General features: G+C 42.5%; 3 non-coding genes across 3 annotated transcripts; all 3 read right to left on the bottom strand.

Moving 5' to 3' along the window:
• Nucleotides 1-1,931: 1,931 nt before the first annotated feature.
• Nucleotides 1,932-2,005, bottom strand: trnan-guu. The gene has a single exon. It is a non-coding gene; the product is annotated as a tRNA-Asn (tRNA).
• A 34,764-nt stretch (nucleotides 2,006-36,769) lies between these two features.
• trnas-aga lies at nucleotides 36,770-36,852 on the bottom strand. The gene has a single exon. It is a non-coding gene; the product is annotated as a tRNA-Ser (tRNA).
• Nucleotides 36,853-41,423: 4,571 nt separating this feature from the next.
• On the bottom strand, nucleotides 41,424-41,516 carry trnak-uuu. Its single transcript has 2 exons — nucleotides 41,480-41,516; nucleotides 41,424-41,459 (listed from the first exon to the last, which is right to left on the bottom strand). It is a non-coding gene; the product is annotated as a tRNA-Lys (tRNA).
• Between the last annotated feature and the right edge of the window lie 30,573 nt (nucleotides 41,517-72,089).

Raw genomic sequence — 72,089 nt, 5'->3', positions numbered from 1 at the left:
TCTGACCCCAGATCAGAGGCTGGTGTTCAAACCAAGTGGAGTTCAATGTCATGGTTCACGTAAACACGATAAACAATGCAATAGACTGTCTCATCCACGAAATTCAAAGTTTTTCCAAAGAAGGTTAACGTCCTACCGCAGCTGTGTTTTCTCAGTTGAAAACATAAAGGGAGAAATAATTTTGAAAATAATTACACTGTTATATTTCTGTCTTGCTTTGAACAGTAAAGAGAGCTCATTCCTACTCAACCTCAGCTGCCCTCCTTACCTGAGAGAATCGAGTCCATATTCTATTTTAAGATGTTGATGTGTTATATAAGAAATAAATAGTAAAGATAATTCAGAACACGACTTGTCAATAACTTGTGCCAAGGTTTCCCGTCAACGTGTCCCATCTGATGTACTGACCTAAAATAACTTTTATCTACAAGATTATGAAGTAAAACTTCAAGTGAGAAAAGCATTGCATTGGACGATTCTCCACCATGCCTATTCCACGGGTAACCACCATTCACATTTATTATCAATGTGTAAACATTCCTTCACACAGTGGCACAATTAAAATAAACGAAAAATTCCATATGTATTCAGGATGCTTCGAAGGCTGCAACTTGCAACAACAATAATAATAATATTAGTAATAATATTAATAATAATCCTTTCATTTGATATAGCGCTGTAAAGTGAATTGACTGTATATTTGTGGGCGAACGCGGCAGCCAATTGCGCACAGCATTATCCCACGAAGAGTCGTTGATTGAAAATGACCAATTTTCTTTTTTTGGAGGGATTATTATCAGGCTCTGTGTGGCGTAAGGAAACTTGCCCAAAGTTTCGCCCTCTGCCTGGAATTGAACTCAGGTCTCTCGCTTGCAAAACGAGTGCTCTAACCACTGAGCTACAGGTCTCCACGTAATAAACAGGATGATGCGTTTCTGAAGCCAGGCTGGTAACCAGAATATTTCATTGTAGGTCATATGTTACAATATTTATCTTCCAAAAAAATTGATTCATAAATGTTCGTATATTACGTGGTTGAAGGGTTGACTGAAACATTATAATGGCCGAATGGCTGCGAAATTGAACTCAAACCTCAAGTGTTTTATCAACGAAGGAGATTGTAATGATCGCAGTATTAATTAATCTGGTATTGCCACCGGCGAACAGAACTGACCATTTGGCATTGACTTTATTTTCACAGATAATGTTTATTCTGCAAAGCAATTGGAGACGCCTCGACAAGATAAAGCGCTCCAACAAAGCATTATTATTATTTTCATTATTGTTGATTAAATGAAAACGGGGAAATTTCAATTTCAGATGAATTGTGCACTTAGTTACGTTAAAACATTTAAAAAATATGTTAAAAGGAAAATCGATGGCGTTTGCCGTGACTCGGATTCGAACCGAGGTTGTTGCGGCCATAACGCAGAGTACTAACCATAATACGATCACGGCTCCCTCCACATACAGTGCAGTTGATCACAAGTATAATAAACGATTTACATTATTTTTTGTAGAATTAACGCTGCTTATCTGGAAATGTATTCACTTATTCCTGCAACGCAGAATATTTTATGTTTAAACGAGGTGCATAACTGAGACAACTGTCTTCATTGCGAACATTTTAATCTGACCTTTAAGATCAATTATCATCTCATAGATAGTATAATCAACAATGACTGTACACACAATATTTGTACATCAAGTATCAATAAGTGTGCAGTGGATTTGTGATATTTGTTTTGATTCGACTCTTGCTTGAATTTTTAACCTAAACAGATGGTGAGCTCCGGCCTCTCAGCGTATCTAAGGTTGAGTTAGTGGATTGTTTGAGTCAAGTAGGTCCCAAGTGTATCTGATGTTGTTCACAATATTATTTAAATGGCGACGGAAAATTGAAGAAGCATATGTTTCTTCCAGTAGAGGACCGTCCCTGGGTGGGCTGGAACCACCAACCTTTCGGTTAACAGCCGAACGCACTAACCCATTGCGCCACAGAGACTTCTAAGCACCCTTTTACAAGAAATGCAGTTTTATTTTGACATAATTGTTGTCACGGCCAAACTCTGGATTGACAAGAAAAGACAACATCTGTAAGTTAGTTATTCAAAAAGTGAACTCTGAATACAAACAGATGGAAACACTGACGGTGTGATGTGGGATTGTTTGCTCATCAGCACCTAGTTCTCCAACAACAGATATTCAAGTGAAATACAAATGCCTTTAAAACTTGATTAGGATCAGCTCAGCAACTAATTTTGGAAGAACGTTTTTTGGAGAACAGTTTGGAATTTAGTCAGAAGCATAAGAGTTACGTGATGGTACATTATTTTATTCATCCTGAGCTGGACTGATTTATAAAGATATACAGCGAAATTGAATTTGCTGATTGGTTCTGCTGGGCTTTTTGTTTAAAATATTCCAAAACGTTCCTCATTTGGTTCGTTGCTGAGTGGGAACAGCTTTTACTTTTTCTCACTTGTCGGATGATACGTACCTCTTGACAGTGAAAGTAATTGCTGGAGATGGAGAAGTGAAGCTAATTTATGATGGAATCAAATGATCGAACATCCATCTATACCACCAAAGTCTCAGGGCATTGCCTCTTGAACAGCAAGCGTTGGCCGCTGGTTAATCATTGGAAGGTGGCGTCATCTTGGTACTTTGTGCACACAACAAATTCTGTTCAGAAAACACATCTGACGCGTTCGATTTAAAAGATGAACAAGATCATGAACATTTAACAACAGTCTGTTTCAAAACCATGTACGCAAACAGACTGGAAATTAAATCCAGCGCCTTACGCCGCTCGGCCACTCTATCCTATGTCTGCTCTTGTCAGCAAAACACGTGTAACAAGATAGCTCACAACTTTTGTTAAACTTTTCTTTGCTGCAATATCGGAAACCCGGTTTCATATTCAGACAAACTTTTGAAATATGTTGAGTAAAACAGCACCAAATTTAGGAATTATATTAAAAATTTCAAGCATTAGTGGATTGATATTAAACAAAGCTATTTGGGGATATTTTTTAATTCATTGCACCACTGCACCTCTTTTCAAATAACTTGCTAGAAATTAAACTTCTTGGTAGGATCAAGTGCCATCGGTTTGAAAGGTAGCAACGCACCAGTCACCTTCTTCCCGGCTGCAAGACCTTGAGCTCTTCTTATCTCCTGTTTCAGCGGTTATAAACCTTTGCCCCACGTGCATTCGGAAGGTTCAATTTTGATTCAGGTGTCACATCGCATCGCTGAATTTCAGGAGAATAGTGAAAATTGGGTGGAAAAGTATTTGGCATTATTTTTTATTGTTGCTTATCTGTGGCTCATCCACTTTTGAACAGTTAGAAATAACTGCCTTGAAAATACTACGAACTTTTGAGAGCATATATTGGTCTTGAAATAATATGATAATGTAAGTGCTCAATCAGATGTAACGGCCCTGTATATAATGGATTATATTTGTTGCATCGACTGGAGAAGGGGTTGGAAGTTACCCTGGGTGGGGAGGGGAAAGGGAAGCCTGGAGAATAAGATCGAGAAGTCGTTTCGGAAAAGCAGAATTCCTGAAGAATGTTTAGACTTTTCCTGTGCCTTTTTGCCTCTGCAACACGATAACTGTTCAACTTCCGCTGTTTCTATTCAACTTCAGAAAACATAACTTCGATATATATGCACAGTTATCAACCCCGATGCTAAGCCATTTGGACAATTGTTGTTCAGAGTCCAGTAATACCAATCGCTCAAAGTGCAAGCAGCCAAAAATATCTGCCAATAGAATGTGAAATTAGGTGAAAAGATTTCGTTTTTCTAGGACTGTGAATGTGACAAGGACAGGAAGTGAAACTATGGAACTCGTCTCCATGAGCATCCAATCTCTACCAAAAACAAATGGCAAACATAATTCTTCCACCATGTGCTTCGATTCACACCAACATTCTTTTCATTTGAAATTTCAGTGCATTTAGTTTGGTAAAAATAACTCAAGGCTTAAAACGGCCTCCCCTTCGGGGAATTGAACCCCGGTCTCCCGCATGACAGGCGAGGATACTCACCACTATACTAACGAGGATTCACACCGTATTCAATTCGCACAAGGCACATAGTACTCAAAGTACTCTTATAAGACTAACCCGGTTGCTGATAGTAAAGGCTGTAAATTTGGAAACAAGAAGTGTCTCGAGTGTACAGTATGTGCTTAACTGAGTAACAAGGATACGCCTGAATAAAATTTTCCGCAACTGCGTAAGGTTTCCATATTGAAGGTTTTTATAATTGAAGGCTGATTCCCGTGTTACTGTAAATCGCAAACGGAAAACCTCGATATTCCCTGAAAGGAAAGACATATTGCAAGGGAAACAAAGAGATGGAAACCATAAGGAATGTAGAGCAGGTTCCCATTTTTAGTGGCACCACATTAACTTTATCTGTTGTCTTAGCTTTGCCGAATTTGCAGCATTGATTTCGCCGATGATTTAGCTCATTTTCGATGTTCTCGTTTTTTTTGTGGACTTATCCCAAGAGGAAGTCCTGATATATGTTCCTTGACACAAATACAATGACAGACTCAACGCACACACACTGACACAGAGAGATACACACAAGCTGATACTCATATACACAAACAGGCACAAACGCAAACAATTAGAATACATTAGTGAAATGGCCAGCACTATACAGAGTGACGCTTTGTCAATGATACCAGCATTTTTTTAAGGAAACTTGTTAAATACCACCCTAGAATCTGTCATATGTTAATAGGTTTCGAATGTAAAATATCACTAACTGATGGGATATGTTTAAGGGTAACCTTAATGGAATCACATTCTCTAAACAGAATTTCTAATACAGTGCTGGAGTTGTGTTGCGTTGTCGGAGTTGCCGTCATTTAGATGAAACATTCAAAAACGATCCCAGCTGCTTGTTCAGGTAAAAGTTTAAGATCCCATGGCATTAAACTAGTTCCAATATGGGGCATCAAGCCACATCCTTCTGACTCAGAACCGAGTGGGAACACGGATCCAGACTGAAAGTCATACATTTTATATTCTTTCAGAATTATTATTCAGACAATGAATAAGGAATCTTGTCCAAATATGATGAAAGATATTCCATTCTTAATCTAAAGTTTTGTACCCGTGTGTGATACTTTAGTTGAACGGCTAATTACTGCTACTATTCTGTTTAATTATAAACATTGTTGAATGAAATATATACTGCCATTATTATGGTCAGCAAAGCAACACATTTCCACCAATTGCGTTTTATTTATCCAATCATTTGTGTTGCTTTCAGTAACTGCAGGATGGTGATGCTATCACTATATGAGTTACGGTGTATATACGTAGGTGTATGAAGTAAATAATATAGTGTTTCTTTTGTGATAAAGGTACAGGAAACGTGTGGAAAACAATCCATTTTCTTAAAACGATTCCTACCAAAACAGTACCAATTCTAAACCAAAAACAGATTAAGGCAGATAATACAGACTGGTGCCAAGTTTGTAATGCTAATGCTGAGGCAGATACATATTTCATGATGAGAGCATTTGATCAACAACAACAATAAAAACAAATTACACGTGTATAGCGCCTTTCTCGTCGGGAGTACGTCCCAAGACGCTGGACATCGTACAGCATTTCAGACCCGAGCTAGGGTCAGAATCAGATCAGAATATGGAACAGAAATATAAAACGTTAGAGAAACGAATGCTGATTAGTTTAAAACTGATGGCAAAAGTCATCGGAGTAGTTTTTCAATCAAGGAATATTGTTTCTGATTCTACTGTTCAGAACAACTGTCGTGTTATTCCAGACAACATATCGCAACATGAAAATACAACCTGTAAATCAATCTCTCAAAGGTTGCATTGTGGATATCATTGCACTTTTTTTCAGCAATGAGGATTACACCAACCATATTATATACCACAACAAACAAATAGCGTCAACTTACATGGAGCTCTCCACGCAGGGATTTAACAGTGGTGGAGCCTGACTCGGAGCCTGCGGGTGGGAGGGTGATGCGTCACACGGTCGAAAGGAAGATTTTAGGCGGGGTTTGAAAAAGGGGAAAGAGTTTGGACAGGTAGAGAGTTGCTAGGGAGTGAAACGATTTCAAAACGGGTGAGAGGATCTTGAAGTCGAGCCGTTTGGTGATGGGGAATCAGTGGATTCTGGCCAGAACTGACGAGATGCGCGAACAGAATTTGGTCCGGGTAAGTATGCGGGCAGCAAAGTTTTGAAACAGTTGGATATTTTAAACAGTGAAGCTGGGGAGACCGTCAAGGAATGCGTATGAGTAATCCAGGCGGAGGTGACAAACGCATGCACAAAGGTTTTGGCTGCATTCCGAAGCGCTCTCAGGCGCCTTCCGGCGTGTAGGTAACTGTATAAATCCAAGTTGTTGTTGTTGATTTTGTTGCTGTAACGTAGTGTCGGGGGAGGGGTGTAGCAGGAGTCGGTGCTACTCAAACATTGAGATATTATAATAAAACTTATCTATTTTAAAGTGCCTAATATCGTCTTCGAAACGCTTCCAAGTGATTCACATGATATACGTCAAGCGTAGTGACCCATTATAGTGTTGTTTAAAGCTGACAGAGAATTGCGCAGTGTAGTATCGCACACACAGTCATGCACTAAGTGACAAATCATAATTATTTTTTTGTGAAGGGATTTTTGCCCCAGAAAGCCACAAAATAGTTGACTAAGCAGGGTGTTCATACTTACCACTAGGTTAACGTACAATCCACTTCCTATCACTTGAGAGGTGAGTGCTCTACTACTACCTACAGGCGTCCGTTTTGATGTCCGTGAAGTTGACCAGTTCTCCTTCTCATTCCACTTTATCAAAATGGCTGTTTCACTATTCTGATGTAAAAGCTCTTCAATTCTGAATATTTATCTGAACCGTCGCGAACACGTGAAGAGGCGTTTTATCAAAAGCAAGTATTTTTATTATTATTACCATCATTATTATTATTGTTATTAAAAGCAGATTGGAAATTCGAAACGAGTTTCTGTTCAGATAATTGAACTCTTGTGTTCACTTGCTTTCTTCCTCTGGTAGTTAAACCTTTGAGCCTATTATTCAGGGCGTTTCGGTAATTTATGTTTGATATCCCATAACGCGGCTTAGCTAACACCATATCAATGATTCAGCTACACATCAGCCTTTGCCGTTTGAAACTGTGTCCATTAATAACATTTTCGTGTAACATGTATTGAGCTGCCATGGAAAAAAACTTCCTTTCCTTTGCCCAGTAACGTTCTGGAACATTTATCGTCTTTCCTATGCAACGGCACAAATTGGACCTCAATGGAAAATCTCGTTTGAGGGGCTCAACGAGACGGGAGCGAGAGAGAAAGCGAGAGAGAGTGTGAGAGAGAGAAAGCGATAGAGTGACTGAGAGTGTGTGACACACAGAGAGTGGGAGAGAGAGGTATGATCGTGAGAGAGAGACAGTGTATGTGTGTGACAGAGAGAGTATGATAGACACATTGAGTGATAGAGAGAGAGAGAGAGAGAGAGAGAGAGAGACGCAGAAACAGAAACACACAGACACATTTCTCTTCTCTATAAGTACTATTGTTTGACAATTTTGATGAATGAGAGTCAAAGTGTGTGACACAGAGAGGGAGAGAGAGAGAGAGCGAGAGCGAGAGAGAGAGCGAGAGTGTAAATGAGAGATTACGGTGGACTCAGGTCAGAAAGGATGACAGACAGAAATCATGGGTGGCGTTTGAAGCATGATTAGATGATCTAATGTTATGGTGAGGGACACGTACGCATATCTTGCGACAGAGAAACAATAGAGATCGGTTGTCACAGCTCAACCTCTTAATCTCACCTCTTTTTCCACTTTCAGGTTCTCGCAGTTCGCTTTTAGTTTTATCCCTCTGTGCTCTTTTCCACCAAATACATGACAAGCTGAGGTGAGGTGGTCTCTGCTCAGCTTCAGTGTCAGGACTCAGTGATAGGTTTAGGTTTAGGATTATGATCTCGATTAGGGCCAGGGATAAGATTTATGAATGTACCAGGGGAAGGGGTGTACGAGGTGGAGGCAAATGAGCGCTTCATAAACATTGAGGTACTACGTTAATCATTACATTTGATGAAGCGCCTTAAATTCGAGGCGCTTCACAATATACACTGGGTCAATTGCGTCACACAATTGAGCACATCGGTCCCCAAAAAGTTGTGAATAGAGTGAACAACAATTAAATATTCTTCCTTTAAGGTGGGGAAAGCTTTAAATATTTTCCAGGGGTATGGGCAGTCCCAGGGGGAGTGGCTGTACTAGGGGAGGGGATTTTTTCAAACATTGAGTATTGAAAGAATCTTTACATTTAATAAAGTGCCTTAATATATCTTCGGGACGTCTCAAAGCGCTCATCAGAATATAAGTTAAAGTATAGTAACTGTGTATCTTGTGGGATAAACGCGGTAGACAATTGCGAAACACAACGTCTCACAAATTATCGTGGAATAATTGACAAAATTGCTATTATTGATAATTCTTTGTGAGGGCATTATTTGCCCCGAAAAGCAATTCGCCAATTGGACAGCAATCGAGTTCCTACTTAATCCTAGGTAAATAGAGACGTGTATCTGGAGTTAGGAAACTTGCTTGATGTTTTGCGTGCCTGGGAATCGAGCCCAGATCTTCTCGCTTGTGCGTTGAGTGATTTTACGACTATTCTACAGAAGTCCAGATTGGTCTGTAGTTGACTAGTTTCGCTCGCGCTTCTTACTACAAAAAAGAGCATATCGTGTGCTGCCTTTTAGTAGTTTGATATAAATGAACGTTCATTGTCAATATTACTCTGAAACACGTTGAATACGTGATAAATCGAAATATCAAATTCAAGGATAATTATTATTATTTTTAACAAGGTCACTAAAGGGGGATTGGTGATTCAAAACGGTTCTATGTCCAGAGAAATGAAGAGGCAACATTTCTCTACATGAATTCTGATGTTACCTTTAATTGTTTCACTTCATTTTGCAGTTAATTTTTTTTGTTGCAGTGGCGTTTGAGTGGTTTGTGCTTTAGATCCGGTAACGCAGCTCAGCTAACATTACAACAGTGGTTCAGCTATATATCAGCCGTCGCTGTTTGATATCATACACAATATTAACGGTTTCATACCCATGAATTGAGCTGGTATGGAAACTAACACCTGGACAAATTCCATTCTCTTTCCGCAATAGCATTCCAGTATTCCCTAACGTTTGTCCTGAACAAGATACAAACTGGACATGAATTTAACATCTCATCTGGGAGGCCCAGAGAGAGAGAAGGAGAGGGAGAGACTGAGAGTATGAAACTCAAAGTATGTATGTGTATGTGTGTGTGTGGGTGTGTGTGTGTGAGAGAGAGAGAGAGAGAATTGTACTGCGAGATACAGAGGATGTCAGAGAGACACACTGAGAGTGTAAAAGACAGAATGTCGAAGAAAGAAAGACTGAGTGCGTGACAGAAATAGTGGGATTGTGTGTGAGAGAGGAGACCGTGTTTATGCGAGACAAAACGTATGTGATAGAGAGAATAAGAGAGAGGGAGAGAGAGAGAGAGAGGGGGAGAGAGGTGTTGGGGTAGTGATGGGGGAGGCAGACCGAGAAACTAAGAGGAATGAGAGACACAGACGTATTTCAGAAAGAATAATCTAAAGATAAGTATGTTTGGCTTGCTGCTGGGAACCTGTGAAGCGTGTCGAGCTGATCTCAGGATGTGGCGATGGAAACGTATGCGTATCTACATACAAACCGCAGAGATTCGTTGTCATAGCGCAGTTTCTTTATGACACCACTTTTTCCACTTTCCGGTTCTCGCAGTTTGTCTCTTTTTTACATTTCTCTTCGTGCTAATTTCCACGAAATAAATGATAAGCGGTGGTGACCTGGTGAAGGTTCTGCGTCAGAGTCAGGGGTTAAGTACAGGTTTAGGCTTTAGATGACCGTCACAATTAGGGCTAGGTATAATGTTTATGAATATACCATGGGGAAAGGTTTGTACCAGGGGGTGGCGGCTTCGCAAATTTTGAGCTTTTATAGTAATCCCAACATTTGAGGAAGCGCTTTACTACAACTGTGAGACGTCTCGTTGCGCTTCACAGTATACATTTTAATTGAAGTGACTGTATATGTTGTGGGACAAAGGCTGTATAATACTGCTCTCAACAGCGTCCTGCAAAAAAACATGGATAGTAATTATTACTATGGTTTTGAGGAGGGGTTAGGTTTATGGGTTTACAAAGTGGTCGGGCATTACCAGGGGTAGTGGGTGCAACATTGTAAGGGGCCTTCACAAACATTGAGCTTCATAAGGATCCTTTCAAAATTATGAAGTGCCTTATCAGGTCTTCGAGACGTCTGAAAGCGCTTCACAGGATATAATTTAAAGAATAATGACTGGGTATTGTATGGGTCACACGCAGCAGACAATTGCACACCGCAGTGTCCCACAAACAGTTGGGCGTTGATTGCTTAATGTTTTGTCTGCCGGGAACCGAACCCAGTCCTCTCGCTTACGAGGTGAGTGCTGCAACCACTGTTCTACTGAACTCCATATTTTCCTGTAGTTGACCGGTTGTTCTCGCTCTCCATCCAAAAAAAAACCCGGCGTTTCAAGTGTTGCCGTTCAGTTCGCTAATATAATAATAATAATAATCCTTGCATTTGATATAGCGCTTTTCACGTCAGGAGGACGTCCCAAAGCGCTTCACAGAACACGCTGTAAAGTGAATTTACTGTATATTTGTGGGCGATTGCGGCACCCAATTGTGCACAGCAATGCCCCACAAACAGTCGTAGATTGAAAATGACCAATTTAGTTATTGTTTTGGGTTTTGGATGGATTATTATTAGGCTCTTTGTGGAGTAAGGAAATTTTGCCCAAGGTTTCGCCCTCTGCCTGGAATTGTCAGGTCTCTCACTTGCAAAGCGAGTGCTATAACCACTGAGCTGCAGGACTCCACATAACATAAACGCACATTTACTCCTAATATTAGTCCAAAAAACCTCGATGAAGTAATAAGTCGATATATCAAATGCAAAGATTATTATTATTAAAAAGCAGATTGGAGTTTGACAGCGGTTTGCTGCCCAGAGATGTGAAGAGTCAAAACTTCTCTACATCAAGTTTGATGTTGTGTTAAGTTGTTTTACTTCTTTTGCAGCGGAAAGGTTGAGCCATTTATTGCAACGAGATTTCTGTGGTTTGAGCTTTACATCCGGCAGCGCTACTCGTCTAGCACTACAACAGCGGTTCAGCTGCACATAAGCCTTTGTGTTTGACATCGTGTCCAATATTAGCCGATGCATATACTTTGAATTCAGCTGGTATGGAAACTAACAGTCGAATAAATTCCCTTCCCTTTCCGCAATAGAATTGCAAGTTCTGTCCTGAACAAGGCACATATTGGATCTCAATTTATAATCGAATCTGAGAGGCATAGAAAGAGAGAGAGAGAGAGAGAGAGACTGAGATAAAAAGAAACACATTATGTGTGTGTGTGAGAGCGAGAAGGAGAAGTGGATTGTGAGATACACAGTCTGGGAGACAGACAAATTGCGAGTGTAAGAGACACAATGTGCGAGAAAGGGAGACATTCTGAGTGAGACAGATAGAGGGGGTGTACGAGAGACTCAATGTGTGTGATATAGAGAAAGGGTGAGACACAAAGAGAGGTAGACACACACACACACACACACACATATAGAGAGAGACAGAGAGAGAGAGTGAGGTAGAACCAGAGAAAGAGAGAGAGAGTAAAGTGACAGAGAGAGAGAGAGAGAGAGAGAGAGAGAGAGAGAGTATGAGAGTCACAGTGCGTGACAGAGAGGGAGAGAGAGAGACAGCAAGTGAGATAGACAGAGAGAGAGAGAGAGAGAGAGAGGGGTGGGGGGTAGTTAGCGCTGCTAAGAGGGAAATATGGACACAGAGCACCTTCGGAAAGAATGACAGACAGACAATCAGGTTTTCTTATAGCTCAGCCATTGTGTGTCCCCGCTTTTATAACTTCCAGCTACTCACAGATTGTCTGTTTCTAGTTTATTTCTTTGTGTTAATATCCACCGAATCAGCGAGAAGATGAGGCGAGGGGCTCTCTGGTGAGCCTCAGGGTTAGACCAAAGTTTTAGTGTCAGGGTTAGGGTTTAGGTTCAGAGAGAGAATCAGAGTTAGTGTTAGGAAATCGGGTTATGAATGTTGCAGGAAAAAAGGCGGTAACTGGTTTTGGGTTGGAAGGGGTTTCAAAAATTTGAGATATTATAATGAACCTTACATTTGATAAAACGTCTTATCATTTCTTCGAGGAGTTTAAATGGGTTTGAAAGGATATCCTCTAAGGAATAATGAATGTATCTTCTGTGGGCCAATTGCGGCATAAAATTGCGCACAACAGTGTCCCTCAAACAGTCGTGGATAGAGTCAACAAACAATTATTATGGTTTTTTGCAGATGGGAAGGGTTATGATTTAAACATGGGGAAGTGTTGCACCAGAGGGAATGGGTTTACCAAGGGGCGAGGGCATCACAAACATTGAGATATTAAAATAATGCTTTTTTAAAATAACGTATCACATCTTCGAGACGTCTCAAAGCGCTTCATAGGATACACTCTAAACTCTAGTGACCTTACATTTTGTGTACACAATGCAGCAGGCAGTTGTACACCGCAGTGTCCGATAATTTTTCGTTGTTTCATTAACCAAATTATTATTATTATTAATTTTATTGTGAAGTGATTATTTCCCCCGGAATTCTGGTGATGTGTTTACTTATTTTTCTTGCTCTTGCAGTTAACGTTTGCGGCTGTTTGCTACAATGCTGATGTGGTCTGCGCTTTATATCCGGTTGCACTGCAAAGCGATCAGCAGAGCAATGGTTCACGTACACATCAGCCTTTGTCGTTTGACAGCATCACTATTATTAACTTCTTCATGCAGCTTGAATTGAGCTGATATGAAATCAAACATCTTCAGGAACTCCATTTTCTTTCCCCAAAAGCGTAGGGAGATCTTTATCATCTGTCGTCAATATGGTACAAACTGGAACTTAGCTTATCGTCTCATCTGAGAGGAAGATAGAAACCGAGGGAGAGAGAGATAGACTGAGAGCGAGAGAGAGAGAGAGGTTGGGTGTGTGAGAGGCACTGTGAGTGAGAGAGAGCGATCGTGAATGTAAGTGACAAAGTGTGTTTGTGAAAGTCTGAATATGGGAGACACAGTAAGAAATAAAGACAGAATTAGAGACGGGGTGGGTGGTCGGTACTAGGGGTCAGGGTTAGGATTGAGGTACATAGTTAGAGTCAGGGTTAGTGGCTGGGTTATGGATATTCCACGGGCAAAGGCTCCACCAGATTGTCGGGTTGTAAAAGGGGAAGGGACTTCACAATATTCGGATAATAAAATAATTCTTACATTGGATAAAAAGGCTTATCACCTCTTCTACGCGTCTCAATGCGCTTGACAGGATACAATGTAAAGCGTATTGACCTTATGTTTTGCGGGGAAAATGCGGCAGACAATTGTGCTCCTGAGGGTACCACAAACAGTTGTGGATTGAATGACCAAACAATGAATATTATTTTGTTATAAAGGATTTATTTCCCACGGAAGGCGATCCGCGAATTGACTGACAAGCAGTTTTGCTTACTTCCAGGTAAACAGAGGAAACTGTGTTGAGAAAAGGAAACTTGGCTAACGTTTCTCGTTGCCTAGGAATCACCCAGTTCCTTTCGCTTGCGAGATTCAAGCACTAACCAGTGATTTACAGTACTCCATTTTAGCCTGTAGTTGGCTGGTTTCTCTTGTTCTGCAAACTTAAAATAATAATAAATTGGTCATTTTCAATCTACGACTGTTTGTGGGACATTGCTGTGCGCAATTGGCTGCCGCGTTCGCCTACAAATATACAGTCAATTCACGTTGCAGTGTGTTCTGTGAAGCGCTTTGGGACGTCCTCCCGAGGTGAAAAGCGCTATATCAAATGCATGGATTATTATTATTATTAAAATGGGACGTCTTATGTGTTTCCTTTCAGTTCTCTGATACGAAAATAATTTAGATGTGAAATGTCTCTTCGAAACGCCTCGAAGACGTGATAAGGCGCTATATGAAATGCAACATATTTTTACTATTATTCTAATTAAAAAGCAGATTAGAGATTCAAAGCGGTTTTCATCTCTGAGAATTGATGAGTCGTAACTTCCCTACGTCAACTATGTTTTGTATAACTGTTTTTCTTCCGTTGAAAGTTAAATGTTTGAGCTCGTTTTGCAGCGCAGTTGAAGCGGTTTGCGCTTTATATCCGGTAACACTGCAAAGCTAAAAACACAAAAGCGGTTCAACTACACATCACCCTTTGACGTTTGACACCATGTCCAATATTAACAGTTTCCTACATTTTCAAGCAGTATGGACCTTAAAACCACGAAGAAATACGTTCGCTTTTATCAATTGCGTCGCGAGGTTTATAACATCTGTCCTGAACGTGGCACAAACTGGAACTCAATTTATCGTCTCTTCTGCGAAACCGAGTGAAACAGAGGGAGTGAAAGACAGAGAAAGAGAAAGAGACAGAGAGAGAGACAGAGAGATATATATAGAGAGGTAGAGAGATAGAGAGATAGAGAGAGAGAGAGAGGGAGAGAGACAGAGAGAGAGAGAGAGAGAGAGAGAGAGAGAGAGAGAGAGAGAGAGAGAGAGAGAGAGAGAGAGAGAGAGAGAGAGAGAGACTGAGCAAGTGAACGTGAAAGATGGACTTCAGAAAGGGAGACTGCAGAAAGAATGACAGACAGACAAGCTGGTTTTCTTTGCTGTTGCGTAGCATGCAAGGTGTGTTTAGATGATCTCTTGGTGTTGAGGGAAATGTAAGCATATCTACCCACAGACAAATCACAGATATCTCTGTCCCTGCTCAGTCTCTTTATCTCACCTCATTTTCCATTCTTAGATGCTGACATTCCGCCTGTTTCTAGTTTTTCTCTTTGCTAATTTCCACCAAATACATAAGAAGCTGATGTGAGCGGGTTGCATGTCAGTTTCACGGTTATTTTCAGCTAATAGGCCCAGGGTGAGGTATAGGATTATGGTCAAGATTAGGATTATGGATGTTTCAGGGAGAAGGGATGTAACACGGGGATGTGGTGTAGGCAGAAGGTGCTTCACAAACATTGAGATACTATTGTAATTCTTTAAGTTATGCAGCGATTTATTACACCTTCGAGACGTCTCAAAGCAAGTGACACTCTGATGTGTGACTGTATATTTTGTGGGCCAAATTCGGCAGTCAGTTTTGCACAGCAGTGTCACACCAACAGTCTTGGGCATAAAGACCAAATAAGAATTATGAAGATTTTATGTGGGGTGTTACGTTAATGAATTTGCCAGGTGGAAGATCTCTATTGTTGAGTTGGTGGACCAGCTGGAATGGTCTACACAAATATTCAGATGTTGTAATAATCTTTCAAAAGTGTCTTATCTCAAATTGTTTCACTGGACACGCTATAAAGAGTCGTGACTCCATATGTTGTGGGCGAAATGCGACAGGCAATGGTGCGTCGCTGTCTCCACAAAAAATCGAGGTTTGAAAAAAATATATATTTTCTTGTTGTTGAAGGGATTATTTCTTCCTGAGAGCGATCCCCCTGTTGACTAACAAGCGGTGTGCTACTCACAGCGAGGTAAACAGTAGTGTCTCTGTGAGTAAGGAAGCTTGGCCAATGTTTCGCGCTTTCTGGGAACCGAACCTAGGTCCACTCGATTTTGAGATCAGTGCTCTAACCACTCTTCTCCCGGATTTATTATTGGCCTGCAGTTGACCAGTTTCACTCATTCGCTTTACTAAAGAAGGGAGTTTCATCTGCTGCCTTTTAGTTGTCTGACGTTAATGCACTTTGATAACGGTAATGCTGCTCAAGTAACATGACAAAAGTTGTTCAGTTACATATCAACCTTTGCCCTTTGACAAAATGCCAGTATTAGCCCTTTAGTGTGCATGATTTCAGCTTGTATGTCCTTGAGGAGTTAATCCATTCTCTAGCGATAATATTCTCCACGGATCTCCAAAATCTTTCCTGAACAAGCCACAAACTGGACCTCAACATATCATCTGATATGACGGAGCTATATACGTACAACAAGTTGTTGTTGTTTAAGTGAAATCACTGTGTATTTTATGAGTGAGGGTGGTAGCATAATTTGTAGGGTCACACAAACAGCCATGAAGTGAATGAACAATGTTATTAAGAGATTGTTGATAAAACACAAGGCAATCTCGTCCGTGAATTGAACCCGAAACTTCTCGTATTTCCATGAATTGTGAGGGCCCCAAGCGGGAAACATAGCCCTCGACCAAACAGCTACGCTCTCCGGTTTGGAATAAACATTCTGAATAGACCCAAAATGTGACCTTATTTTTCCATCACTTACATTTCCATCATAAGGTGTTCAAAACGGTCCAGCTTCAAGGTCTTGCAGCAATCGGTAAACGCAATCTTGGTGATTTTCGTCTATATCTTACAAATTTCTGTGATCTTTTTCAGAGCTACTACCTTTCCCACACATTGATCACAGAACAGAAGCCAGTCTGCATCGTCCTGATCCAACAACGTTTCTCCAATCCGTGCAAACTATCTGTAGTGACTGACTGACGCACGACTTTAAGAGCCACTGAAATCAGTGAGATTTCTGTGTAGTTTTGACACTTGTGGAGGACACCACAATTGCGCCCTCTGGACAGTGACAGAAAGTAAGGAGACCGTGTCTCACTAATTCTCCAGGACTTAATGAGAATAATTTTGCCATCAGATTTCGCATGAACTGCATAAATTTGCAAAGAAAAAGATTTATTCCGCACGTTTATTCTGAAAAATATCTAGATCTGAAATATTGAATATTTCTTTGAAGCCTCTCGAAATCCTGTTCAAGCATCATAACAAATGTAAGGATTATTTTCATTACCTAAAAGCACATGGGAGATTCAAAGCGTGTTTACTGGACTGTGACATATAAAGACATAAGACCGCTTAAGTAATTCTGCAGAAATTATCAGCTTTTTGCAGGTAATTATTCGAGTCCTTGGTGCATGGAAGTCCGTGTTCTTTGGGCTTCATATCCGTTAACGCTGCAATTTACACACCAGCCTTTGTCATTTGATGCCAGGTCGAATATTATTCCTTTATTACAGCTTCAATTGAGCTGTACTGGACTTTAACAAGTGGAGAAACTCCCTTCTCCTTCCCCAATAGCGTCGAGGGATCTTAACATTTGTCCTCAACACGGCACAAACTGGAACTCAATTTAGCATCTTATCTGACAGGCACAAATAGAAAGAGGGAGAGAGGGAGGGACTGAGAGTGTGATGGAGAGAGTCGTAGAGACATAGCGTATGAGAGAGAGAGAGAGAGAGGGAGACTGAGAGTGTGAGAGACAAATTCTTTGTCAGATGTCAGATTGAGTGTGTGTGATGCCGAATTTGTGACAAAGAAAGTAAGAGATAGGGAGTGTAAGAGATACAGTTTCTGACACAGAGACTGGGAGACTGATACTGTGAGAAACACAAAATGTGAAGGAGAGATAATCTGAGAGTGTGTGTATACAGTCTGTGAGAAAAAGAGTAATGGTTTGTAAGGCAAACATTGTGTGTGTGGGTCTGTATCAGAGAGCGAGAGAGCGAGAGAGAGAGGGGAGAAGGAGAGTGAGTGAGAGAAATAGACTTAGAGTACAGGAATCACAGTGCGCGCGCGTGTGTGACAGAGAGATAGTGACGGAGAGGGTAATCGAAAGACAGAGCGACATACAGACAGAATGACAAACAGGCAAACAGGTGTTGTTCGCTTGCGGGGAGTGCGTGAAGCATGCTAAGGTGCTCTGATGATATAATGAGTAAACTTCAAAGATGTGTGTATACATGGATACCGCGGAGTTGCGATCTCTCAGCTCAGCTTCTATATCTCACCCTTGTTCCTTTTTAAGCATCTGAAAGTTTGTCTGCGCTTAGTTTTTTTTGTTTTGTTATTTTCCATTAAATAAAGCAGAAGCTGAGGTGAGGGGGTGTCTGGTGATGCTGAGGTTTAGGGTCAGGTTTAGATTTTAGTGTCAGCGTAAGGGCCAGGGTAAAGGTAAGGGTCAGATCTAGCGAGAGGGTCAGTCCTATGTTTAGAGGTGTGGTGAGGGGATGTCCGGGTGTTTGAAGCCGCACCAGGTGAGGCAGAGGGCAATGGGAGATCAGAATCCAGGACACTCAGGGTGATTTTCTGTGTGGTAATAGTAGTAATAATCTTTGCGTTTGATCCAGCAACTCATCAGGTTTTCGAGACGTCTTCAAGCGGTATACAATATAAAATATAAAGTGAATTAACGGGATATGTGTTAGGCTGATCTGTATGATGGCCTGTGTGATGGAGCTCGTTCACCGTAGTTTCAGTTAAAGATGCATAGAATCCTAAAGTATTCCAGCACAGGAGACTTATCGGATTATCGGTTCTGTGCCAGCTCTTGGGAAGAGATGGAGAATCAGTCCTACACCCCCACTCTTTCCCCATATCCTTGCAAATGATTAATCTTGAATTAACTCATTCCATTGTCTAACTCCCCCAGTTTCCATCCAATTCCCTTTACAAATAGCAACCTAATTTCCTTTTAAACGTTGTTATTGAATCTGCATCAACCACTCTTCAGGCACTTCGTTCCAGACCGTTGCAACGCACTGTTTCAAGGAAATCAACTTTTCTGGTTTGCCCTCTGTTTCATTTGCTAATTATCTTGAATTTGTGTTCTCTGGTTACCATCGCCCCCGACAATGGAAATAGTTTCTCCCTATCTACTCGTTCAAAGCCACTTGTAATTTTGACCACTAAATCTACTAAATCCGCCCTTAAACTTCTCTGCTCTCAGGAGAATAATCCTATATTCTTTAGTTTCTACACATAACTATAGCCCCATGACCGTGGTTTCATCTTGATAATTCTCCACTGCATCCTCCCCAATACATTTATATCGTCCTTTGAGTTGAGGTTCACTGTTTGCATTTCACTTACGAAAACTGCACAGTTTATACCCTGTGGACACAGGTGGACTGCCCCTGTTGGTCCAGCTCAGAACCCCCAACCCACACGCCCCACTACGCACAATGGCTCACAATGTTAACAAAAATCAACAAATGCAGAATCACATTTAGCGGAGGTTTGGATGACAGAGGTGCTGTAATTCGAGTAAAAGCTATCATGAGTTGTGCTGCTTTCGTGCGGTGAGAGAGAGCGAGAGAGAGAGAGTCTCAGAGTCTGTGCGTCACAGGGAAGTAGTTATTTGTGGTTCACAGAGCTCAATGATTGCAGAAAATGCTGCTCCTGAGATGTGCTACGTTTGATTTGTTCCAAGTCTGCGGAGAAAGCCTCAGACTCCCGAGAAAGACACAAGCTTCCAGCCTTTGATCTTCACCAGCTCCTCCTCGTCTTCAGGATGAAGACATTTGTTGTTTTGCTACTCGGTGAGTAATGCTTCTAACCCAATAAACGAGACGACACTCGCGACCTGTTCGACCCTCAATTGTCATTTATCCCAACATATATGTCATGACCTGCTTCGCGTTTCAACGGCTCTGCGACATTGCCTGTCTCCGCTATTGAGCGACCTCCCTGCTATTCGTACTTCCCAACTCCTCCCCACACAGGGTGGATATTATGCATCCTGGTCAGATTCCTCACGCCCCGTCGCCTAGGGGGGTTCTCGTGAGGCGATAACCACTGTGTCACTGTAATTTATTGTTTTCTTCCCGGCCCTAGAGAAGAGCGAGTAAAGAGTGGGAGAGGAGAGGATAAAGTGCATACGGGAGGAGAGACGGTAGATGAGAGTGGAGAATAGAGAGAGGAAAGCGAGAGGAGGAGCCAGAGTGTGAGGGGAGTGAAAGCACAGACGGAAGAACAGAGTGCAGAGATGTGAGAGGAGTAAGAAAAGTTGGGAGAACCGGAGAGCAGTGAAGAGAGCAGCGAGGCAGATGATAGATTAAAGATGAGACGAGAGAGGATAGATAGGATACGTGAAATCAGAGCAGAGGAGACGAGAGAGGATAATGTAGAGGTGGGAGAGGAGAGAGAAAAGATGGGAGAGTTCAAATGGTACAGCTTTTCATAGAGGAGAGATGGTAGCAGACGGAGGAGAAGAGAGAGGATGTGGGAGAGACGGGAGGGGAAGATTGCGGTGGGGGTAGGAGAGTGTTGAGGAGAGGACAGAGTTGAGGAGAGGCGAGTGCGGAGGAGAGGGGCGAGTGCGGAGGAGAGGGGCGAGGGGAGGAGAGTAGCGGGGGATAAGAGAGTGGAGGAGAGGAGAGAGCGTCGGAGAGGAGAGAGGGGAGGAGAAAGGATCGGACGGAGGCTAGGAGAGGGTAAATAGGGAGAGGGGAGAGAGAGGTGGGAGGAGAGAAGAGAAGATAGGAGAAGTAAAACGGTAGAGAAGAGATGCGAGGAAAAGAGTAGGAAGGAGAAGAGAGAGGGGCGGAGACGAGAAGGACGGGGAAGACAGAAATGAGGAGAGGAGAGAGGTAAGCGGACGAGAGAATGGAGGAGAGAATAGAAATGGGAGAGTGGAAAGAATGGAGAGGGATTTAGAGGGAGTAGAGGGGAGAAAAGAGGAGATGTGTGAGTAGTATTGAGAGGGAAGCGGAGAGATGCGATCACAGGGATAGGGGATTAGAGGAGAGAGTGGGGCGGCGGAAGAAGGAGGAGAGCGGACAGGGTGGAGGACAGAGAAGGGCGGAGAAGAAAAAAGGTGGACGAGAGAAGTGAGGTGAGGAGAGAGGGTAGAAATAGAGAGGAGAGGCGAGAATACGGAGTACAGAGTAGAGAGGATATATGGTAGACGGGAGAGCACATTAGAGCAGGAAGAGTTGAGGAGGGAGAGGAATAGAGGTGTTTCTGTTTCTCTACCATCACGAAATACCATCTTCTTCGAGAAGCGAGTCAGAAACGCAGACACAAACAATGCTCACACAGAAAATGGCTGTTCAGCAAAATCCCGAATGTATGGATCTGTGAAAAACTTTTGTGCTCATTCCAAATCCAACTGCTGTCCCCATCGTGTCGATGCTGGTGCTCACATTGCCCACTGGAGCTCTCTAATCCAATATAATTCCCTACCGCGCTCCACCCGTCGAGTCTGTGCTGGTGCTCCCTCCCTCACTCGATCCTTTTATGTTGACAAAATTAAATGGCTGCCCTTAGTTAAGCATTGAACATTTATGTTGTGAGAGACTGGACTGATGGTTTTCCTGATTGTGTGAATTACTGTATTACTAATTCCTGCTTAAATCTTGTACTTTTGTCTTGTGCAGTGATATTTCTGAAGAGAAAAACCGTGGAATGTGCAGGTTCGTGACACTCTCTGTAAGCCAGACGCTGCTGTGGGAACATTAGCTACTGAGTGTGAGACTCGGCCTCTCTTCACCTCTATCTGGGGAACAGCAGGGGAGGCCATCACACAATCCACAGGCCACGTTATTAGTCAATTTCCATTCTTCAGTTTGTCTTTCGTGGTGACTGCGCTTTCAGGCACTGCGCCCCGAAACACTGAAAGAATTCAACTCTATCGCTCCGCCTCGCACCTTTTCCAGGTGGTGCCTGAAGAACTTCCTATACGGCCGTGCTTAATGTCATCTCACAATGCCCCCAACTCGTTTTCCGCCTCTGTCAAGCGTTCTATCAAGGCCACGTTAATACTCTGGTTCCAAACTTCCGGTTCACTCTCGTACCCTCGGTTCCACCATTGGTGACGGCGCTTTTAGCCACTACAACCCGAAACCCTGAAACGCTCTTTCTCTGCAGCCCAGGCGCTCTGGGACTCTAACCTGTGTTAGGGGCGCTGGATAAATACAAGTTTATGTTGCTTTGGCTGCTGAGTAACTGGGTTCACTTACATTATTTGATAAGGTGTCAACCGGGAGGATGGTGGAGAGCTTTACGTGGAGACTTGGATGGTTTTGAGGGTGCGGCCACATGGCTTTCCCTATATTTGTTAGTCATTACAGCTGTCCTATGAGTGGGGCAATTCCAGGGGGAGGGAGGGGGTCCTTGTGGATTTGGGTCGTTTGGGTTAGGGAAGGGTTGTGCCCTCTTGAGGGCTTCTGTGTCGCGGATGTGCCATGGGGAGGAGATGTACCTTGGGGTGTTGTGCCCTGGATTGTGTTGTTGTTGTTGATGATGATGAGAGCTGTGTAATGAGAGGAGCTATGCCGGGTGTGGGGCGTTGTGCAGTTGGGGCACGTGTACCCTGGGGAAGGGCTGTGCCATGTATCGGGCTCCTGGGGGCGGATGTGACATTGGGAGGGGATGTGCCCTGGTGGTAGTTGTTGTGGCTGGATGGGAGCTGTACCGGTATAAGATGAATAAGATGCATATGTGCGGTGTCTGTACCTTGTGGAGGCGTATCTGTGCCTAATAATGCAGGATGTTGTTCAAGCGTAATATTAATATTCTAATAAAACGACAATATCTGCGACTGTACCTGTGCATCTGCAAATGACGCAATAATTGGTTAAGCTACAGACATAATTTATATCCCTAACAGAAATATCTTGTATGCGGTAGTGTCTGGCGCATTGTTTCGGGGAACTACTCTCTTTGATCAGATAGCATATAAAGTCTCATAACACAAAATTTAGTAATCTGGTGTAAAGTATAATAATTTAATAGAAAGTATCATAATATAAGTTGTAATAATATAAAATATAATAATATAACATGAAGTATAATAAGACTAACCTTTGTTCGCAAACGTAGCTGCAAATAGAAGGTACAATTATTTGTGTAATATATTGTTGCTGTTATTGTGACACAAGCGTTGTGGACAGGGTGCAGCCAGCAATCATTGGAACCATATTAATGATTACTATTGCTGTTGTTTTGAAAATCCCCAGACTCCCTCCCAATGCTGCAGGTGCTCTGAACATCACGTCGTATATTATTATCCTGGTTGACTGGAACTCAAACAGGAAACAAGCTCTTAATACTGCGTGTGATATTTCACAGGGAGTGCGGTCGTGAGGCTTGTGAATGGAGTCAATTCGTGTGCCGGGAGAGTGGATGTTTACCACGATGGACAATGAGGCACAGTGTATGTCTACGGCTCTGGTGGCTCTGGCTGGGATATGCTGGACGCGGCTGTGGTGTGTAAGGAGTTGGGCTGTGGAGCCGCGCTATATGCACCAGGAGGCGCTCACTTTGGCGAAGGCTCAGGTCCCATTGTGACGCTTAATGTTCAATGCAGAGGGAGCGAGTCTACTATGAGCGGTTGTCAGTCACTGGCCTGGGGTCATTATTCCTGGTCACACGCCTCTGATACCGGCGTCATCTGCTTAGGTAAATAATTCACTCTCTGATCATTTTTCAGTTCTAATGTTTCCGGCAAACCACAGCAACCCCCACCCAAGGAACAATCGATCTCACAGGGCACAGCCCTCCACAAAGCAAGCCACAGCCACCCATGCACAACCTTGCTCCAAGGTACAACCATGGCTTGAGAAACTGATAAAGTTTGTATCCTACAATATGTTAGTTTATTATTATTATATCCGGGGAGTGGGAAGCGGGGTGGGGTGTTTGTGCGGTTGGTGGGGATGGGTGGCGGTGTGATCACGCTGTTAGTCCGTGCCTGTCTTTTGCTGGGCCTGCATGTGGGTGGGCCTGAGTAGGCTGAAATCTGGGTGTGCTGAATCTATAGGGACTCTGGCTGAAGTATGGGGTTGTGCATTTTATGGGGCTGCTGCACCGTGACTGTGGATGCGATCTTTGATATTTGGAGGGTTTGTGCTTGTGGGATGTCTGTCTGTAGCGGGCTGTGCCTCGGTTAGTGTTGTGCCCTCGGGAGGAGGGGGCTCGGCACCGCGTGGAGAGGGCTATGCCTTGGGTGGGTGAGTGCCTGCGGAATGGCTGTATATTGGGACCGTGCTTGTGCCCCGGGGAAGGGACGTTGCCTCGCGCGGGATTTCCAGCGGGAGGCTGGGTGCCTATGGGGTATTCTGTGCGCTCGTGTGGATTTTTCCTTTGGTGCGCTGTGCCAGTTGTTGTAGGGGTTGTGCCCGTGGGGAATTCTGTGTCCTGATGAGGGAATGTATCCCTGGGAGTCAATTTTGCTACGGGGGAGGGGTTGTGACTGGATGGGATATACCGTTGGAAGGATGGGCAGAGCACTATGGGGATCTTGCATTGTAGATGAGCTGAGCATGAGGTGGTGCAACTGTTCATGGGTGGGGCTGGGTTTTGGGAAGGGGCAGCTTTGCCCTGCGATGGTTGCAAATTAGGGTCCTGTGCTATGGTGTTGTTGCATGCCTCAGCTATTCTTGGGAAGTCGGGTGAGGGGCTGGGCTGATTTTCACCGGGCGAAGGTTTTTGCCCTGGGGATGTTTCTTTTCCTGGAGCGGGCTATGTCTGGGATCCGGCTGTGCTTTCTGGTGCTGTGTTCTTTGGTGGGGCATGCTGGGCAATGGTCGGATATATATGCTTTGTGTGGGGCCTGTTTGCTTGGCAGTGTGGCTTTGCCTTGGGCAGGGAATGTGCCGGGGTTGAGGGCTTATCCAATGGTAGAGGTTGTGCCTGGAGTGGGCTGAGCCTGTTGCAGGGACTGTGGCCTGTGGTGGGCTGTGCCTCGGATGGAGGGCGTTGTCTTTGCTCTGAGCGGTTGTGCCATGGCCGGGCGAAGGCTCTGCTTGGGCTGGTCTGTGTGTTTGTGGGTCTCTGCCTTCGCGAGAGAACTTGTGCTGGGATCGGTGCATCTGAGCGCTGGGGGAGGGGTCCATGACTTCTGGGCGTGGCTGAGCCGATGCGGGAGGCGTTGTGCCATGGGACAGGGCTTGCGCTCTGGTCAGAGGGGCTGTACCCTGGGTGGTGAGAGGTTTTGTATGCCTCAGATCGTGTTGTGTATGATGCTGAATTGTTATGTCCCCCCCCCCCCCCCCCCGCCTTCCACTCCCAATAGAGATTAGACCTGAGGCGTTTGAGCTGTGATGCTGCGGCCAGCATCGAGTGCCCTGTTTAGTGTCGAACTCTCTCTGTTTGCGTATAAAATGTGTAACTTGGCCCGGCACGAACCTGAGGTATTAACATTTTAATAAAACAACAATTTCTGTTTCAGTGTTGTGGCTGTTTCAGAGGCTGTGGATCTGCCAGCAACGCAATAACCGATTGAGCCACAGAAATGATTTATACCAGAACATAGATATCTTGCTTGCGCTAATGTCATGGACATCGTTTCGGGGATCTCCTGTCGTTGATGAGCTTTACTTAATAAAATAATTTCATTTAACAGCAATAGTGTTGTAACTATGGTTTGCTGCAATATGCTAGCGAAAGAGAAAATCACGCACAGTTCAAGGGAGATACACTTGCACTAACATATTCTGTAACAAAACAGAATGCCATGGGCCTAATTTATGGGAGGAATCTCCTGTCGTTTTATAGAGTATAATATTCTTACATAATGTATGGCACTATAAAATATAGTGATCAAATATAAACTTTAAACTAATATAAAGTATAGTAATATAATAAACTATAGTAATGTAATGTAAAGTTTAATAATATATTAAAGTAAAATAATCTCACATTTAGTACAACAATATCTCATATAGATAATAACACTATCCTTTGGATGCATGGGCAGCTGCAAGGGGTGCAGATAGCTGTGAAAAAAGCTCTCAGTTATTCTGAAAACCGTGTTGTGGACTGTATGTTAATGCAAAGAGTATAATGATTATTATTGTTGTTGTATTGTTTATCCGCAACACCCTCCCAATCTGATAGGTCCTCTGTACACATACATTGTATTGTATTTTCCTGGCTTACTGAAAGTTAAGCAGGAAACATACTCTTAATATGGTGTGTGATGTTTTACAGAGAGTGTGATGGTGAGGCTGGTGAATGGAAGCAGTCCGTGCGCCGGGAGAGTGGAGGTTTCGCACAGCAATCAATGGGGCACAGTGTATGGATATGGCTCTGGTGACAATGGTTGGGATATGGAGGACGCGGCGGTGGTGTGTAAGGAGTTGGGTTGTGGAGCTGCGCTGTCAGCATCAGGAAACGCTCACTTTGGGAGGGGCTCAGGTCCCGTTGTGAAGTTTAATGTTCAGTGCAGAGGGAGAGAGTCCGCTCTGAGAGGTTGTCCCTCACAGACCTGGTGTAGCAATTCCACGTCACACTCCTATGATGCCGGCGTCATCTGTTCAGGTAAACAATTCATTCTCTATCATTTTTCAGATCACATTTTCAGAAACAATGTTAAAGTTTGTATCCAAAAGATGGTAGTTTATTATTATTAAATCCGGGGAGTGAGGAGGTTGGTGTGTTGTCACTCTGGTGAAACTGGATAAGGAGAGCACAGGGATTGAGCAAGGGAGACGGAATAAACACAGAATAGGTGGTGATCATTAAGGTGGGGGATATTGATCGCTGGGTTGGGCGAATAGGAGTGTGTGCACAAGTGGCTGTGAGTGCACTGTTGGATGAGCACACGGGTTGCGCACAAGGGTTGATATTGAGAGCAGGAATGAACATATTGTTTGAGAACAGGGAGATAGGGTGAGCACAGTGGCGTTGAGCTCAGTGGGGGTGGAGGATAAAGCACAAATGCTGCTGAGCATAAGTTCGTTGAGCAAAGGTGTAGGGTGTGGAGACTGATTAGAGGAAGGGGTTGAGCACGGGAGTCACACACGAAGGACGGTGCAATATGAAGAGTAAGGACTACGGACGACGACACGCGTGGAGACCAGTGGGGCTGGGAAGAGTGTGGGAGCACAATGTGTGGCTGAATCAAGGTTGGTGAGCACTGGTGAACTTAGCAAAGGTGGAGAGTAGAGGAGATAGGGAGTGATGATATTTGGTGAGCACAGGGTTGGATGAGCACAGCAGCCTGAGAAAAGAGGGCTGTGCACAGTGCGGATTCCGTAGGGTTCGGTAAGTAAGGTGGGATTGATCACAGTGGGCAAGTTTCAGAACACGGGGAGGGCTGAGCACAACTGGTTGACTAATCACCAGCATTGGGCTAAATACAGCGGGAGGGCTGAGGACAGCTGGAATGCTGAGCACCGGGGGAAGGCTGCGCCACAATGCGAGTGGTGAGCACAGAGGACTGAGCCGAGAGTAAGCACAGTGCGCTGATCACAGGTAATATCAGCACAATTGGTTGAGCACAGTGTGGGATGATGAATGGTGCTGAGAACAAGTGTTGAACACATGGAGAATTGCAGAGCGGTCGGTCAGTAAAGAGGGTTCAGAACAGTGGGTGAGCTCCGTGGATGTACGCAGGGGTATGATCAAAGGGGGGTAAGAGCAAAGGGGATGAGCACAGCGTGGAGGTGAGCACAGGTGTGTTGATGAGCACAATAGGGAGCTCAGGATGGGTTGTGAGTACGGGAGTGGTGAGTACATATGGATGCATCATAGGGGTAAGAACAGGGGCCAGAGCAAGTGGGTGGGGCTGAGCAAAGTAGGAGGAACTGAGCTAAGCGTAGGCTCTGAGCCCAAGGGAGGGGCTGATTACAGGGAAATGGCTGAGCCTAGCGGGAATGCTTAGCTCAGCTGAGGGGCTGAGAACACGGCGAGGGACTGAGAGCAATGGGAGGGGCTGAGCACAAGGGAGGAACTGAACCCAAGGAAGGCGGAATCAATTGGGGTGGGGCTGATAACATTGGGGTGGGGGGTACTCAGGGGAGGAGGAGAACTGAATACAGGCGGAAGAATGAGCAAAGGGGAGAGTGGATGAGCAATGCGTGAGGGCTAATAAAAGTGGGCGGGAGTCTGAGCACAATCGGGGTGATGGGCACAATGTGGGGCGTGTACATGCAAGTGAGCAAAGGTGCGTGAGTACAGGTTTATGAGCACAAGGGATTGAGCACAAGGGGATTCAGCAAGTGATGGGTAAACACAGTGATGTGAGTAAAGGCGGTGCTCTGAGCATAGTGGGATCATATGCACTAAGCAAAGTGGGACGGTCTCAGAACATGTGGAGGGACTCCGCATAGGGGAGTGACTGAGCAGAGGTTTAGGAACTGAACACATTGGGAGGGACTGTGCACAGGGTAAAAGGCTGATTCCAGGCGATGCGCTGGACCCAGAGGAGGGACTGAGCACATTGGAAGGATTGAGCGCAGATTGAGACGCTGGGCAAACTGCGAGGGGCTAGTCAAAGGATTAGGGTCTGAACATAGGGAGAATGGCGGAGCCTCATATAGAAACAGAGGAGTGGGGAGGGCTAAGCACATGTGGGTGAGCATCGGGGCTGAGCACAGTGGGGGATGAGTGGGGAGCAATTTCGGTTGTTGAGCAAAGTCGTGTGAGCCCGAGCGGGGAGCAAAGTCGGTTGTTGAGCAAAGTGGTGTGAGCCCGGTGCAGGGTGGGCACAGATTCACAGATTCGCTCCAGAAATCCAACATTTTCCTCAAGCCAGATTCCCTGGTATTTGTGAGGGGGGAAAGTGCTGAGATCTCATGTTCTGAGAATTATCCTGGTAGCAATCTATCTTTATATAGGGATGACGAGTTTATCACTCAACAACCCCACTGGAGGTCAGTGCAGGAAATTACACGTGTAAATATACTACAAGCAGACGGACGAGATTTCAGGTCACCAGAGTGCGAGCGAGTGGGAATCTTGGTGTGCGATAAAAGCTGAGTCAGGTCTCACACAATGATCTTGGCATTTTGACCATTTGAACAACACCTGTTGTAACCACATTTTAAATCATGGATCATATTTCTAAGTTATCTCCTCCATTAGGTGGAGTGTTTGAGCCCCGGCGGAAACGCACCCCCGTGATAAAACAATTTCCAAAGCAAACTCCCGAGCGATACCCACAAGACCGATCAGGGGTCTAAACTCTCTTTCCTTTCTCCAGGGAAAGACGGGAACGCTGAACCTTACTTCCGTCACATTGTAGCGGTTTTCTTTCCTATCAGACAAGATTTTGTGATCCCAGATTTTATTTAACCATCTGCACCACACAGCTGGTCATTGCGCATAATATGGTACCCAACTCCTTCCTAACTAGCGAAGCCCATTAACTCACGATGAGTTGGAGTATTCAAGCTAAGTGTAAGAATCCAAGCTCCTCGTGACCAATCTTCTACTCAATTTCCTGCCGAAGAGCCAGGCTCTCCTGTTGTGTCATTAGCAATGCCGTGAATACTGCGGAGTCGCCTGGCTCAGGACATGGACTGGAGACCAGCATCAAGTTTGCACTTCATTCCGATCTTTGACAGCTTGGTTGGTCACCAGCGCAGAACACAAAGAAGAGACAATCCTTAGTTCCCCCTTCCCAGCGTCAGGGGGCGAGAGGCTTTTCTCTTGAGGACTATGGAAACTTGGGCTATTTTCATTGCAACAGAGAAAAAAGAATAGTTTATATAGCACTTTCACATTAGGAGGAAGTCAAACCTAAGTGAGGTCTTTAAAGTGATGAGCTTTTGCCACATATTCGTTCTTCAAAGTCAAAAAAATACTGTTTGTCCATTTCCTTCTCTCGCAAAATGGACCGGGGGGCAAACTGCAGGACTGGCTTTGGGAATTGTCACTGCGTTAGTGATCACTGTGTTTGTAGCGGGAATCTTTGTGCATAAAAGAAGTAAGTGGCCATTAATTTCAGTGTACATTTTTTTCAATTAATGGGAATAACGGAAGTGACCGCAATGGAACTAACCGCTGTCTATTGCACTTCTGCTGTGTCAATGAGTGCATATGTGGAATTGAGAATGAAGCTACAAATCAGTATTCGGTGTTTACCAACTCATTTAGTATTGGCAGAGATTAGACAGAATCATGACTCTGGGTTAGAAAGACATGTCATTGTTTACGTTAGCACAATCGTTAATGAGCAGTTCGATACTTTACTTAGAGAACGTGACAATATCGGAGATTATAGGCTGTTGACGAGGAACATTTTGGTTCGAGATCATTGACAGCATACAGTGCAGAAGATACTGTTTTTGAAACTATCGTTTTAATATTATGTTCTTCCGTCTGTACAACCGGTGAGTCCGTAAAACAGAATTGCTGGCTGCCTGATCAAGCGGACGTTACTGATCCTGCAACACCATTGGAAAAAAAAAAGGGAGGTACTCCCATTATTCTGGCCAACAATCCCCAAAACAAAATTGGTCACTCATTCCACGGCTGTTTGTGGGACACGATTGTATGCAATTGGCTGTCGCATTTCATTTAAAAAAAATGCACAGTCACTATAATTTCAGTAGATCCTCTATTTCTTACAGAGGATATCAATGCAATGTCTATCAATGCAATCTTGTTGTTTTTGCTCTTCTTGGAGTGACCTCGACATTGTGATCAGGCACTGTTTTAAACATGAGGATTATTATTGTGATTTTATCTTAGGCGAAGCCAATGCAGGAAAAGATTATCTGAACAGATGGTGTTCTGTTATATTCAGCACCAAAAAGCTCATCATGCTTCACAAGAGTCAGCAGATTATGTTTCAAATCTGAATGTATTAATACAGTAAAATATAATATAGAAAATATAATACAATACATTATCACAACGACTTGTACTGAGCATTAAACTGAATAGTAATACAAATATTAGACACGGTTGAAGTGATGAGCCTTGGGGCGTGAGTGTGGGAGCGAGATATAAACTAGATGGAATCTGGGATGTATTTATAGAGAGCGGGGCGGAGTGGCTAAAGACACCTCCCACGATGTCGGTAATGGGTGCAGGGGTGGGGACTGCTTTTGTTAACCGTCCCTTTGCTGGGCTTTTGAAGCTTGATGAAAATGGGGGATTACTGTTAATCAAACTGCAAAAATGTACACCCAATAATGATGAAAGTTTGGCATTTATTACATTTTGTACTTACAGGTAAAAAGAAAAGGCCAAGAGGGGAAATGTGAGTACATTTCTCCGCTATGTCATGCTCTGTCCCCATCGTCCCTGTGCAGGTGCTTCTATCCCCATTGGGGATTTTCTCTTTAACCCCATTCCCTGCTCTATTCCTATATTCCCTGTATTTGTGCTCTCTCCCACACTCATTGGCCAGATTTGAAGGGCAGAAAGAATCGTCCCACTCAGCTGCTTTTACCCTGCAAGACAATTCTCTTACGGGTAGTTTGGTCCGAACTCGACAAGCAGTGGAAAATTGCCAGACACACCAGCAAATAGCAAGCTGTGTGGATTTAGCTGGTCACACGTTGGGGTAGCCAAACCCTGACTCTCGCCAGACTTGTGCTCATTGTGACAAGGATGGCAGAGAGACTGCACATTCATTAGATACACAGGAATTTCTATGTGTAGGGGTATGACTGAAACTCATCGTCTGCTGTGGATACTTGTAACCATGGTGATGTATTTCAACACAAATTGGACACGTGACTAAAGCCCATATCCCGCCACACCGGTCTGTATAGCTCACAGAAACCTGTCTTTTGTCACCGGGCTGTATAATTCACACAAACCTGTGACCAAGATTTACTGTCTGCAAACCAGGCCAAGGGTTTGCCGTTTAACCAGCTTTTGAAATCAACGTCTGGCAAACTTCCTGCAGTTTTTCTCTACTGTAGCACCAGAGATAGTGACAGCATAGAAGACGGCCATTCGAGCCCACGTGTCTCTGCTGCTCCTTCAAGCGTAATCCTGTCAGCGCTATTTACCCGCAGTTGGTGGTTAGACTTGGGAGAAGCCGAGATGTGAGCTCTGTAATCCTCATTAGTAAAACAACAGTGAAGTTATCTCCCTGTCCTCTTTGTTTGTTTTCCTCAGGAATGCACACGCAGTAGGCGACCCCCAAACCGGCAGCGTGACATGTGAGTCATAGGTTTACTGGCTTTGATCCCAGAAGGAAAGAAGATGGTCACAAAATGGTCAGGACCGCCGTGTGACCGAATCCCACACAAATCTACAGCTTGCAGATGAGCCTTTCCCAAATCACAGGCCATTGTTATTTCATCCGCCCACTTGGCTCTGATTTTTGCCTTTTCTCTTTGTCTGAGTTTCGATTTGTCTCCGCTCCGCTAATCTCTTATTCTAACTGTGTGTCTAACTGTGGATCTATTCATGTGTCTGCGTGTCTACTTCTCTCTCGGACTGTCTGCGTGTATTTCTGTGCACTTGTCTATCTGTCTGCATGATAGTCTGTGTGCCTCACTTTCAATCGCTTCTCTCAATTGAGCCACTTTATGTTTTCTGTCCTTGAAATCAGAAGATATATCGAGGTCACTTCTGCATATTCAGATAGACATCAGCGTTGCTGTTCAAAAAAAGTTAACTTTTCTCTCCCTCCAACAATTTCTCTGGCCAACAGTCCGCCAGAAAAAAATGGTTCAGACAGTGTGTATGTGTGGATGCCGGTCACGAATGCCTACCATGTTTCACTGACAAATTACAGAGTAACTGCTCTGCACCATCAATCTCATGAAACGCTTTCGGGCGTATTGAGGTAGTGATAAGATGCTATTGCAAATGAAACGGTTTTTAGTATATTGTCAGTTGTTTAATAGATATTGTCACGATCATTCATAAATATTCATTGTAATCATTGATACCTTGAACAACATTACCAAACAGCAGTGAGATTATTGAACTGTGCTGGTATTACATTCCGTTTACGTTTCTTTCAGATGCAATGGTTAGATTTTCTCCACGCTCGGTGTCTCCAGCGGTGAGTAGTGACGCCATCATTGGCCTTTCGTTAGCCCAGCACAGTCTTGTGTCAGCTCAGTTCAGGCGCTGTGCCTGTCCAAATCAGCCTTTGTCAGCCCAGCTTCGGCCCCGTGTCAGCTCAACTCAGGTCTTGTGTAAGCTTAGCTTAGGTCCTGTGTCAGCCCAGCTCAGATATGGTGTCAGCCCAGCTCAGGCCCGGTGTCAGCCCAGCTCAGGCCCTGTGTCAGCCCAGCTCAGGTCCTGTGTCAGTCCAGCTCAGGCCCTGTGCAAGCCCAGCTCAGGCCATTTTGCAACCGAGCTCAGACCCTGTGCCAGTCCAGATCAGGACCTGTGTCAGTCTAGCTCAGTTCCTGTGTTAGCCCAGCTCAGGCCCTGTGTCAGCCCAGCCCAGCTCAGTCCCTGTGTCACCCCAGCCCTGCTCAGCCCCTGTGTCAGCCGAGCTCAGGCATTGTGTCAGCCCAGCCCAGCTCAGGCCCTATGTCAGTCCAGCTCGGACCCTGTTTCAGCTCAGCTCAGCCGTGTCACCCTGGCTGAGCCCACCTCAGACCCTCTGGCAGTTTCGCTCAGGCCTTATGTAACATGGCTCAACACAGCGCAGGCTCTGTGTCACTCTGGCTCAGGCGGCAGTTCTCTCGCCTCACCTAGAAATTCGTGGGGTAACCCAAACGTCGGGACTTTGGCAATACTGAGAAATAGAAGGAATAATCTCCCCTTGTGCTGGCCAACAAAAAATAATCGCTCATTTCATCAAAAGCATAATAATCTTTACATTCGGTAAAAATTGTCTTACATAATGATGATGTCTCAAAGCACTTCACAGGATTTGATGTACAGTGGAGCAACTGTGAGTTTGTGCGACGTTTCCGTACCCAATTTGGCTGCTGCTCTTGGTTATGCTTATAAAGTTGCTACAGTTGAGAGTAAATGTTGTAAACCACTTTCAACCGTTCTCTCAATGTAAAATGCAGGAAAACATGCCTTTGTGTATCTACCTGTGTGTTTGTGTATCTGTCTATGTTTTTTTTTTCTAGACTGTATCTGTATCTGTCTTTCTGCGAGTGTCTGTGTGTGTATGTGATTGATTGTCTGTCTGTGTGTGTGTGTATCATTCTGTGTGTTTCTCTATGTTTCTGTCTGTGTGGTTGTGTTTACTTTTACGTTCAAACAGCGCCATTCATCTCAGTACAAGCTCCTAAATTCAATGTTATTATCATTAATATTGGTTCCTCTGTACTTACGGAGTGAATTAACATGGATCAATCTATTTGAATACACTTGCAGGCATTTTAACATCCGTTGTATTCCTGTGATGGGGAAGGAGAAACACGCACACCTCACAGACTGGTGATGAGGATCGAGGTCTCCTATGAGGTGTAGGTGGGGGAGGGGTGTTTCCCACTGACATTCAAAAGTCATTTTTTTGGCCTGTTGCAGGAAGCTTCCATCATCTATGCCAATCTGACGTTAGGAAACAGGAATGAGAATGGCCGTGAAGCAAGTGAGGATGAAAGTCCAGTCTACGCCACACTCGGAGTGCAGCACGGAGTCCAATAGCCACGATATGCTCTCTCTCTTCGTTCCATCTCCCCATCATCATCTGTATACAATACTAGCTTCAGGCTAACTTCAATGGGTCACTCACTGCAACTGTCTCGCTGACATAGATAGAGGTTGAGTTACAGACAGAGATGGAATGAAGATGTGAGAGAGAGTGCGTGAGAGACAATTAGACTAACGATGAGAGACCAGAGAGAGATGGAGAGAGGTGTTGAGAGTGAGAGGATCTGAGTATGAATCAGTGAGAGAGTGTGATTGAATAAGATTGAGTGAGTGACTGAGTGAGAGAGGGAACGAGTGGGAGACAGTGAGACTGTATGCGAGAAAGACTGTATGAGAGAGAGACTGATTGTGTGTTTTTGTGCGCATGTAAGTGAGAAAGAGAGAAAGAGAGAGAGAAGGAGTGAGAGAGTGAGCGTGATATTCAGTGAGAGTCACAGATTGAGAGAGCGTTAAAGAGTGTGCAAGCCTGCGTGCGAGAAGTTTGGAGGTTGTATGAGAGCGAGGCAGGGTGTGAGAGAGTTAGAAAGACAAAAAGAGAGGGGGGGAGTGAACGTTGGAATACGAAATGCTATTGCTTAATTTACAGGTTGTTCCGCCAGGCAACCCGCAAGTGAGAAAGAGACAGAGTGATTGATAGAGAGAGAATGTGAGGCAGATCGAGAGAAACGGGGCGAGAAGTGATAGAGTGTTGTAGAGAGAGTGCAGACGGGAGAGAAAGTATGCGTGAGGTTAAGAGGGGGAGTGACAGAGAGCGATTGAGACAGAGACGTAAAGAGCGTTTGTGGGAGGAGAATGTTAATCGGCGATTCAGAAATAAGAGGGGTGTTGAATAGTGAGAAAAGGAGACAGCAATTGAGCAAGAGAGGATGTCTCAGTGAGAGAGAAACAGGGTTGTCACCTAAGGGTAGAAACAGGGGTAGGAGAAAGAGATTGAGAGCGGGAGAGGCAGAGAGTGATTGAGAGAGAGATTACGATGGAGAGGGGAAGATAGAGGGACAGAGTGAAGCAATCAAACAAGAAGGAAGAGAGCAGCGAGAATGGGAGAGGCAGTGAGAGTGTGTGGCTGGGTGGCGGCGGTGGGGGGGCTTGTGTATGGGGTGAAAGAGAGAATGAGTGACAGTATCCGAGAGAGAAAGATGGGAAAAGAGAATACAAGGACAGAGTGTGAGAAAGAGGTGGAGCATGTATGAACGTACAAAGAGAATATGCACAGCAGGAGCTCGCTTACTGTTATGTAACGGCCTGTGTCGTTTAATCAGAATCAGCTGATGCGAACCGTAACCAAGCGACACGTACATCAATATATTGATCCGATCAACCCACTGCAGTTAAGTCTATTATCCTGTTGTGAGCTTTAATTCGATTTGATGAAGTATACCATTTTGATTTTGTATAAGCTTCATAAAGTTTTATTAAATTGTACTACTTAAAAGGAAATTTGAATCAGTTCATTCTCCTCCGCAGTGTCACGAATTACATAAACATGACCATTGGGGAAAACCAGCCTTAAAACAGCTCTGATGGTGAGAACGTGCGGAGTCAAACAGACCATCCTGATAGTAAACAAAGGTATAATGACAACAGATGCTCTGTATAGCTCCTCACTACACCTTCACTGCGGATCACCATGGTGTTAGTGCTCTGCTGGTCACGATGTTGCTATGGCTGAGCTGGTCACCATGGGATTAGTGCTGTACTGGTGACCATGGTGTTAGGGCTGAGCTGGTCACCAGGGTACTCGTGCTCAGTTGGGCACCATGGTGTTAGTGCTGAGCTGGTCAGCACTGTGTTAGTGCTGAGCTGGTCACCACGGTTTTAATACTGAGGTGGTCACCACGGTGTTAGTGCTGAGTTGGTCACCATGGCATTAGTACTGAGATGGTCACCATGGTGTTAGTGGTGAGCTGGTCACCATGGTGTTAGTGCTGAGCTGGTCACCATGGTGATAGTGCTGAGCTGGTCACCATGGTGTTTAGTGCTGTGTTTGTTGCTGTCAATGCCTTGATTCACATTTACACGAAAAACAATGAAACGGAAAATTTTATCTCTTAATTTCAGAGTTTTACCAACGAAGAGTAATATCACAGCTGACTTTTTTTCATTTTAAAAGCAAAAGTGTGAATATATTTTAAAAACAGTTACATTTTATATTTCTGTCATTTGTTTGTATGTTGCTGTGAATACTAAATAGAGCTCATCGCTAATCAACCGCAGCTGTCATCTTTACCATCCAGGATCGTGTCTTGTTTTACTTTGAGATGTTGATGTGTTTGGTGAGAAATAAACAGAAGAAATTACCCAGTCCACGAATTGTCAATAAGTTGTGCAAAAGCTTTACCGTCAACCTATCCCACCTGATGTACTGTTCCAAAATAACCTTTTTTTACAATATCATGAAGGAAAACTTTCAGTGAAGTAAACTTTGCATTGCTTTCATCTCCAACTTGCCGCATCCACAGGTTTCCAAAAGCCAAAATCATTATCAATTTGGATACACTCCTACAGCCAGTGGCACAATAATAATACGAGGAAACAACATTCGTAGTCGGCAGAATTCGAACCTGCGCGGGAAGCTTCCCAATGGATTTCTAGTCCATCGCCTTGACCACACGGCCACCACTACTGAAAAGTACTAAAAAACTAATTTGGACAACATTGTGCCAGCGCCTGATTCCTGTATTAATATTTCTCTGTTTATCATTGCCATTTGATTCCTTGCATTTTACATAGTGGGATTGTATGTCATCACGTTGTCGAGACAACTCCATAAATTCATCAGAACTTTATTAGCTAACAGGTGTTGTGACAAGATATTTCTGGTGGAATCTCTGCCCGCAACCAACATCCATTGGTCATTTTTTAACCTTGCAATTTTAGGCCACAACATAAACCATAAACTTGGTTCACTCATCGGGCACTCGATGTTGCTTCAATGTCAGCTTTGCAGTGTTAGCATCCAGCAATTCCCTCGTCACATGCTGCGGAATTAGGTAAACAGGCTGCGTGCCTTGGTAAACCATGCTCACTCCCTTCTAAACACAGGAATTCCCATACGTAACTAAAATGCTTAGAAGGATCCAAGTTGCCATAAGCTACATGATGGGTTTCTGACACCCGGGTAATAACCAGAAGAGTTCATTGTAGGTCATCTGTGACAATATGTATCTTTGAAAAACGTTGATTCACAAATACTAGCTTATTGTACTGTTGGATGTGTAACTGAAGAAATATGATTACCGAGTAGCTGAGATGTTCGCCTCAAAACCCAATTGTTTTTATCACGTCAGTCGTCTGTTATGATCACAGCAGGAGCGATCAAATATTAACACAACGATTAGAACTGAATATTTGTCATTGATTATTCTCTTTGACCGAGCCTTCACTCCCCTCTCGACTCTCTTCCCCCTCCTCGCTCCCTCCCTTCCCTCCCCTCACCCTGACCATTTCCCCCCTCCTCGCTCCCTCCCTTCCCTCCCCTCCCCCTGACCATTTCCCCCCTCCTCGCTCCCTCCCCTCACCCTGACCATCTCCCCAATGCTCGGGTCACGACCCAACTGTGCAGCGCCTTGGGACGTCCTCCTGACGTGAAAGGCGCTTTATAAATGGAATCTTGTTGTTGTTGTTGTTGTATCGCCCAACACATAACCTGGCAATTTACATTACTTTATGTTCGGTGAAGCGCTTTGCGCCGTCTCGAAGGAGTGATAATTCGCTGTTTCAAATGTCAGGCTTATTATTATTGATTAAATGCAAACAACAGGTAATTTCAAATTCACATTCGTTGCGCATTCAGCTTAATGTTAAAAAACTTCAAGAATGTATGAAACCAAAAAGCGCTGGCGATTGTCGTGACTCCGATTCAAACCGGGTAATAACCATCACAGGATCATGGCTGTGCACTTGCCTCCACATACACAGCAGTTTCCCACAAGTATAAGAAAGAATGTGCAATTATGTTTTTAGAATCAACATGTTATTCGCCGCTGATGTGGATGTATTTTCACTTGAACCTCTAACACAGAATGCTTTAGATATTAAAGAGTTGATGAATGAGACAATCTGGCTCTTATTGCGTAAAATATGATTCCAAAAATTGAGGATCACCATTCATCCCATAGATAAAAACAGCAATGGCTGTCTGCACAAGACTTCTACAGAATGTATCAATGAGAGTGGAGTAGACTTCCGTATTCTTCACGAAGCTGCATAGGTATTTGATAACTGGAGGAATCTTGAGCCACTAATTGTCGTGAAATGGGGCCAAAGGCACAAACAAAACGACAAACAATTACGAAGATGTTTATAATATTTGTTCAATTGCGAGGAACAATGGAAGAAACATATAATTGTTTCAGAAGAGGATCCTCCCAGGTCGGGCTTGAACCACCATTCTTCTGGTTAACATCCGAACGCGCTAACCAGTTGTGCCATAGAGAGAAATGTACACACATTTCTGCAAAAACGTGCAGCATTTTATTGCCATAAATACAGTCACAGGCAAGCTCAGGCTTAGCAAGCAATGACAACACCTGTAAGTGTGTTATTTAACGTTGAAGTCTGACCGCAAATGAAAGGAAACTCGGACGACTTTCCAATGGATGATTGTTTGGTTATGAAGTGCTATAAGAGACACTTATATGAAATACAAATTGCTTGATAACTTGACTCCAATCAATACAGCAACTCATTTAAGAACAACGTTTGTTGTAGAATAATTTGAATTGTAGTTAGAAATATAAGATTTACGTGATCGCAGAAAATTATCAGTTATTTTATTCACGCTCAGCTGGAATGTTTTTCAAAGAAAAAAAAAATTTCGAAACATCCCAAAATATTGCTCGTTTAGATCAATACTGAATGGGAAAGCCTTTTACTTTTTATTTTAAATGCAACGAATTTCTACCTCCTTTCTTCCTTATGCATCGGAATTCAAGGACAAATTGCTTGTCAGAGGTATTTATCACTTGCCAAATAAAGTATTGATGAAGTTGCAGGATTGAAGCTAATTTATGAAGGAACGAAAGCGATCGAACGGCCATTGATAGTTTCACAGTTTCGGGGAATTGCTTCATGGATAGTAAACTGGATGCTGTTTAAGCATTGTAAGATGGAATCAACTTGGTACCATGTAAACACAGCTGATTCTGTTCAGAAAACACATCCCACGCGGTCAGTGTACAAGGTGAAGAAGATCATGAGCATTTGATAGAGGTGACATTCGAACCCACATCCCCGAAGGGATTGGAGCTTAAATCCAACGCCTTAGATCATTCGGTCACGCAATCCCATTTTTGCCCTTGTCTCAAAACATATGTACCAACAAAGCTGATCACTTATGTTAAAACGTTTTTTTCTTGCAATGTCGAATGCCGGGATTCACACTCAGACTACCTGTTGAACTTTGTAATGCAAAGGCAGCAAAAAAAATTAGCAATTTCATTAGAAATTTCAAGCATTATTATAATTATATTCAGCGAAGCTATTTGGGGATTTATTTTAATTGATTGCCATACTGCACTTCATTTCAAATAAATTGACAGAAATTAAAATTGTTGGTAGGATCAGGCGCCAATGGATTGAAAATTTTGCAACATGCCTGTCACTTGCTTCTCGGCTCCAAGACCCTGAGCTCGTCTTATCTCCTATTTTACCGTTTATAATCCACTTCTCCTCACGTGCATTCGAAAGAACCAATTTAGTCTCAACTGTCCCATCATATTGCTAAATTTCAGGAGTTTTGTGAAAGAGTTGGATGGAAGAGATTTTGAGTTTTATTCATTTCTCAACAGTAATGAATTCACAGAAGTTTCCGTAGTGTAGGGGTTATCACGTTCGCCTCACACGCGAAAGGTCCCAGGTTCGAAATCTGGCGGGAACATTTATAATTTCATGATAAAAAATCGTACTTCATTATTGATGAACACACAATTGAACTGGTTGTTGCCGGAAAACATACAGACACTATGAAAATAATTGGCATTTTGTAAAGCTGGAAACAGATACAACTTTCAGGCAACAACAAAACATGAAACATTGTTTCAGCTGATGAACTGAATTCCGTTGTTGCTGCAGTTTTGAATTGCGCTAAACATATTCACCTGTTAGCAGAACATATCACTTCAGAGTGTGGCAATACAATCAGATTGGACATTCTTTTTCTCATTCAACAGCAGCAACTTGCATTTCAAGGAAGACAATAGAGTGAAACATTTGGTCCTATAATTCCAGGACACACTGTAGGTGGACGATAAGGTTTTTGCATGGAGAAGTCGGCGATTAGGTTTTACATGGAGATTGAAGACAGATAAAGAATGATTCACGTGGAGTAAACGAGATTGATTTCCAATCAATCCTTGTGACTGAAAGTCGCAAACGTCAGTGACACTCACAGGACGGGACACGAACAGATGATCAGTAGTAACTAAGTTCAGAAAGGGGGCAGAGTCAATCATGAAAGGACAGTTTCACCGTTCAAATACACGTTTATGTGGAGATCAGGTGAGATGTTGTGTGAATCATGGAACCCAGCTTTAACTCTACGTTAGACAATTTCAATGCAGTTTCACTGCCTTAAATTATTGGGTTTTGTTTCTGGTAACATTCAGTCAGATGTCACCATGCTCACGTTTAACTTGGAAGAAGAAACTGAGACACTTTTTTGTAAATAATACCATATTAATTTTAGACTTCGTGACATCCGTTTTATGCAGTTTAAGAAAGTGAGGGAACACTTGTACGTACTCACTTCTACCACCCACTCACCCCCCATAGAATGATAGGACAAAGTAACGCCTTCGAACCCATGATGTAGGCGCTATAGCTAGGATTAAACAAACACTCACAAAGAGATTTAGCTCAGAAATATAATTTATTTAATGCTTGCACAAGGAGAGGGATAGCGAGAGGCTGTATAATAGCACGTCTCTCAGAAGAGTCGGTACCCTCCCTCTACCAATGGGGCAGTCCCATCAGTTTATATACATGATTATTTGCGATCACCTCATGTCTCAAAATAATTCGTGTTGTTGATTGACAAGCAATCACAAGTTTATTTATACATTTGCAGACAGGACAGGAGAAGGACACTGATTCTGCTGTAAATTATCTACGTTGTTGCTTAAAAAAACAACTTTAATCTTATCATTGTCTCGACACTCTGTACTTTTCGTATTTTAGTCCTTTTACATTCCCACACGCCCAAACAGGGACTTAAACCCTGGACCCTAAGATTGGTTTCAAAGTGTTCATTTTAAAAGTCTGATGCTCTACCAACTGAGCTATCCGGGATTCATGGGCTCTGAGTAACAAGTGTTCTCTCGGTATATCAGGCCTCGTCATCTTATACCAGGCATTTTCTCTGCATATCTGGCCTAGTGTCTGTTTAACATGCCTGGTCTCTTTATAACTGGCTTCAACCGTCAAGATTGGTTACAGTTGGGGATAAGAGATAAAACATTTGGACAGTGCACAGCGATAGATGTTGTAACAAGACTAAAATCTCTCTTCGTAGCATAATTCGCTATGAGAGCTAAAGTTTCGGTTGTGAATTGACACACATGTATGTTATTTGTCAATTGTGGTTCTTCCATTTCTGAACTTTCATGAATAATTGCTTTTAATAATACTAAGAAATCTTGATAGTAAATATTGTAGTTCATATAATTTGATAACGTAAGTGATAAATTAGATATAACGGGTCCGTATCTCCTGGATTATGTTTGTTGCATCGACTGGAGCTTGCGGTAGGAGCCGCCCGAGTGTTGGGATAGTAAAGGTGACGAAAACATTGGTCAGCCATCTTGGGGAATGGGAAGCCGATTCTAGAAAGCAGATTTCATGAAGAAAGTTAGACGTTTGTTCCTATAAATGTGTGTCTCTTTGACAGTGTAACTTTGTAACTTCCGTTGTTTCTTTTAAGCTTCAGGAAACACAAGTTCGGAATATTTAGGCAGTAACCAACTCCACTTCTTAACATTTGGACAATTGCTGTTTAGAGCATAATACTGATAAGCGCCCAAAGCCCAAATATCGTCCAAAGGTGTCTGCGAATAGAAGTGTTAAATTGGATGAAAAAGTCTTTATCTCCAGGACTGTGATTGTGACAATTAAATGAAATAAACCTAAAGTAAATTGTCTCCGTAAGCATCCAGCTTCCACCACACACAAATGGCAAACACGACTTTTGTGCTATTTTCTTCGACTCACACCAACATATTTTCTTCAATTGAAATTTATGTGGCTCCAGTTTGGTTAAAAAGCAAAACAAAGGGAGTAAAGCGACCTCCCCGTCAGGGAATTGAACCTCGGTTTTTCCCGTGACTGTGGGGTGGGGGGGGAGTGATACTAACCACTTTACTAAAGAGGATTGACACAGATTCAATTCCCACAAGATACAAAGTACAAGGACGCTTAAAGGAATCACCGGACTACTAATAAAAAGGCTGTAAATTCCAAGAATCAGAAGAATAAGCTGAAGATTTTTTGAAGTTTTAATAATTTATATCTGATTCAATTCTATGGAAATAGTACGTGAAAAAGCAAGTATTGCAAAGGAGTCGAAGATTTGGAAATCTTGAGTGATATAGAGCTGTTTGTCATTGTTAGTGGCACCAAATGACTGTGTCTATCGTCTTAGATTTGCAGGCTGCAGTGTTGAATCTGCTGATGATTTAGCTAATGTTTGATTTTCTAGATTTATTTACGCAGATTTGTCCCAACTGGAATTGCAGATCCATTACATCAATGGACTGTAAAGGTAACATGAATTGTCTGTAATGGTGCCATCACTGGACTGTAATAGTGGCATCTCTGGTCTTTAATGGTGACGTCACTGGAGAGTAACGGTGACATGATTGGTCTCTAACGGTGACATGACGGGACAATAATTGTGATATGACTGGACCGTAACGGTGACATCATTGAAATTCAGCGATGTCATCACTGGACACTAATGGTTACATCACTGGAGTATAATGGTGACATGACTTTACCCTAATGGTGAAATGACTGGGCTCTAATGTTGATATGACTGGACTTTAATGGTGACATAACTACTGTAATGGTGAAATGCATGGACTCTAATGGTGACATGAATGGGCTGCAATTGTGACATGACAGGACTGTAATGGTGACATGACTGCACTGTAGTGGTGACATGACTGGACTGTAATGTTGACATGGATGGACATTAATGGTGACATGACTGGGCTCTAATTGTGACATGATTGGACTGTAATAGTGACATGACTGGACTGTTGTGGTGACATGGATGGAATGTATGTAATTGTGACATGACTGGACTATAATTGTGACATGACGGGACTGTAACTGTGACATGACTGGACTGAAATTGTGACATGATGGGACTCTAATGGTGACATGGATGGACATTAATTGTGACACGACTGGATTGTAATTGTGACATAAATTGACTATAATGGTAACATGACTGGCCTGTAATGGTGACATGACTGAACTGTAACGATGACTTGAATGGACTTTAATGGTGACTAGACTGGACTTTAATGGTGACAGGAATGGACTGTAATAGTGACATGACTGAACTCTAATGATGACATGACTGAACTCTAATGATGACATGACTGGACTTAAACGGTGACATGACGCGACTGTAATTGTGACATGACTGGACAATAATGGTGACATTACGGGAATTTAATGGTGACATGGATGGACATTAATGGTGACATGACTGGACGGTAATTGTGACTTAACTGGACTGTAGCGGTGACATGACTGGCCTGTAATGGTTATGTCACTGGACTGTAATGATGAAATGGGCTGTAATTGTGAGAAAACTGAACTGTAATGCTGACATGACTGGACTTTAATGTTGCCATGACTGGACTGTAATGTTGACCTGACTGGACTGTAATACTGACATGACTGGACTGTAACGGTGACATGACTGGACTATAATGTTGACATGACTGGACTGTAACGGTGACATGACTGGACCGTAACGGTGAAATGACTGGACTTTAATAGTGACATGACTGGGCTGTAATTGTGACATGAATGTATTGTAATGCGGACATGACTGGACTGTAATCTTGACATGACTGGACTGTAATGCTGACATGACTGGACTGTAATTTTGACATGACTGGACTGTAACGGTGACATGACTGCACTGTAGTGGTGACATGACTGGACTGTAATGGTGACATGACTGGACTCTAATGACATGACTGGACTGTAATGGTGACATGACTGGAATGTAATAGTGACATGACTGGACTTTAATGGTGACAAGACTGGACTGAGTTGGAGAGGGAACGGCAGGGTTTTACACGGTCTGCTCCAGTGTGAACGTCAGTTGCTGTGAGCAGCTTCAGTCCCTGTAACGTCAGTGGCACTCGTGGCTGATAGTCAGGAAATGGGATTCGCGGCAGAGGGAAGAGAGGCTATTCTGCACATGTATGGACCTGGGTTGCCCACATTGAAAAGACCTAGCACATATGTGCACTGTACAGCATTGTTAATTGTGATTAGGGCAGAGAAATAAACAACGTGAAATGTATATGCATTGCTTCAGTTTACTAATATTTAATACTGGAGACACATTAATTTGTTTGCTTTTATATATCACATAGTTTGTAGAACACAAATGCAAAATCCCAGAATGCCTGGAAATAATTAATATTTAAAGACACTATGAAGAAAATTGTTTGTAAAATTATGCAAGGGCTGTTTTATTTATATTACATTATAGGGGCAGAGGAAAGAAAGGCCGTTCTGCACATGTGTGGCCCAGTGTTGTCCTCTTTGTAACGAAACAGAGAGAGGAATACATCCAAAAACTCTGTCTCTTCGACCGCCTGTCCACAGTCTCACATACACAGGCACACAAAGCAATCAACATAGAGTGCAGTGAATGCGACACACACGCAAACAAACACACAAACATACACATTGATACAAACACAACGGATCCCACTGCCTCTTTCCAGCCACACACAGAAAGACGATCTTAAAGACAAACTTACACGCAATTTGAAAGATGCATTGACAAATACAGACAGGGATATACAGATTTAACCATGTCACTCCCTCTACCCTGTCACACACAATGGGCATCAAGAGATACACATTACGAGATAGACAGAAAAGAAGGAAAATAAAGAAAATTCCCCACGAATTGCTTTTTGGCTCTATGTTTTTTTTCACTTCACGTTGGCTGTGGTATTTGTATCCAGGTTATGACTAACCTTGCTCACACTTTTATCTCAGCTCCAATCCTCACAATCTTTCTAGTCTGAAGATGATGCACATTCTCTCTTATTTCTCTCTTATCCTAACATGAACTCTTTCTTTCTCTGTCCAGTTGCAACAGTAGCTCCCATTTTCAAGTCTACCACTATCCGTCTACCTTCTCACACTAAACCCTGCGGAATAAGATAGCTCTCTCCCACTCTCCAGACAAACCCTATTTCTCATCGTCTCCCGGTAACTAACCAGATGACCAGGTAACTTACACAGTAACTAACCAGAAGAAATTGTCAGTTAATTAGTAGCTAACTAGGTGACCAAGTCACTTACGCAGACACTATCCAAATGACCAGGTGTCCCGTTGACTAATGAATCAGCCAGATTTCGAACAAACCTGCTGCACTTCAGCCTTATCTGGAAGGTTTTTGGCTGGGTCCCAGAGAGGGAGATGTTCACTTTGCTTCTGCAAACTCGCCGTGGGGACTTTAACTTCCAACTGAACAGGAATAACTCATCTGAAAGACGGCGGTTTCGACAATGCAAGACCAACAGAAGATTTGATTTGCTTCTGTGATGCGCTCCCATTTCTTTGAGTGAACACTCACAGATTGAGTTGTAGAGAATGAAAATATTGTTTATTCTTTTTCCACTTTTTAACATGCAATTGTACAAATTCGTTGATATATCCTGGCGGTGGGCGGTGTGGTGTGTGTGGACGTGTTTGCTATGGAGTGCTTAAGATATATATATATAGGGAGAGAAAAATAGACATGAACTCACACAGATACGGATTGTATCACCACTACAAGAGGAGTAAGAGAGAGGGAACGGCGACTGCTCCCGGTCCAACAGAACCAAACACATACGTGCACACTCACACACACTGAAACACACGCTCACATACTAAAACACACAAAAACTCAGACACCCACACCCATGCACACACTGACACATAGACACACACTGACCTGGCCACGTACACAAACTCACACACACTAACCTCCTCACGTACAATCACACACACTCAAACACACCGACCTTCACACACATGGACCTGGACAAGCGAACGCGCACTTTGACATATACAAATTGAAACAAATATACTCGCAGCCTCACAAGCTCACACAAACTGTGAACCTCAAAAACAGAAATTTACAAATGCACATAGACACTGACTCAAACATATCTGCCCACATTCTTGCACACTGATCTACGCACACATTCACACATACACAGTAAAACATATAAAAACAAGCACGCAAACAGACACGCTCACACACAATGACACACGCACACACACTGACCTATATATTCACACAGCCGTATTGCACATATTGGTATCAGCAATTTCTGGATTTCTGTTCTTCCGACAGGTTATCAGTATCGCAAACAACTTTTGCTAATGAAATAATTTAACAATTCGAAAGAATGGAAAAGTCACCAATTTACTAAGCTCCTTCCTGAATTTCGTCTGGGTAGCCGCGTAAATAAATGTGTTTGTACAGGAACTCAAAAGTTGCAGCATGTAACCAGAATGCAATTTGATAAACAATGCCTCTGTGGAGGAATACATTTTAGAAATCCTCCAATATGAAGAATATAGAGCATACGTCATCCATTATAGTATAAAACTGGTGGAAATAGCAAAGAGTAAAGCGATGGATTATTTTCGATTCTTTAATTCTGGAACACTGTCACTCTCTCCTCCATTCTTGTCCTTATTATTGTGTCCCCGCAATCTATTGCGGGCACTACTGGCCACCAGTATGTGCCGGACAGTCAGTGCGTTTAGCAGCAAAATCACAACGAATGGGATAATTGTTGTTGAAATGTGGTTAAGAGTGTCAAACGCCTCCCAACTGAGAGAAGTGTAAAAGCTTGTTATAGGTTCGCACCCCCACGGTATATTATTAAATATGTACTGTGGTTCAGCTATAAACCCCCAGGGAATGATTATCACAACACAAAGGACACTCAATACCGCTATCACTCTACCAGAGTTTGTTCCTGAACAATAATTTATTTTCAGATTTTGGCAACAAATGACCACATATGGATCAAAGGTGAAATGCCGTTGCACAAGTAACCAGGACCATAATGAATCTACAAACAGGTGTGATGGACACGAATGAATTTTGGAAAAAAGCAGGAATAACTCGATAAGAAATCACTGATGAGATAATCACCATCAGATCTGCTGTTGACATGGCCAACAGATACTGAGAGAGAGATTTGGAGAGAACGCACCGCCCTCAGGACAGGATTACCATCGACATCAGGTTAGCTGCAGAAAGAAAGAGAGATACCAGTCACAACAATACAGCATCCAGCATTTACTTAATGCATTTCTGCAGTTGATTTAGTGCCGATAAATCGAAAGCAGTGGACTTTTTGCTTGTACAACAGTGTCACACTTCCAATGTTAATCCTGTGGATTCGATTGAGATGACACGAAACTTGACTCCCAAAGATAAGAAGGCAAAGAAAGAGAGATTGACAGATACCGAGATACTCAGTCAGAAAGATACAGAGGCACAGACGAATAGAGACAGATTCAACAACAATAACTTGTATTTATACAGCACCATTCACGCGGAGCAACGTAAGAGAGATTCACTGATACACACACACACACACACAGACATACACAGAGAGACATAAACATGCGCGGACAGCAATAAACCCACACAGAAAGAATGATGAGTCAAAGATGAAGAGAAAGTAAAACACACACGAACAGCTAGAGAGAGAGGGAGAAAGAGAGAGATTCAAAGAGTGAGAGACAAACACAAGCGCACACAGCAATAAACACACAGTCAGAGAGAGATGCACACACAGATAGTGAAACAGGGTCAGAGACAGAACGATACACAAACAGTCAGAGAGAAGTACACAGAAATTGATTCACAGATACATAGCAAGACAGAAACAGTGCGATTGAGAAATACAGCGACAGGGTGAGACACACAGACACACATGCACTGGCAGAGCGATAAAGAGATAAACAGAGACAGCTTCAGACAGATAGAGAGATATCCATTGACATAGCGAGATACAGAGAGAAACAGACGCAGAAATTCAGATAGATGGAGAGATTCTCAGGGAGAGACATACATAGGCAGAGTGAGATAGATATACTAATGCAGTGTGAGATACAATGACACATACAGACAAAGACAGATACAGAGATACACACAGCCACATAGAGAGAGAGAGTTTCAGAGACAGGCACATAAAGTGAGACACACATAGAAACACACAAAGACATAGAGAGATACATGGCATACGCAGACTCAGGGATACAGAGACGCACGCAGGCGGAGAGAGAAGCAGATAGTAACTCACTTAACCATAAAGCGATACAAAGAGGCAGAAACACAGCCACAGACAGCCAGGGAGATACAGGAACACAAGCAGATCTAGTGCAGCATAGGGACAGAGACATACACAGAGAGATAAATAAAGAGAGAGATAAAAGAGAGCGAGAGAGAGAAAGAGAGAGACAGAGAGGGAGACAGAGCGAGAAAGAGAGAGAGAGAGACAGAGAGAGAGAGAGAGTGAGAGAAAGAGAGAAAGAGAGAGAAAGGGAGAGATACAGAGACAGACCCAGTCAGAGAAAGAGATACAGAGAGAAAGAGAGAGCGAGAGAGATAAACACATGAAGAAAGACAGACACACAGAGAGACATATTTGTAATCGCTGTAGCTATTATTGTTTGACAATTTGGATTAATTTTGATCTTCTATTTAAAGTTTGAATTGTACATCAAATGGAGGTACACAATTTTAAACATCGGATTTCTAAATAATTCATACCTGTTATGTTCCTGAAAGACAACCATAAAACTATTGCTTATGTGCTTGCGTTTGGCATCCGGCCCCCATTAATAATAATGTTATTAATAATAATTAATACAAATACTTGATTTCGATTCAGCGCCTTAACATGTTTTGAGGTCTCAAAGCGGTTCGCATAACTATCTGAAAAGTGAATTTACTGCATATTTTGTGGGCGAAATGCGGAAGCCAAATGCACACAGTTTTACAATTTTCAAATTTCGGTAAAATGCCAGAAAACGCAAGTAGCCAAAAGCTTGGATTATCATGGTTCGGAACCTCAGCTCAATGATTTGTTGGGGCTTGAGTACGCAAATTTCTGACTGAGAATCAAGAGCACGAACACATAAGTGAAACTTATGGAGAATCATTGGCTAAGCACATTGTTTAAAACAAAAATACAGGATTAGATTGTTCAATAAATTTCTCTTTCTCTCTATGTAAGAGATAGTAATAACAGTAATACCGCTTGCATTTGATACAGCACTTTTCATGTCTTCTATACGTCTGAAAACGCTTCAAATGATAGAGGCATTTGCCTAGCAGCACGCAGGAACCAGGTGGTTAGTTAATTGGTAGATAGCTTTTCCGGAGATGATAATCATTTTTTAAAAAATGGCAGTTCAATCCATGGCTGTTTGTGGGATACTGCAGTGCGCAATAGCGTAAAGCGTTGTGCCTGCAATTGAACAGACAATTCACGTTACAGTTTATTCTCTGAGGTGCTTTGCGTTTTGTGGAAAAGGTAGAAAGCGCTGTATCAAATGTAAGTATTATTATTATTAATGTAAAGTGAATTGACTGTGTACTTGTAGACGGAAGGCCGCAGCCAATTTCATACAACAATGTCCCACAGAAGCTTTTGGATTGAGAGACATAATTTTTTTAAGGATTAGTATCTCCAGAAAAGCGATCCATCAATCGAATAACAACCGGCTTCCTACTATTTGCTCGGTAAACAGATGCATGTGGATAGAGCGAACTTGTCCAACATTTCGACATGCCAGGAATAGAACCCAGGTCTCTCGCTTGCGTGTATAGCGCTCCAACCACTGAGCTACAGGAATCCATATATATATATATATATTAATAGTACTACACAGACTGACTAACTTTTTTTGCAGCTCCACCTGTCGTCTTCCAAACATGTCAAAGCATTTGACGAGAGGTTATTGGATAGACGATTTTTGATAAACGCAGTAGCCAAATGGCAGCCAACAACCAAGAATTATCAATTATATCTCGAAGTTTCTTTCAAGAGGTGGTTGCCCAACAACACAACCACTTTTCTTTTTGAATTATGTCACATGATCTTTAATATCTAAAGAATAAATTAGCGATTTACTTATTAAGTTCTTATTAAAATCCTCCAACAAAGTTCAATGGTTCTGAGTTTGGAAACCACATCTTTCTGATTCAGACAATAAAATCGTACCAGCTGAGACAGGCAACATTTACTTTCTTGCAAACTATTTTAATGATGATTTCGTTAAACAACTTATATAAATGTTTTGTATCCTGTGTATTAGCACAATTGTTATCTTAGCTGAGAACCGATGGTACCTCCTCTCGGTACAGACAGGGGCTCACACTAACTAGATGAGATTCAAGAGCAAAAAACACAGCCTGATTGATACCAACGTGATCACTTCATTTAGTCGATTTACTGCATGATCATGAATGAGTTGCAGCCATGTGGAAAACTGTGCAACTTATATTAATTATTTATTTTTAGCAGCTTGTTATGGCATCCATGTGGAAACCTACCGTCATGCTTTCAACATCGAAGAGACTACCCTGTCTGAAGGATACTACTTAAATGCTGAATCTTGTTATTAAATATCCAAAACAAAATAGAGATTCACATATGTACCCAATTTCAAATGTAAAACAGCCAGTGCCTGAAATTGAAGGCGCACTCTCTGCCTGAAGGAAAACTTACTGCTCATCTAATTCTGGAGATTATTGGGTGCAGGTTGGCAAGGAACAAGGCTTTGGGACAAAAGAGTGGGTGCTGAGTTACTGCTGGAGATTAACGAGCTTTGAGCAAATGCTTGTCACCGTGAATAGTAGTCCCATAATCACAATAATACTGCTAATAAAAGTAATAATAATTCTTGCATTTGATATAGCGCTTGATCAGTTTTCGAGCTGTCTCAAAACACTTCACAGAAAATACTGTAAAGTAAATTAACTGTATATGTTGTGCGGGAAACTTATAGTTCCAACGTGATTTCCCTGCATTCCATACATGGTGATATAAATTGCGGTTTCAGCCGCAAAATATTGAAGTGTCAGCCTAGATCCATTGCAGCATTCTCGTCTCCTAAATCACAATGTTGTGGGTTCAAGCCCCAATCTAGGACACTGTAGTGTGGTGCTGGATCCCTCTCTTTCCTTATCGCTTTCTGCCTCTCCCTCACACTTTCTATGTGTTTGATTCTCTTAGTCTGTGCATATGTCTCTCTGTCTGTTTTTATTTTTTGTTACAAAACATACCCAATTGGTTGTCCGAAAGAAACCAGTGGACGGTGGAAGGAGAAATGTCATCAGACTGGGAAAATGTTACCAGTGGAGTTTCACAAGGTTCTGCTTTGGACCTGCTTTTGCTTAATATTTTTATTAACGATCTGGAAATTGGAGACACAAGTACAGTTGCTACGTTTCCACGTGACACCAACCTAATGAAGGTAGTAGATTGCAAAGCTCAACAAGATGAGTTGCAGGAGGTCTTGATCGTGTGTGTGGACTGGGAAGATCGCTGGCAGGTATATATCAATGTAAAGGTATGTACGTTACTTCAGAGGGGGCAAAATGATCCTGGAAGGGACTATTGTTAGAACGGAAGGAAAATAAATGTATGGAAAATAAGGACCAGGTGGTCCTCATTGCCATTAATTTAAAGCCCTTCTAACAGTGCTCCTTTCTGTCAATGAAACTTATGATTCAAACTTGGGAAATTCAAATCACAAGATTCGGAATAAGGTTTCGACAAAAAGCAAAAAAGCGTGTTAAAGTATTTTGTTTTGGGTTCGGAATGACTAAATGTTTAATATACATAAATCAGACTTGATAGGTAAGAGTATAACAGGTAACTGATTATTAGAGTGAGGGATGTCCAGGATTGCCTTAAGCAAGTTTATTGTAGTTACGTAATATACTTGTTCAAATACTTGCAATGAAATGTATATTATATATATATGAAATATATATATATATGCTGGCAGGCCACCGTTAATTAATCATCTGTAACAAACTCACACTGCCAGTTTAGCTTTGTTTCAGTAGCAGGATATTTCTCTACGCGCTCTCTCTCGCTTTGTTGGAATCGGTCTCGACCTTCTGGATCTTGAGCAGGCTGAAGTTTACCTATGGTCTAGTCTTTCTTGTGAAATCGAGCCATACGTTGGGCGCAAATTTGTTGGGATAAATGAATCCCGGTTCCGAAATAGAGACTGTGCAAATACCAACTGTGGCCTGACAAAGAAAATTAAATGATCCTTTCAGCAATACTAGAATACAATCATTATGTCAACGTATAACGGTTACACTTTACCATAGTATATTAAACACATATTGTTTACATGCAGCTAAGAAAACTCATAGTAGCAGTTACCTCCATGAAGTCATGTTTGTCAGGAGGCCACACGATGTCGGCTTCAACGTTCTTGTATCTGTTTTCTAATCCCTACTCTTGCAAACTTGCTTCTTCCTTTCTTACCATTAACTTACACTAATTGCTCTAGTTATGATGAACAATCTCGCCACTATGACATGTATTCTGGAACAAATTTACATCGTTTCCTTGATTTACCTCCTTTCTCCTTTGCATGCATATTTTTATCTCGCCCCACCTGTGAGTTTTCCGTCTATTCTTTCTAATTGCTTCTTTTGAGATTCTGTCTGACTATTGTCCTGATTCATTCCTGATAACCTCCAACTTGAACCATTTGAGAGTGGCATATTGATACTTCCTTCGACATCCTGCTGATTCTCCACAATCAACAGTTAAACATATGGATTGAAATAGAAGGGGAAAATCGGTTTTATCATAACACTAACATCACATTTTATATTGATAAAAATTACTTGCATTTTATATCGATACCGTTTTATCCCAACACTTCCCTTAACCTCACGCGTCTGTTTACTAAGCAGTAAGTGGGGATCAAATTGTCATTCGATCATTGGATCGCTCTTCTCTGGGAAATAATTCATTCAAAACTGCTGCGTTTACCCACACAATGTACAGTCAATTTTATTTACAGTGTATCCTGTAAAGCGCTTTGAGGCGTCTTCAGTACGTTGCCATCTAAAATGCAAGGAATAATATTATTATAAATATTATTCATAATATGTACTGGAATGCATATTCGGTTTTCATTTCTTTCCTGGCATTCACTGAATTCACTCCACTTCACTCCGAGTCGATTGCTTTAATGGGGTGTGTAAAGTCATCATTGGCAATCTTTACATCAGCGACAAGTGCTCTCACTGCTTTAATTGATCCCATCGATCTAACTGCTTTGGACACTGTCGAACATGTTATTTGTCCCAATATAATGATAATAATCCTTGCATTTGATATAGCACTTTTCATGTCGGGAGGACGTCCCAAAGCGCTTCACAGAACACACTGTAAAGTGAATTGACTGTATATTTGTGGGCAAACGCGGCAGCCAATTGCGCACAGCAGTGTCCCACAAACAGTCGTAGAATGAAAATGACCAATTTATTAATGTTTTTGGTTTTGGAGGGATTATTATTAGGCGTGTGGAGTAGGGAAACTTGCCCAAGGATTCGCCCTGACCTGGAATTGAACTCAGGTCTCTCACTTGCAAAGCGAGTGCTCTAACCACTGAGCTGCAGGAATCCACAATTCTGTTCCTCCTTCATAGGTCTGTGCTATCCTGCTTTTACTCTTACCCATCCAATCCTCTCCATGTTATCTCATCTCCTCCCTGCCCTATACAATCATATGCAGAGTCCTTAAGTCGTTCATGCTTCATTTACTTCTCTTTACTCTTCGTAAGCTCTCGCCCGTCACCCAATTCATTGTGACTGACAGTCAAACCGATCGCTGCCTCCGTGTTTGATTCCTTGACCACTACTGTTCTGCTTTCTCACACAAGTCCCCAAAGACCTGCAGATTTTTGCAGTTGATCGTGAAGAAAATCGCATATTTTGAATTAATTGATGCGAACCTGCTCAGCCAATAGCGTTTTATTTGTCTCCTTACGCTGAACTCGATGGTGACAGTAACCCTGGCCCGCTGAAGGTGCAATTTCTCCAAAATCGCCATTTTGTACCTGGTGAGCGTGGCAGCGGCCGATCTAATGACTATTATCAATGATGTAATATTGAATCGCATTCAGATTAAATACATTACTTTAAGTTTCTTTTCCTGCACTCCTTTGTGTAAATTTGAACTCTTTCACTGGCTTCAGCCACCCTATGTTCTATCTGGCTAAAGGGCACAATTTCACTGCTGCTTTGGTTTACCCACGAGCTGTCATTGCTTTGTACTTGTATACAGTGCCCTTCACGTCAGCAATTCCTTAATCTGGAATGCACTGCGCAAATGTGAGCGCCCACACAATTTTATTAAACAAACTAGACGTTTTGACGGATACTGGCTGTCTTATAATTATATTTTCTGATGATAAATGGCGAAGTAGCGGAGTCCTGTAGCACATTAGTTAGAGCCCTTGCCTTGCAAGCGAGATACCTGGTTTCAAATCCAGGAAGGGCGAAACCTTGGGCAAGTTTCCTTGCTGCACGCGATTTATAATAATCCTTCCATAGCAAAGCAACAGTAACTTGATCATTTTCAATCCCCGACTGTTTGTGAGACACAGCTGTGCGCAACTGGCTGCCATTCTCCCCCCACAAGTATACGGTTAATTCACTTTACAGTCTATTCTGTGAAGCGCTTTCAGACGTCGACAAGACGTGAAAAGCGCCTCATCAAATGCAAGGATTAATATTATATTATTATTATATTATATTATATTATTATTATAGTGATCAAAGTTGCGGTGCCACATGAACAGGCAGGTGTTTTAACTTGTTGTGACGAACATGGACGAGGTTATGCTAACATATTCAATTTTCTCTCCTGCATTTTGCCTCACGAATTCACGCATACCTCGACCTAGTACAAATTTAAAACTGAGAAATTTAGAGGTCTATCATGCGATATTTCAAAACAATCCCCGTTTCTATTAAAATCCAAATGTTTCCTTATGTAACATGTTGTTTGCAATCTTTAAATATAAAGAGAGAAGAGCACTTCTAACCGGTTGACTTGCAGACCATAAAGGATTATTAACCAGGAAATTGTAAGAATTTCAAGGAAATTATCAAGGAGATTCAAAAATTCAAAAGAATACGTTTTGTAATGTCTTTATGTTTGCAACAGTTGGAAGTTTCAAGATTCAGCAAAAACAGGTTATTCTCTGTATATTATCAAGTTCGATTCTAAGCGCCAGATATCTTACATGAACTTATGTTGACAAACTTGGACTCCAGTTAACGTAGCTGTCAACTCAAGACTCAGTTTCCGCGTCAGTTATATGACGATACCCGCTTTCAATATTGTGGGAAGACATCATCGTTCATGACAAACCAACATTTTTAATGTCCTCGAAGTCCAAATTCAATGCTGTATATAACCGTACTGGACAATATGTGAGTAATTTATGTTCTCATTCGTTAAATAGATTCAATGCACTGGGAAATAACCATAGCCTTCATGTTGTTCAGCGACATGTCAGGCAAGCAGGAACCCTCATTCCGTGCACCGCTTTCGCCTCATTCATTCATTTCACAAAGCCCTGTCTCGACAGCACCAAGGGCAGACTTAACATGTCCTTTCGAAAAGAGCTGAAGGACATTTAAAATGTTGCAGCCGATGATCTCCCCACCCAAGTTTTCTGACATTTTACAATTCTTCCCAGCAGGCTGCTCCTCCCTACAAAATTGGCTTTTCGTTCAAAATTCTTCTAAGGACGACAGAGTCATCAACAGAAACTTACATTTATATAGCGTCGCTAAGGCAGGGAAGCGTCGCTGTCATCAAACCAGCAGATGCGAGAAAGCACTTTTGGCAGCACCACAATAGTACCGATTGTTTCTGTTATCTTCTCTCACTAAATTTGTGCTGCTGCTTGCATTTTTTACAAGAAGAGCACAGTAAAAACATGGTATATGGCGTTGTAAATATCACACTTGCAGATAGATAAAATTACGAGACGAAAGTTGAATCGAATCTACGTTTAAGTGTTGGGAGGACGGAAAGCAGCATATTTATAGACTGTGTGGTTGCCGGGCAGTACAATGGAATGTCTCTAATTAGCGGAGATACAGAAAACACGTCTTGTTTATGAGGAGGCAAATCTTGCGATAAACGGGATTAATGACAGACTGTTTCCAAATCGGATTAAAAATGCGAAAAAATATTATGCCATTTTGAAAATCTTCCCCTTAACTGTAAGAGTGAAAGCATATAAAAATATATTTTACTGGCTATAATGGAAACAGTTTGGAACGTGAAGTCTCTTATATCAGTTAAGAACATGACACTGTAACTTGAATGGAACTTGCTGATCAACCAAACGCAATTCGAAATTATATCTACATATATAATCACCTTTCACATCGGGAGGATTAATGATGCGCGTTGAACTTCAAACAACATTTTCTGCCAAATTGCTTCTGTGTCTTGTGAACCACTCAGTTGTTGGAAGGTTGTAAAAGATGAACTAGTGAAGGTGCCAAACTGATTTTGTAAATTAATTCAAAATCCAGAGTAATGACAATTGCACTATAAAACTGAATTTATGGATACAATCAAGGTTGGAATTTTACAATCTATATCAAGATCATGACTGTTGTGTTACGATTGTAGACCGTTTAGCAGCTGAGCGAGGCTGGTAATGGTCAGCGATTTAACATAATGATTACATACCATATTAATAATCTGTTTATAACATCGTCATAACAAGCTCTCATTACCGACAGAACTCAATTTTGTTGGCATTTAGTTTCTTATTAAAAGCTGCATAAACAAGTTGTCTTCAGACAACGGGTCTGGGATTTTCCACGTGCAAGACAGATATAACTAGGCTTCCCCACTGAAGATTCATTGCTCATATTGGATGAGTAAACAATCGTACTCTGTGAACACTGAAACTCAAAAGACACGAGAAACTGGCGAAAGAATGGATTTAATGATGACAAACGCAATGCTACATAATACTTATAACATTGTGGAACATTTTCTCAGTGAAGTCAATCTTCTACTTGAATGGTAGGATGGAAATGAATAATGCGCTTCCTTTACCATTTAAAACGAAGGAGACTTCAACAGCTAAATTTTATTTGGGAGTGCATTATATGCGATAACGTTTCTAATTGCATCGCAAATCTATAAATTTATAAAACTGCAAGTTGCGAACATGATCGGTGTGTTTCCATTGCAGAATATATTGCTAAAGTTTGAATAAAACTAGTGCAAACGCATTCGCTGGTGGTATTGCGGCAACTATTTACAATCAATCAGTGTAAATAAACATATTTATTTAACCATTTAAAGTAACAGACAAAATGGGTATTGAAGAATCTTCTTAATTTCCTGTCTAAACTTGCTCTGAGTCACCATATAGATGCAAGTGTTTGTACAGGAGCTCAAAAGCTGAGTCATGAATCCAACCTGTTGGACCGAAAAGCGAATGCTATTTACTTTCTTTGCAAAGGGATAATTAACAACTGACTATTTTAACGAACGGACTACATTTGTCATCCACAAAAATAGAAAACTGCCCGATAATGTGAAGAGCAAAATGAAGGATTTCCTCCGTTTCACTATTTCGGGATCATTCTTTTTATTGAAACTGCTGTTACCCCGGATTCGCTCGCGGGCTCTGCTGGCTACTAAAATGTGCCTTACAGTCAAAGCATTGATACAGATAATGAGAACAGATACAAATACATGATAGAACACACGGATGAACCATTTGTACGCCCTCCAATATGCGGAAGTGTAATAAATGGGTTTTGCAATACAGTATTTCGAAATATTATAAATTATGACACGAGGATTCAAAATAAAATGAAACGGAATGCATTGCGAACAGCTGAAGACACACACTGTGGTTATAATCAAATTGGCCGTTTTTACAGAGCAATAACTATTTTTTATTTTCTGACAACAAATGGTGACATGGCGATCAACGGTGAAGCTGACTGTGAGCCAAAGAGAACATCGAGTGGCTGAAGCCAGCAGAAAAATTCGTAACTTGCACACAGGAGTGTAGTACAAGAAGCTAAAACGGAAATACATATTATTAACGCGATTGAGTAAAAAATCATTGATAATAACCATCAGATCCGCCGCTGCCATGGCCACCAGGTAGAGAGTGACGACTTTGGAGAGGCCACACCTTCCCCGGGACAGGATCAGAATCGCCAACAAATTCACTGGAAAGGTGAAAAATAACAGGTTATTGGTTCAGCAGCATCGGGCCATAACTTTCAGATATGATTGGAGATCACAGGTTCACTAACACAGACACACAACGACAGCGGAGGAATGCAGGCATCTGGTCTGGAGGCTGATACCTTTCAATCCCAGCCCAACTCGTGGAGTCCTGTAGCTCAGTTGTTAGAGCACTCGCTTTGCAAGCGAGAGACGTGAGTTCAATTCCAGGCAGAGGGCGAAACCATGGGCAAGTTTCCTTACTCCACACAGAGCCTAATAATAATCCCTCCAAAAAAAAACAATAATAAATTGGTCATTTTCAATCTACGACTGTTTGTGAGACATTGCTGTGCGCAATTGGCTGCCGCGTTCGCCCACAAATATACAGTCAATTCACTTTACAGTGTGTTCTGTGAAGCGCTTTGGGACGTCCTCCCGACGCGAAAAGCGCTATATCAAATGCGAGGATTATTATTATTTATTATTGCTGTGCGCAATTGGCTGCCGCGTTCGCCCACAAATATACAGTCAATTCACTTTACAATGTGTTCTGTGAAGCGCTTTGGGATGTCTTCCCGACGGGAAAAGTGCTGTATCAAATGCAAGGATTATTATTATTATTATTATTATAAAACCCTCATAGACCCACACACTTGCAAATCTTCGCTCATCTAACCATTAATCCGGGTGAGCCTTGCGGCATTAGAAACTTGTTGGCTGGCCAGTGGCCAGTTCAGGGTTTCCACACACTACAGCCCAGCCCCAGCCTCAGCAAAACAGAAATATTCGGGAGTCGACATCTTCTTAAGAAGACAGATCAGGTCCCTACACTCAAGCCTTAAAATGCTGAAGTCCAAGTGTCCACAGTTCTACATAAATATGTAACATGCTTCGAATTGTGCACAATGTGAATCAAGATGTATATTCGTCACTGGAAACTGCATTATTACAAAAAGTTTTGTGTAACGACATCCAGGGCTGGCGATTGTTTGTGAGATGTTCCTCTGCACACATCAGCAGCTTCGTTCGCCTACAAAATGCACAATACACTGCATTTTGCAGCCTAGCAAGTGGGAAGTTTGGAGACAATCTGCTGATTTTAACGGCGTTGTATCAAACGTAATGTTTACTTACAGAATAACCAATTCAGCAAACAGGTAAAAATGAATAACTGCAATAAACTTAGCAAACATGTAAAAATGAATAACTGCAATAAACGTTTCCATCTCCCCCGGGACAGGATTGTAATCGCCAAAAAGTTAACCTAAAGTTTAACATTAATAGCTTATTGTTTCAGAATATTTGGGCCAAATTTTTCAGCTATGTTTCAAGATCACAGGTTGACGAATACAGCCACACAACAACAACGGAGGTGTGCAGACAGCTGGGCAAGTGGCTACTGCCTTTAATCCCTTCCAGACCGACACACTGGCAACCTCTCACTGCTCTAAACATTAATCCAAGGCGAGCCGTGTGGTATTGTGCTCCTGCTGGCTGGCCAAGTATAGGACCAGCCTCGCCATCTCAGCCCAGCTCCAGTTACAGCAAAAGAGACCGTAGGTCTTCACTTCTTCAGAAGGCAGAGCAGCCTTCTCCCCTCGAGCCTTACAGTCACGGAATCTAAGTGCCCACAGCTGTACTTACATATGTAAAGGACTTTGGTTTCTGAACAAAGTGAATCAAGATAGACATTCTTCACTGGGAAATGGGCTGTTATGGAAAAATTTGTGTAACGGACATGCAGCTTTATGATTGACTGTGTGAGGTGTTCCTCAACTGCTGTGCTCGCCGATAAAATGCACAATCACTGTATTTTACAGCATAGCTAGTGAAAAGTTTGGATTTTAAATTCTGCTGATTTTAACGGCGTTGTATTGAAACAAATGATTTCTGATAAAATTTCCAATTCAGAAGATAGGCAAAAACGAATAACTGAAAGAAACGTTTCGGGAGAAGTGTGTTACCTTACTACAAGTCTTTGGATTCTATAACTAAGAGAGAACTGTTAATAACCTACTTGGTACTCCAACCATTGCAAGAATCGGGTAGTAAATTGCTTCTAGTTCATATAATGTTCGGTATCCCATGACAGGACATCAGCAGGAGCGCTGTTGCCGAATACAGCAAATCCAACTAACAGTTTGAGATAACGCATGAAGTGTTAATATTATTTATACCAATGGGAACCCATTGTGGAGCTTCTGAATTGCATCATTTGTTATATCAGTCGCAATCCCTGGATATCAAGCCTCATCTCTCTGTCATGTAGAATCCTTGAACGAGAGAGGACTCTCCTCGCAAACGAGAGACCTGAGTTTGTTTCCCAGCAGTGCAAGTTGAGCAAGTTTCCTTACTCCCAACGCCTGATAATAATTCCTCAATAAAATAAAATGAATTGGTCCTTTAACTCCACCACTGTTTGTGAGACACCGCTACGATTATTTGGGCAATGCGTTTCGCCCCCAATATACGGTCAATTAAATTTTCAGCATATTCCGTGAATCTTTGAGATGGGAGGATGGCTATATACCTGGACGAAAAACAAGGTGAACAGAAAGAAGCTGGCTTAATTCTCCATAATTTTTCTGACGATCAACATTTGGTTGAATTCGATACAACAGTTGTAACGGTTTGAGTTTATACTTTGAAACAAAGATAACTTTAAATATAAATAGCATTCGGTATACCATACAACAGACTGGATTCATACTACAGCTTATGAGTTTCTGCACAAACTCTTGTATCTAAGTGGTGCCTCAGAGTAAGTTTAGAGAAGAAATGAAAAACATTGGTTCTGATGGTTCAATAGACTAAGTACATTATTATTATTGAGACTGATTGATTGTACAACTTTGTCACGATATCAGCATCACACGCCGTTACGTTCCTAGTGTCCACACTATACCAACCTATTCGACAATGGAAACTAGCTCATGTTCATATTATATAGTTGTAGATTTTTAGAGATTTGAGACGCAATTAAAATATTATTGCCCAGGATGCATTCTCAAATAAACCTCAGCTGTTAATGTCTGTATACTTTACAATATAAAAGGAAATCTATTATTCAATTCCATTGAGGAGAACATTAAGCCCGGGAGAAAAGGTTCGCAAAATGTCTAGATATTTTGTAGCAGTGCATTGATCACCATTAAGTAATTGCTGGAATATAACAAAGTAAGCGATTTATGATAGAATATTATTCAAGATTATGCGATGCGAATATTTAAGAATTGTATAATTTTATGTTAAAAGTTGGCAGTCGCATGATAAAAGATATCTGGTTCTCTCTGGTTAGAAGATGTTGGATAGCCTTGAAAAGGGATAAGGGGACATCCCTTTTGTGTAACAATAGCTGGTGGTTTAGGGTACCATCGTGGGAAGCAGATAAGAGTTGAATAGCTACTCACGTCAATAGTAAGGAAATGACTAATGACTTCAGGAAGACAGAATAGACAAAGAGGAGGACTAGCGTCATCTGATCAATCTCTTTTGCTTGATAAGACAAAGAAATATCTTATCAATAATCAGTCAGAAACTGCACCAGACCTGCGATCAATTAAAGTGAGTACCCGGCAGTACCAGGATTGGAGGGATATAGTGGAAGAGCCCCTCGAAAAAAAAAGAGTAATTGTCCCAGATCTGGTTAGGAAAAAAATAGGAAGCACTCGAGAAGCACAAGAGAAAAGAATAAAATAAGAAACGAGTGAAGGAAAGAGAGAGAGAACTTACGAGCAGGAAAACAAAATAAGCAGTACTGCAATAGGCTTCATCTATACGAGTAGTGTATTGACTAAAGCTTAATAATCGATGCAATTTGTACCCTGTTTGTCTTAGGTAATGAATGCCCATATAACTAGGTGAAAGACTACGTTTGTTAGAATTTCCACCTTTAGAGAATTGACTTATCCTTTGTGTAACCATTAAAACTCCACTACGCCATATTTCGAATGTCAGATCATTATTTCGAACCACCGGTTAGGAAATCCCAGCATCATGAAACTGGTTTGGTCAGCCGGGTATCTGTGATCTGCAAATGCCCGTCGTGATTCTGATGAGGATCTACACCAGAATAATATTTCTGCATGTTTTTGTCGTCAAAGCATGGAATAGAAGGCGCACTCTCTCACTGGATGCAGCACACATCTATTGGATTGTCGACTCAGCAATCCACCAAGCCAGGCTGATCATTCTGAAGCGGGTACTTCCAATCTCAGAAACCGCACTAAGGAGTTCGCCACCACGGACTGACTCGTTTACAATAAACTGTTAAGATGAATTGCACCTTGCACGTATTTCACCTCAAGGAGACCCAGTTGGCTCTATACAGGCCCCCAACCCAGTTGGGAAAAAAATCGAAGATCAACTGGTTAAATTTTAATATATGCTGTCAATCCTGGGATTAACAAAATAGGAATCTGGTTTTACACTGACTCCAGAGTTTATTCCATGAATTCATACTTTGCTACGTTTAAAATGCGGAACATTCACCGAGGAGAGCCCATGTAATGAATCGGAAATAATGTGTCTGCGTGCGATTCAGGCTGGAGTGCTCAGTGATCACAGCTAACCAAGTAATGCGGGAAAAGAGGACATAGGAACAGGAAAACCACGGGAGGGTGTTAATGCAAGATAACGTGCATATGATTCATAGCTAACGAGAGACTGAGTAAAAAGCGAGGACATAGTTACTGGGCAACAGCTCACCGAGACTGAAGCCAAATTCGATTGTTACCTTCTGGTGGATAATATTTGCAACGCAGCCTCATCTTCATCCTTCTCAGTCCTTCTTTTTCATGTAACTAGTTTACTTATCCTTCAGAGGCCTCAAACGCTTGTTTTTGCGCTGCTTGTACAGCAATAACCACCAGGACCGTTAGCGTTTTGGTTTCAAGATCGAGAGGAAATGAATAGAAATACCGCTGTCCGAGAGACAAACGTGTCCCTTTACGTTTTATCTGAGACGCGCACTGGCTAGTTTGCCATGACGAGGTAAACTGCAGACTCACACGGCTCAGGATATGATGCTCCAGAATGCCACAGAAGAGCAGCTAATTATCAATAAGTCTTGGTACCTTTGGCATGATTTGCAATTGTTAATGTGCTGTATTTTAATTCGAAAAATATAACTTCATAGTAATTATAACATATAACAAATATGACAGTGATAGAAAAAAAATTAGAATCATTGGTTAGTTATGTGGTAGTGCGATATTTAGGGGAGCACAATATAATTAGGCCACGTCAACATGGCTCTACAAAAGGGAAGTCATTTTTGACAAATCTCATAGAGTTTTTTGTGGATATTTTCAATAAATTAGATCAGGGTGAATCAGTGGATGTGGTCTATTTGGATTTCCCGAAGGCATTCGAAAGGTACCGCATAAAAGATTACTCCAAAGATAAGGGCCCATGGAATTGGGGGGAGCATATTGAAGTGGATTGGGGAATGATTAACGGGTAGGAAACCAACAATAGGGATAAACGAGTCCTTTTTCAGATTGGCGGGATGTGACTGGTGGAGTGCCACAAGGATCAGTCCTTGGGCCTCAGCAATTCACCATCTGAGTCAACGATCTAGATGAAGACATCGAAGTTAATATATCTAAATTCGCAGATGACACTTAACTAGGAGGAAGAGTCAACACAGAGGACGACACGAAAAAAAATGCAGCGAAACATAGATAGGTTAGATGATTGGGCAGGTAGGTGGCAGGTGAAGTATAATGTAGGGGAGTGCTGAGTCATCCACCAAGGTAGCCAAAACTGTAGATCGCGTTATTTTTTAGAAGGGCAGAGATTGTAATATCCAAGACTGAGATAGATAGATTTCTTAATGAAAAAAGGATTATGGGATATAGGAATAAGACAGGGTTAGTTTATTAGCTGGTATTAGATGAGAAGATCAGCCATGATTGAATAGCGGGGCAGGCTCGAAGGGGCGACTAGCCTATTCCTGGCCCTACATGTTATGTTATAATCGCTGCGTTTGATATAAAGTTTTTTACATCTTCTAGAAGTAACAAAACGCTTCAAAGATTTGGCTGTAAAGCGAATTGAATGTGTAGTTTGTGCGTAATATTTCAGCCAATTGCACACAATATTCTAAGTGCGGTCTCAGAAATATCTTATGCAACATCAGCAATACTTCCCTTCTCTTGTACTCTAACCCCTTTGCAACAGACGCCAGTTGATTGAAATGACCAATTCATAATTTTTTAAGGGATTATTAACAGGAGTGTGTAGCAAGGAAACTTTCCCAAGGTTTTGCCCTGCTAGGAATCGAAATTGGTTCTTTCGCTAGAAAAGCGAGCTCTAAACACTGAGCTACAGGACTCCACCATATCAACGGTTTAGATGAAGAAATAGACCTTAAGATACGTGAATTTTCGGACGATACGAAGATAGGTTGTAGAGTAAGCTGTGGATATGACATACGAAGATTGCAAATGGATATAAACTGGCTAGGTGAGTTGGCAAGAAGGTGGAAGTTGGAGTATAACGTAGGGAAGTATGACGTTATTCACACAGGTAGTAAAAACACGAATGCGGATTATTTTACGGAGGTGGAGATTAGGTAGTGTTAGTGTTCCCAGGGATTCGGGTGTCCTCCGACACTCGTCAGAACAAGTTAGTATGCATGTACAGCAAGCAACTAGGAGGCCTCATGGCAAGTTAGCGTCCGTTGGAAAAGGTTTAGAGCACAAGAGCAGGGAAGTCTTGCTGCAGTTGTATAAGGCCTTGGTGAGACCGCACCTGGATTATTGTGTGTTGCTTTGGTCTCCTTGTTTAAGAAAGGAAATACTCGCCTTCGAGGGGGTGAGGCGAGGATTCACTAGATTGCTTGCTGCGATAAGAGTGTTGACTTATCAGCACAGGTTGAGTAGACCAGGACTATATTCTTTGGATGTAGAAGAATTGCATATGGTCTTATGGAAACCTGTAAGACTCTTATGGGTTTTGACAAGTTAGATAGCGTGAGGTAGTTTCCCCTGTTTTACGAATCGAAAACTTGGGGTCTTCGATTCAGGTTTAAAGGTCAGCCTTTTAGATCTTAGTTCAGAAAATATTTCTTCACTCAGAGGGTAGTTTATTTGTAGAATTCTCTGGGACAGGTTGCTGTGGACGCTCAGATTTGATCATATTTAAGACTGCGGTTGATGGGTTTCTAAAGGATAGAGGTTTTAGGTGATACGGGAATTGGGTTAGAAGATCATCCATTATCTTATTAAATAGCGGGGCAGGCATGAAAGGCCGAAGGGCCTACTCCTACTCCTACGTCTTATGGTGTCAAGAATCTGTAATGTTTTTTATCGTGTGAACTGCGTAAACAAAGCAAAGCTTTAGATGTCAGAATGTCAGCCTTATCTGACATTCATGCCCTAGTGAGCGTCAAATTTGTGCAGCTGAACATTGACAAGAAAGAAGCAATCATCTTCGTGTCCCGTCAGTGTCTTCTCAACTTCTTAATTTCACTGTCCTATTCCTCAGACTCACCTAACCTGTAAGCAAACTTAGCGTCAATTTCAATGCCCATTGATACTTTCTACCCAACATCCAGTCTCTCACCCCGATTTTATTTCTCCACCATAAATACATTTTTGGCCTTGGCCTCTATCTTACTTGAAACCCTGCTAAAATCTGTATGCATACATTGATCTCATCTTGTCTTGTTTATTCCAATGCACTCCAACGCCATCTCCCCACCTTCACATTTAATATTATCCAAATTATTGAAAACGCTGGTAACCATGCCATTACCCACAGCAAACTCAAGTGTGCACGTAACCTCGTTCTTGCGACCCCCTCCCACCTCCCCCACACCCCCCGAATAAGCCTTCGCTCCCTCATACTTCATGAGCCGCTAAGGTATTCTGGGTTCATATCAATTCTCAGTAATACTGCTGCATGTGTTTGAATTCCAAATGCAACCCAATCAGAAGCTGTGCCCTATTTGTTTTTCTTACAATTAATATATTGGCGATTGCGATCCTGTCCTGAGGAAAGTGCGCACTGTCCAAATCTGTCACTCGCTACCTGGTGGCCATTGCAGCGGCGGATCTGTCAGTCATTGTGTCTCGAGTAATCCTGAAACATATCGGTGATATTTATTTCCATACCTCATTTTAGTTCTACACTCCTGTCTGCAGCTTCACTAACGTCATATATTTACAAAAACATTTTTGTTATTCACTTCTCTGTGCAGCTCCGTTGCTGTCGCTTCTGCAGCCGCCGTGGTCTCTGCTGGTTGGCTAACCATGGCTTTCACCTTTGATCGCTTTGTGGCCATTTGTTGTCAGAAACTGAAGCCAAAATACTGCACTGAGAGACCAGCGTCTGTGCTTAGAGGATCTTTAATTGCGCTGTTCTGCTTAGAAAATATTCCCATGTATTTTATGCTCAAACCTTACGGTAAAATTCATAATTTGCCCTGGGGCTGCATTATCAAAGCAAAGATTCGCTATGACCCGCGTGTATCACATTTTATTGGTTTGAGCAGATTTTGGTCCCTTTGTTCCCATTCGTGTTAATTTTGCTGCTCAACGCTCTGACCTTCAGACACATTCTTGTGACCATTCGACTCCGCACCAGACTGCGGGGCTTCAGCATCAGCGCTGATCTGCGCAATGATCCGCAAATGGAGAACAAAAAGAAATCCATCATTATACTGTTCACTATATCGCTCAGTTTTATATTGCTGTGGGTGACATCTGCTGCACATTATATACAACACGTAGTTAAAGAGGTTTACAGATCGAGAGGTCTCTATAATCCTTTGATAATATTTGAAGAAGCAAGTTTTATGCTTCAGCTGTTGAGTTCCTGTACAAACACAGCCATCTATGCGGTCAACCAGACGAAATTCAAAGAGAAGCTGAAGAAAGCAGTTAAATATCCCTTCACAATAATTAGTAAACGTTTTAAATATTGAAAAGGGAGAAGACTAACTGGGGCTCACGTGACAACAGAAAAACGCACTTTTCCCCCATATATTTATTAGTGTATTTGTGAAAGTGTTTATCCTTTAAATCGCCATTCATAGAATTATGTGTTTGGGATATTATGATTCTCATATGTGTCGTGAACTTCATCCCTTCAAGTTTGTCCTCTTTGTTGTGGTCATAAATTAATTGTTGTTTTAATTATTGCTTTAGTTAAATTGGTTGAGATTAGCTGGATATGTATGTCTAAAGTGACAAACCATACATGAGAATATTATCATAATGTTATTTATTGTAACTCAGCTATTGTAACCCTGTTTATTGAACCATTGAGAAATTATGTGCATTATTTCCTATATTAAAAAAAGAGCTGTCAATCATAAAATAACAGTGACATCAGTTCCTCTGATTTCGGTTTCCGACGTTTTATCTATACTATTAAAGACGGAATGTTTATCTGAATGTCTGTCCGCCAAGAAAGCAGCAACCGATTGAGGTATAGACATTACTGATACTTCATGGGAAAGGACTTGCATGGGCGGCTGTCTTTGGCATATTTTGATTGGAAATTCTCCAGTTGTTGAAGAGCTATATTTAAAAAATTCGTTAACAAAGCCGCAAAAAAATCGCAGTGGGTGGTATTCTGCATTAACGTAGCGAAAGAGGAATTCACACTCTCTTCTCGAGACAAATATCTATACTAATAAAGACGAAATGGCTTTCTCTGTATCTATCCACCAATAACACAATAACCGATTGACGTAGAAACATGATTCATGCCGCACAGATACTTTTGAATAAACATAATCGGATGGACCTTCCCCGTCGCAAAGAGATTTCAACAGAAGTCGTTGATCTCAGGTTAGTCAAACTACATTTGCCGCAATGTCCGTGGATTGTGTCATCGCCCTGACGTTCTGTTCCTATGCTGTTTTTACTCACTTGAACGGAAATGAAATCAAATATATGGCTTGGGCTTTATTGGGAACTGAATTTAATGAGATCGTTAAAATAAATGACAATAGACCGACACAGATAAAATTCTCTGAACTGCGGGCACAGACAAATTAAGAGTGCTGTTAGAGGCAGCGATGAAACTCACTTTGACAATTCTCGATGAGATACTGTGATGTAAGTAGCGCTAGTCTGTTGCATAATTAGAGTTGCTTTAATGCGTTCTGTATTTTCTTTAAGAAAATTATGATTTCAAAACAACTGACCAACATTAAAAACTTGCATTTACACAGTGCTTCTAACGCAGGTTAGCGGCAATAAGCGCTTGGGAGAGGTGGAGCTCGACTTCGAGTTGGGGGGAAGGGGCAGGTGACCAAAGATTGAAACGGAAGGCCGATGTTCTGAAGAATGAAGTTCCAGAAAGGTCCAAACCTCGCCCGCTGATGTTGGACCGGATAACGCTGAGAAATTAAACAACTAAAATGAAACAAGGCAAGTGGGTCGCTCAGCCCATATGGGTCGAGGTGTTGGCGTGAATTTTCATTCAGGCCATTTAAACATAAGACGGGGATACAGAAATCTCTCAGCTGTGATGGGGATTCAATGGAACATAGCGAGGATGATCGGCTCTGGTGTCTTGTGTGGGAAAGGACACGGACCTTTGATTTCTGGGGAATCTGATATGGTCAAGGAAATTACTGATTAATCTGTCAAATAAGGTGTTTTGTAAACAAATTAAGTTGCCCCTGTTTAAATTGGCATCTGCAGCATGATGCACACCAGATAATTAATTATTTTGAAAATGTGGTTGCTTTAAAACTGTGGAGAAACAATCGAGTAAAATGTTAATCCGGGATGGATCATCCAACCTCTACCATTTCATTCAATTGCTAATCCCCAAGCTAAACAAAAAAGGCGGACAATATATTAGTAACCTGAATATTATCACAAATAATTATTATTTTCACATAGAATCTCCAGTCTAAATGTCAAACAGAGATCTGCCGTCTCTCTATGGTTTACAACAAGCGCACAGACAGTCTGGCAAAGCAACAAACTTACTCGGAAACATTGAGCAGGTGTAACAAATAAGGTTGCACCATCCAGTCGTCCAAATCGTCTCACACGAATGGGGATCTTCTATGATGCCAGGAAAGGAGAGCAGAAACAGTTACTCTTTAGCCAATTTGAACAGGCCATTTAATGCATTGATATCCGCATTGTAGTGTATTTTCTGTAAAACATAGGCGTAATAAGACACATAGAAAAAAGTCCCTAAAAAGCGGCTCGTCCGATGTTTCAACACTTGGAACACTTGTACATTTATTTAGCTGCTACCTCCAAAGCAAGAATAATATGAGTTTACTACAGAGGAAGCTTTACTGTGTCTCTAACTATGACATGGTTATAGAGGCGTGCAATGTGGATATAGCTTTACTGTGCCCCTAACCCTGACCTGGGTGTGTAGACTAACATTGTGGCGGTCGCTTTACTGTCTCTTGAACTCTGAGCTGGGAGTTTGTACGAATGATGTAGTGAGAGTTTTATTCTGCCCTACTCAGTTGATTGTACAAAGTAGGATGTCCTGGATTTGTATTTACCGAACAGATTAACAGCGTTTCTGGCAGAATTCTGTTCAGTAAATTATTTAACAAATAGAATAATTGGAAAATGCAACGTTTTTTTATGATCCTCTGTGAATTTAACCTGCATGACTATGTAAACACATGTGTAAATACACAGAAAACTGGGTAACTATTGGGAACGAAATCAACAACCGGCCCTCTAGTACTGAGACAGAGTCTTGTTGACTAGGAAGCAGACCAAACAATCCACAACATAAGAATTTCGGAGCATAGTGGCTGGTGGAGTGGATGAGCGAGGGATGATAAGTAGTCTGGAGCTAGTCGAGCGGATGCAGTAGGTGGCTCAGACATGGAGCGGCGCCAGGACAGCGCGGGGAGGAGCCTGGGCCTACCTCTCAGGTGTTTAACCTCGATGCAGGGGAGGGAGTCCAGCCAGACAGGGAGTGGCGCCAGGACAGCGCGGGGAGGAGCCTGGGCCTACCTCTCAGGTACTTAACCTCGACGCGGGGAGGGAGTCCAGCCAGAGAGGGAGCGGCGCTAAGACAGCGCAGGGATGAGACTGGGCCTACCTCTCAGGTATTTAACCTCGACGCGGGGAGGGAGTCCAGCCAGACAGGGTGCGCGGGGTGTGCAGCGTGTGGGGCTGAGGAGGGATCGGGTGTGGGCGGTGCTGGGGAACCGCTGACGTCATAGTTGTAGTTTTCAGAAGTGTGCGCGCACAACAACAAAAAAAAATCCTCTGCACACCCCCCCCCCCCCAGGGCTCAGAGCCCACCATGGTCCTGTTCGGTTGGCTACCCCAACCCCAACCCATGGGATAATGTGTCCGTCCACCTGACCACTTGCTCCCAGGCCCCGCGTGCGCAATATGGCTGCCGCTATAAACCGAGTCACCTCAACCCTCCCTCCCTCTTCCCTCCTCTCTACACCCAAACCCTCCCCCTTCTCCATCTCTCCCGCTCTCTCCTCCTCTCTCTCCGTCCCTCTCACCTTCTTTCCCCACTTGACCCTCCCACAACCTCCCGTTGCTCCAGCCTGGGAATCCTCCGCCGGGCTTACCGTGGCACTCGGCGTTGGCTGTCCAGCAGCATCCACACCGACTGCCTCATTGCTCACCACTCTCGCCACCCACCCCGGACAGAGACCCGGGGAGCCAACCTCTCCTCCCTTATCCCCATTTCCCCAACCCCTGCCTCACAACCGGGACCCCCCTCTCTCCCCACCCTTCTGTCAACCGCGCCATCCACATCGGACTACAACATGTCCGCTCCCTCTGTAACAAGGCCCTGGTCATCAACGATCTCATCCTTGATGAGAACGTTGATATCATGGCCTTAGCGGAAACCTGTCTCACCCCAGGCGACACCTTCTCCCTCACGGAGGCCACACCACCCGGCTACACCTCCCACCATATCCCTCGCACCAACCGCCGTGGCGGTGGTGTTGCCCTTATCTCAAGGACACCACTTGCCCTATCCCCCTACTCCTCTGGCTCTTTCCCCTCTTTTCAGCACCTCGCCCTCTCCCACCCCTCCTTCCTCTCACTTAAAACTCTCCTCCTCTGCCGGCCCCCTAAAATCTCTCCCACTTTTATCTCTGATATCTCAACACTTCTCACATCTCTCTGCCTCTCCTCTGATCGCCTCATCATCCTAGGTGAAATTAACCTGCACTTCACCCCCTCCTGCTCAATATCCTCAGATTTCTCTTCCCTGCTCTCCTCGCTCAACCTCTCCCTCCACATCAACTCCCCCACTCACAGTCACGGCCACCCACTCGACTTGTTGATCACCCGGGGCCTCAGTGTCTCGGATGCCACTATCAACGAC

Source organism: Callorhinchus milii, unplaced genomic scaffold, assembly GCF_018977255.1.
Source record: "Callorhinchus milii isolate IMCB2004 unplaced genomic scaffold, IMCB_Cmil_1.0 Scaffold282, whole genome shotgun sequence".
Lineage (NCBI taxonomy): Eukaryota > Metazoa > Chordata > Chondrichthyes > Chimaeriformes > Callorhinchidae > Callorhinchus > Callorhinchus milii.
This window is presented reverse-complemented; position numbering and strand designations above follow the sequence as displayed.